Here is a 72,089-nt window from a genome sequence, read left to right as displayed (position 1 = left end):
ACCAAGGTTGTTTGTTTTCTTTTTTCCGGGTAAACTCTGTTCTGTGAGCAGGAACCACAGCACAGCACCAACCTGTCTATGGCCAAACCTAAGAGCACACATCAAAAATGGTACTACACTAATTGTTTTAAAAGGATTCGTAATTTATAGGTAGAACAACTACATATAATCTTGCCTTTCAGAATGTACTGCTGACAAAAATTATTTAAAGTCATTTGTCTGGTGAGTTACTGAACATTTCATAACAAATCATCTGTTCAAGGAAATAATTCACTGCGAGACATATTGATGACAGGTTTGGATTTTAGGAAATGGTAATTTGTAGTATCAGCTCCTTTGTCTTGATGACCTTCACTAGACTATACCGGTATTTTACGTATTCTTCCCTCTTCTTTGCCTTCCAACATCCCAGAGAATAATTCATATCGTTGCTCACCTTTGCTAATGATTTCCCCAAAGGTTTTCCTTCATCAATATCAGGGAAAACTAACCCATTGTCATCATCTTTTAAAAAGTAATTAGCCATGAATAATTGTTCCGTCCTGACATCTCCCTAACTGAATTGATTTTCTTGTTCTTTTATTTGAAGGTAGATCTATTCATTGTGGCCATGTTAGAACGCTATCACCCTTTTATTTTCCCATTTCTTAACTCTCTGCTTTTCTGTGAATGCTCTGGAATACACTGGCCCTGTAGACTTCAATGCCATGTGAACATTTCTCTAGTTTTATTATACATTCTATTCCAAAGTAGAAGAATGGATTTTTCCATCCAGCTTTATTAGATTCGATTTTGGAATATTTTACTTAATGGGTTATTTTCATGGCTGTCCCTATGCAACATTTATATGGGAAATGTTGTGCTTCTTGATTAAAAATATCTCCATGGGGATATTTTCCCCCAGAATTTTTCTTAAAATTACCTTTAGGTGGCGTAGAAGTAAAAAAAAAAAAATTATCCTTTCCCCTGGGCATGTGCTGGTCACCCCATGACAATCTCGAGACACTCCAGTACAATAATTGGAGGATGGCCATGACAACGGATAAAGGAAAAATAAGTATACCATGCCTGTATAGTTCCTGTTTCTAATGCTCAGATGGGATTTTGTCTATGTGCTCTACTAAGGAGCTACCCTGGAAAATTATTCCGAAGCTTTGGCTGCGACAGGCGCCAAGAGGTTAGTTATGCCTTTGCTTGCTAGTCTCCATTAGTCACTGATTTGCTTCTGGGCACAATTCGAGGGATTAATTTTTATCTACAAATCCCCGTGAGGTTGAGTCCTGGTTATCTTGGCAATAGTATTTCTGCTTACTCTAAAGGCAACTAAGATTCACAAGGGAGACTCCTTGATAGAATTATATATGATGAGAAGCCAGTGCTCCGTGCTTAAATAGGTAACCTTAATGTTGTGTGACTAGAATTTGGCAGTAAACAGGTATTTTATGTTCTGCCAAGGTTTTACTATCAGATACACTCTCCTGTTAGCTATTTAATGAGACAAGGTCTTTTTCCCCCTTTTGCTATATTGGAGCATTGCTTAGATTTATGTCTGATTCAAAAGCAGCTGTTCCCAGTTGCTTCCTGGTACTTAAAGTCTAAACTATGTCTGGTGTTAGCAATTTGAAAAGCCTTTGTAGCTTGGATACTGATCTTATATGATGCCGGTGGCTTGGTAAATACTCACGTAAGCAAACAGAAATGAAAATCGTACACAGTTCATTAGTAGAGTGTTGAAAGCTTGGAATACGCTCTGAATCTGAAACCGATTCAGCCATAAAACCACTCTCTTGGCAAAAGTAATCTCTCTCTGCTTCAATCGCCTGAGTTAGAATACAGGGATTATACAATTTTCTAAACCTTGGCTTCTGTGGAGGATGATAAAGATTACTCATTGGATGTGAGGTTGCAAACAGAAAGTAGTCCAGAATGTGAAAGGAAATAATACTAATTAAAACCATATATACAGAAGATCTATGCTTTAGTGATCTAAAAATCTCCTCAATAATAAAAATGCAGCTGAATTTGACCTTTTAGTATTTCGGACATCTGGGTAAATGTGGTGGTCTTTTCATTGTCCTGACAACTTTTAAGGTATTGGAACAAAACGTGACTGCTGCAAACGATTCTGGAGAAAGACAGTTTGCTTATATGCATTGTCTGGGAGTTTGCAGGCCACTGGCTCTGAACTTGTGACCTTCTGAAAAAAAATCTCAGGGAAGTAATGAAAGAAGAAAGGAGAAATAAAGATAAGGCTGACACATAGCTCTTGCATCTAAAATGTGATTATTTTTCACCTAATGTGGTCCTCGGAGAAGGTCCCCACCACTGATCCAACTGTGCCTGCCTGAAACGTGGAGTGCCCCAAGATATCCATATCCTTATGAGTTTATTTGTTCATGTGCTAAGTATTTACTGAGAGGTTACTACGTGCTAGGGCAGGTACGGTGCTGGGTGCGTAAGATGGACATGATTCCTGCTCTCATGAATTCTTCATGAAGAGACAAAGGATAGTAAATGAAGAACAAAGCAAATGACAAATTACTCTAAGACCCGGGAAAGGCAAACACAAGGTATTGAGGTAGATAATAGTATGGACCCCCTACCTCCACTGGATGGTCCCAGAAGTCTCCTCTGAGGAGGGGGCATTCAAGCTTAGGCTCAGTAAACAAGGGGGAGCGGAGCCCTCCATGTGGAAGTTGCTAGAAGAGTGCTTCAGACAGAGGGAACAGCATGTGCAAAACCCTGAGTCTGGAACAGAAAAAGAGCCTGGGGCTGGAGTGTGGAGAATGAGGAGAAGCCCCAGGATTTGTTAAGGAATTTGTATTTTATCCCATCCGCCCATCCGCACTGGGAAGACTGAAGAATTAGAAGTCAAAGACAAACAAGATCTGATTCAGCTTTCAAATCTTGCTGCTGAGTTGAGGATGGACCAAGTGTCCCCTGTCCTAAAGAGCTCTTGAATGTGCTCATTCTGTTCTCTTCATTGCCACCACCTAGTCCTGGTGACCATCACCTCTCACTTCACTGACTGCGATAGCCTCTTGACTGTCTCTTCAAATCCATACTTCCTCCATGTAATCCATTCTCCACACTGCAGCTAGCAATCTTTGAACGATGCAAAACTTGGTTTTGTTCCACTCCTCCTCAGAAGCCGGCAGTGGCTGCCCACTGCCAGTGGGAGAAAATCCACATCCTCTACCTCATGGAGCCCACACTGGCTTGGCCCTTTTCTGCCTCCTCACCTTCAGCCGCCGGCTCTCCTACCTCTCTGGGCTCTAGTCGCAGGAGGTTTCCGCCCATTCCTGAACAGGGCTCTCCCTGCCTCAGTGCCTTTGCACCTTCTTTTTTCCCTGTCACCCTAAACATCTATCCCCCCTGCTTTCACAACTCCCAGTTCCCCTAGCACAGTGGTCCTCAAGCTTTAACGTGCATCAGGATCAGTTTTACCATTTCTAAGATGGGAAAATGATCCATATCTCTCTAGGACCATCATGAGGATTATGTAGGTAAATTCCTGGAAATTCGGAATAAAAAAAATGTTTCTTAAAGTCCGTATCTCCTTCCTCTCTTGCCATCAGGAAGCCTAGAGTTGGGATTTTACAGTCAGGGAATGAGTTGCGTTCAACAATATGCTCTTAGAAGCTTCAGCTCAAAGTGAAGAAATGATTGCCTGCAAGGCCTGGAAGGCTGGCCGCGGGGACTCAGAAGTGACACCTCTCCCTATCACCACTTCTCTGCCCATGATGGAACAGGCATGATCAACCCACCTACCTCCCACGGGTGGAGGATTCAAAGAGGTGATAAATGTAGTCTCAAGGAGCCTCAAGCACTCAGGCGTGCTGATTATTATGTTATCGTCGTGACATTTTTTCTATTTCCGATAGACTGCTCATTCCAAAAATTCATGACTGTAAACGGCGGACTTAATTTCAACTTAAAGGGTGGAGGAGGGCAGGGAGCACTTGGGGCTTCTCCAAAAGGACATAGAAAATTCTGGGACATCAGGGTGACTGAGGCCAGGTGTATGCATCTGGTCTGTCTGTAGTTTGTGGAGCCCAGAACTCCGGGCCGGAAGCCAGTGCCTGGACTCCAGCCGGCTGTGCCTGGCTTTCAGTGAGCTTCCCTATCTTGGATGGGGGTACGTGGTCAACGGCCATTGCGTCTCTCATCTCTGTGATAAGCACATGTCTCATTTCTGTTTTGATAGCATTTCTGTTTCCTTCAAGGTCCGCCCAGTGGTCACCAGTCACCAGTATCCACACCATCTGGGTCACCGATGCCCATTGCAACCTGGTCTTCTTCCTTCCACTGAAGACTAATTATTATGGGTTGAAACTGTAGAGAGTGCAGTCTACATTTCACCCTCACTAGACTACAGGCAACTTGAGAGCAGGAACTCTTTATGTTCCCATCGCTTAGGACAGACTAGACATTCAAAATAAGCTTGTCAAGGGTGCAGATGTATGAGAGCAGTTCTCTGCTGTGACAGGAAGGGCGGGGCTTCCTGAGGCACTAGCTCCCTCGCGAGAGCAGGAATCCAAAAAATTAATAAAGACAGAGGATTTAGGGAAGGAAGAGGTCACTGGAGATAAAACATGAAACTACCTTACAACGTTGTTTAGAGTCAGAACGTTTAGGGCAACTCTATTTGCACACATTTCAAGGAGGCGCTCACCGAAGGAGTGGGCTTCAACACACGTATTATATGGAGTCCTTAACAGTTACAACTACACACTTCATTTTGCAGTGCATTTTTGTAGCTATAGACAGAAAACCTACTTAGAGGACCTTCTTGACAATTCCTCCTCCTGTAACACCCTTTACCTGTGCGACCTATACTGACTAACCATGTATTTCAGACAATGACAAGCAAGAGAACACTAGCAAGAAGGAGCAAAAAAGTAACATACCTGCTGATGTAATTGAAGCATTAACTCCTGGGTTATCTCCCTAGCAGAGCAGAGCACTCTTGAATTGAATTCTCAAGTCCATGAATTGAGAAGGAAGCTTGTCTTACAGAATACACAAACTGCCCTCTGATTGGAATGAGGCAGTTATTTGGCATGCTAATTTTTCATATTCCTTTTGAAGAAGAGGCTCTTGTTCCAGCAGGCTGCCCACTGACAAGTTAGGAAATAGAACACAGATGCTGAAGGCACAGGATAAGGATATAGTAGAAAGTTCCTTCCTGCCAACCATGTTTTAAGTCAACTAGCCTTGGAGGCTGAGATGTCTCCAACCCATCAATGTCTGTGGTCCCAGGCAGCCCTTCTTTCTTTGGCCAGACCTGTTGGCACTTCAACATATGCATGCAACTCAGCACAGACTGTCTTCTGTATAAATTTGATATTTTGAAGATCAACTTTCATGTGCTCAGAAAATGAGCTTGGAGGAATTCACACCTAACCTTGCCTAGTAGATCTAGCTTTCAAATTTTTCTCAACGATGAGTCCAAGTCCCTCCTCCAAAGAATAACCATATATAAGAAAGGCTATAAATTTCTTTTTGAGGCTGTGACATTCTAGATCATTGGCAAAGGTCCATTAAATTAGCTTTCTCTGAAGCCCAAGAACCACCGCCCTCTTCAACTGATGAGATCTTTAGGTCAGGGTCTGTGTCATTTTCAAATAGGCCCTAAAACACTTAAACACATTGAGGCTTGACCACAGATCATTTGAAACAAATGAAATCATTGTTGTTGAGATATAGACCCTTAGATGGGAACTATACACCATGTTTTGGAGCAGAAGTTTGACTCGGAGATATTTTAACGTCCAAGAAGGAAAAAAAACCCACTGAACTCATTTATATACCTAATGAAAACAGTGCACAAAGGCAGTATGTATTCCATTCCCTTGGACCTTTGTCCCATTGCTGTTCTTTCTTCTTATTTTTAACTCTAAGTTTTTATTACTAGGTAATGCTTTGAGACGTACATCTCAGATACCTCCGAGCATCACCCTATATACAATATCCTCTTAGGGTCTTTTTGGAAAATAAAAATACTATATATTTTTTTATGAACTGAAATTTACATTTGAAGTTTTGGAAGATAATGAAATTGAGCAACTGTACCCAATTTACAATTGGCTGGAAGATTTTCTCTCTCTCTATATCCCTCCATCTTTTACATGCCTACATACATCTTCTGTAGACACACAAACATAAAGGGTCAAGGGCACTGTCGACCTCCATTATTTCCATGTCATCTTAAGTCATTTCTTAATAAGTTAATGAATAATGGTAATAAATGATCTCCTAGTTGAAGCCATTTATAAACGGTACACATGTTTGGAAACTGTGTTGATGAAAATCTATAGAATCTAATCTGGAAGAGACAAAGGGCATGAGCACTACAAAAGGGAGAAATGCCAGATGGCCTTGTTAACATGTTAAAAATGATAGAAAAATCTTGAGTGTGGAAGGAGAGTACATATATAAAACTCTCCTCAAATACCTGAAAAGGGTAGCTGTCAATTTCCTGCGGATCAATTGTGAAGTTATTCTATCAATCCTTGGTCCCGTTCTTAATGAGTATCAATTATTGTTAATATTTTACTAAATCTCCTATGGGGAAAACAGGGATTTGCAAGTAATAAAGACTTATTACAGATCATTTTTGATGGCTGTGCATGTGGAGTCTAGACAACAGCTGTGGAGAAGAGCACGTGATGGAGCGGTCCTTGGGATGAGAAAGATAGATGGTATTTAAGTGTGATAACAAACACACAAGAGAAGAGTTGACATTAAAGAATGGGGAGATATTTGGAATAGGATGAAGGTCAGTGATGATATTGTATACATTCTTATATAAAAATAATGTACAAGCAGAGTGTTTTAATTTTGATATAATTCTCTGGGGTGTAGACTGGTGATGAACTGAGGCTTAGCAAATCGGGACTGTCCTTTACATACATTGTTGACAAAAAAGAATGTTATTATATTTTGCCTTTGCAATTTTGATGAGACTGTGCCAAAGTGGATGTGCCATAATAGCTGTCTATATCTTCCTGGATAAAACAAGGGCGTGAGAATCAGCTGTGTCAAATGGTCAGAGGCGAAACTTCCTGCTGTGAACGTTATGGCCAAGCTTACTTTATATTGCCATTTCTGGGCTCCTACACTTAATCTCTGGTTACCGGCATCTCCCACGCAGCACAGGCAGGGTGAGAATCCACCTGCATTACCGTAGTTGTTTATTGATTAATGTGTAAGTAGGACACCCAAAGGAGAAAATGGATATTCATGATTCTTCTTGGAATATAAGATTTTCTTCAGTGATTCCTCTCTTCACTTTGTTATTGGTGATTTGAGTTTTTCTCTACATGGAATATTGAACATTTTGTAAAACCATCACCCAGGTCATAGAAATAGGTAGCCTCTGTGGCGAGGTAAGATACAGAACAAAAGATGATCGTGTCAACTTTACTTTTCTTCCTGAGATTTTCCAGGAACCTGCCCTTGGCAGTTAGCCATCTTTCTGCATGCTTGGATTTGGCAGTTGCTCAAACTGTTCAGGAATATTCTGGTTCTCCTCTTTCTAGGTACAGGGTAGGATTGTACTTCACCATTCTCCTTTTGAAGGTAGAGTTTGCCTTGTGATTTGATTTTGCTAATGAAATGTGAACAGAAGTGATATGCGAGCTTCCTTTTTTCTCCCGTGGAAGCACATGGTCGTTGGGGAGGTGGGGCCTCTGCTTCTTTGGGTTCCTGACTGAATACACTGGGCCGATCCCCGACTATTACCTTGCATCACCATTAGTATGAGGGAGGAACAGACTTTGTTGTGTTAAGCCACTGAGATTTGTGAACCCCAGCCCATCCTGACTGGCATATTGGAAAAGAGCAAAGTCATTCAGTCTACAGCTGCATATGCGACCCTCTTTTCTTCCTTTAAACACCATGAGTTCCAAGTTAGCTTTGGTGTTATTTTATCTTCGTAAGGGGCCCCAAAACAGAAAGATAAAAATTGTAATATTTCTGAATTTTTATTTCTGGTAAATTATTACCACCTCATTAAACATCGCGTAAAGCTGTTAAGTACTAATTATTTGTTAAAGTTTTAAAATGATAACTATGGCAATAACTATGACTAAATCACTAATAAGGATTGGGACCGCACTGCAAATGGTTCCATTGGCAAACTTTGTGAGCAGGTGACAAAGGATGATTAAAAAGAAATCTAGGGCTATTGTACCGCAAGTGTGATTTACCTTGTTTTGACAAGCGCGCGTTAGCTTTAATTGTACGTGATGATAATCTGTAAGGGGACTGGAGATGTACTGGGATTCATTTTGGAAAGGTGTTCCAAAACACCTCGAGACTGCGCACTGTTCTTAAGTCGGCTGAGAAATGAGGTGTGACATTGCCAGGTTTCCATGTGAAAATGATTATGTTTGTAGATTGAGAGAGAATGAACCTAAATTATTCTATTGTATATTCTGGTTGACTGACACACAGATTTGCCTAATCGAGGACGTGTACTGACAATAATTGAGTGTCTTCTATTTTTCAATTTTCAGAAAACTACTTGATAATTCAAGTTTTTTTTTTTTTTTCCAGCAAGAATCACTCCTATGCCCTGTGTTCATTTATATTCTTCTGTTATGGTTTGGTTGTAATCCAGGGTTTTCTGACTGATTAGCTATGCACAGCTTGTTTCAAACCAGTGCAAAACTCCAGCATCCTCCTGGTCTTCTGGTTTCTTTTTCATGTGCAGTGTCATGCATTTTCCTAACTTCTCCCAGAAATGTGGTTGTTAGTGCATGAAAACGTTAGTTGAGCCTTAAAAAAAAATGTAAATACCACCTCACGACAAGTCTATCATCGGATGCCAGCGAAATTATCTCTCTCTCTTATCTAGCCCAGGAAAAAAAAATGCAAAATGAGAAACTGAAAACTGAATTATCCATTAACTGTTTGATATCAAAACCTTCCTAAAGTCTTGAGGCTTTGTTACTTAATCTTAGATTTTTTTTTCCTGCCTCAAACTCAATCGTGTGTGTGTGTGTGTGTGTGTGTGTGTTTATGCACACACACACACACATATATGGCTTAATTATTATTACAATAACATAAAATTTGCATATAAATTATATACTAGAAAGAAGGATACCCCCAGAAAGCAATTGTATATGGTACAATTTTTACCTTTGCTTCTGTTCTGTTACTTTAAATTCAGGTGATACAATCTCTCTTTAAACTTCTTCCAGGATTACTTTGCATTACTCCTTATTTGTTTCTTGAAAAGCTTCTGCAGATGAAATGTTATTTACTATAGTCCTTGCACTCACAAAACTTAATAGGAAAAACACTTATAAGTGACGCGGTAGTATCTGTCAGAAAAGCAGTAATTTGGTTTCGAAAACCTGTCTGATCCTTTTTCTTTTCCTTAGGCTCTGCCAACTGATACAAAATTGCATTCCAGTGACTCAAATGGACAAAAAGCAAATGCCAGTAGGAACTCCTAACTCAGAGGTTCTGTCTTCTATCTTCTATAAGGATGTTTCTAAGAGTGGGGAGTCACATACCATTTGTAGGTGCTGGGGCAGGACAGCATTTCAGCAATTCTGGAAGGTAGATATGTGGTTTGAATGGCTCTCAGGTCAGATAGAGCCTTGTGGTGAAGAGAAGGCATGGGCTGTCCTTCCTCCCTTGAAAATCATTGCCTTGATGATGGAGGAAATGTTTCAATGGCACATGTTAGGGAAAGAATGAGATAACGCCTATATTCTCTTTGAACCGAAATATTTTAGGTACATATTGTGAAGTTATTAAGAGTTTCAAATAGCTTATTCTCCTGAGCTATCTTTGTTGTCAAGGGTATGGACTAAAATTCTGGTTCACAAATAAGATTGGCAGGTAGGGAGGGACCTTTGACTCTGTCAATCTTTTTTTTTTTTTTTTTTTTTTTTTAACGTTTATTCATTCTTGAGAGAGAGAGAGAGAGCAGGGGAGGGGCAGAGAGAGGGAGACAGAATCCCAGGCAGGCTCCATGCTGTCAGCACAGAGCCTGACGTGGGGCTTGAACCCATGAACCATGAGATCATGACCTGAGCCGAAACCAAGAGTTGGACACTTAACCAACTGAGCCACCCAGGCGCCCCTGACTCTGTCAATCTTAAATAAACGGGCCCCCATCTTCCTGCTATCTGGAGCAGCATTCAAAGGAAGAGGGGACATAAAAGGCACCCCCAAGGATTCTGACAAGGCTTTGGTAGTTCTTGATGGTTTCTAGGTATTTTCTGTGCTCAACCTGTGTGACTTAAGAGTTGTTCACTTGGGTCCCTTTGGCTTTTAGGTTTACTACAGCAGCAATTTAATTTGTACACGAGGTTTTTCCTGTTTTTTTTTTTTCTTAATTTTTGAATTATTTGTGACTTCTTTGTCTAATACCTATTCTCTCCCCCCCCCCCACCCCGCCGCCCATGGCATTTATGGGCCTTAATATTAATATTATATGGCTCAATATAGGATCTCAACTTTTTCAGCCTCAATGCCTCCTAGCTTCCTGATATGCACATTGCCTTGCAAAATGTTGTTTGAAAGTTTTGTTCCGTCACTTTACTCCAGGCCTTGTCCACACTCCTCCCCTTGTTGGGAATGTGCTTTTAATTTCCACTGAACTTGAGAGATTCAGTATATTTTGAGAAGCATCCCGGTTCAGTGAATGGAATCACTGAAAAAGCATAGGGGGTGTTCTTGATTCCTTCTTTTCCCTCCCTCTCCACCATCTATCCTTCAGCAACTCTTGTCAATTCTATTACCAAATACATTCCTTATTCTAAGGACTTTTCACCATCTCCCCAACAACTATTGTCATCCAAGCCATCGCCTGTACTGCATGACCAAGGCAGACCCCTAACTGGTCTCCGTATGTCCACATATGACCCACACAAAACATTCTCTACTCAGCAGCCAACATGATCTTTTAAAAGTATAAAGCAGATTGGGGTGGGTGTCTGGGTCAGGCGGTCGGTTAAGTGTCAGACTGTTGATTTCGGCTCTGGTCATGATTTCATGGTTTGTGAGATCGAGCCCTGCATCAGGTGTTGCACTGACAGCGCGTAGCCTGCTTGGGATTCTCTCTCCCTGTCTCTCTGCCCCTCCTCTGCTCACACAGTCTCTTTCTCAAAATAAATTCATGAACACTAAAGAAAAGTATAAAGCACATGGTATCACCGCCTGAGAAACCCCACGGTGGTTCCCAGTGGCTGTAGTTATCTGGTCTCTGGTACCTCCTGAACTTCACCATCTACTTCTCTTTCCTCATTTAGTATATTCCTGCGCCCCAGGCCTTCCTTCTGTTCCTTGAACAACCGGAACACCTTCTCCTCCGGGACTTTGCGTTTGTCGTGCCCCCCTGCATGCATCCACTTAGCCACACACAGATCTTTGCTTCTTCACATTCAAGTCCAAGGTCAAATGCCACCTCCTCAGAGAGGGTGTCCTCAGCCACCGTACATGAAATAACCCGTCGCCCCCACGATTCTATATCCTATTAGTCTATTTTGTTTTCACTGACATTCTTAACTACAATCATTTTCTTACATTCCCCTTCCCCGCGTCCAGATGGATATTAGTTTTTCTCTTAACCACTCACTGGATAACAAGTGCCCAGATGAAGGCCAGCCTATAAATAAGGTCTGCCTGAGGGAAGAAGCCAGAAATGCCACCTCCTTCATGAGTGCCCATTAGCTCCTCTTAGGACACCTTCCCTGCCTACGTTTACGTACTTGTTTCTCCGTTAGAGTTGAAGCTTTTCCGGGCCCTGTGCTCTGTTTAAACTGTTACCCTCGGGGCGCCTGGGTGGCGCAGTCGGTTAAGCGTCCGACTTCAGCCAGGTCACGATCTCGCGGTCCGTGAGTTCGAGCCCCGCGTCAGGCTCTGGGCTGATGGCTCGGAGCCTGGAGCCTGTTTCCGATTCTGTGTCTCCCTCTCTCTCTGCCCCTCCCCCGTTCATGCTCTGTCTCTCTCTGTCCCAAAAATAAATAAAAAACGTTGAAAAAAAATTAAAAAAAAAAAAAACGCTATAAAAAAAATAAATAAATAAACTGTTACCCTCCAGAGTGCTTTCTGTGGGGAGACTCTTAATATATATTTACTCAATTCAATTATACTCTTTTTTTTTTTTTTAACGTTTATTTATTTTTGAGACAGAGAGAGACAGAGCATGAACGGGGGAGGGTCAGAGAGAGGGAGACACAGAATCGGAAGCAGGCTCCAGGCTCTGAGCCATCAACCCAGAGCCCGACGCGGGGCTCGAACTCACGGACCGCGAGATCGTGACGTGAGCTGAAGTCGGACGCTCAATTATACTCTTAAAGGAAACCGAGTAACAAATGTAAGGAGCGTGCTGGAATATCGGAGAGAAATAGAAGCAATCGGCAACAGCCTCAAACAGATACTACGCGTGGTCCGTTCACTTTCAGGTATTCACTCTCAGTGACACTTTATTTCCAGATTTCCCTATGCCAGAGCTCAGTCCACAGAACCTGCTCCGGGTTGACTGGCTCAAAAGGAGGCGAGGCACAACTGGCAAATAGAGAAGCAAAGGCAAAGGCTCGCGTCCTCAAAAGTTTAATCAGGGCCTACCGCGTGTCATGATTTCCTGTACAATCGGTAGGCAAGGGCGTGGAGTGGAGGTGTTAGGACGAAAGCTATCGGCCGTTAACCAGAAGGGAAAGGAACGAGCAGAGGAAAGGAATGGCAAAAAGGAGACTGATGTTCAAAATTCAACTTTCAAGTCAGACCAAGGAGGATATAGGAAAACTTTCTACATCTCAACGGTGGTATTTTTCCTGGGCTCTCCATAGCACGTAAAGAAAAGACACTCTCGAGCCCGTGTAATGTGGAAATTGCTTTTAGTCACTCTCCCCAGGAAAGCAAGATGTGTCAGCTTGGAAGCTGTTAGCCTGCCAATCCTATTGTCAGGCAACCAGGACATTTGAATTCGGATGTGCTGAAATTCCATTTGGGGGTTTTCTGCCACAAATCCCTAACATATACACAGACCTCTGGCTAGAAAATGAGGAAGCTTCACACATCAACTCTCTTTTCGAATGTATTTTCAACAGCTCTGCTCAAAGAATCCTGGCCACAAGTTACAAACTGAGGTACTCACCAAGGCTGGGGACAGGTGAGAGGGAGGGCAGATGGTTATTTCAGGCAGAACGACAGGCACCTGCTTTCACAGCAGAGTCATTCTTTCATTTGTATTCATTCAACAAGTCTTAGTGGCAAGGCAGTGCATTGCCAGGCCATAGAACTTAGGCTCGGCGTCTGAAGGTTTGCTTTCAATCCTATTGTGATGGTTTGTTTTGTGCGTTCACCTGGTGAGGCCACGTTATTCAATGGCACTTGGGTGTAGGTGTTGCTCTGAAGGCATTTTGTATTTGGTACATTTGACATCACAGTCCGTTGACTTGACATAAAGGAGATTATCCTTGATAATCTGGGTGGGCCTCATCTAATCAGTGAAAGGTCTTAAGAGCAAACTGAGCTTTCCCTGATAAAGAGGAAATTCCGCCTGTGGACTGCAGCATGAAGTCTTGCCTGAGAGTTTCCAGCTGCTGCTGGGCTGCCTGGAGGCTTTTAGACTTGCCCAGCCAGTCCTTGCAATTGCTTAAGCCAGTTCCTAGAAATCTCCTCCTACCCGCACCCCCCTCCCCATATATATATATAGCATCAGTAGAATATATAGTATATTCTAGAATATACTATATAGTAGAATATATAGTATATATATATATATATATATATATACAGTATACAGTAGTATATATATAGTATATATATACAGTATACAGTAGAATATATAGTATAGAATATATAGTATATACACACACACATAGACACACACACACACTAGTAGGCTTCTTATAGGTGTGTGTGTATATATATATGTATATATATGATTATATATCATCATATATATATCATTAATATATATCATTATATATATATGATTCTAGATATGCTTAAAAAATATATGTGTGGTCTTCTCTTAATTTTGTTTCTCTGGCAGAACCCTGGCTGTTGCACCTAGGGACTGAGCTGACCTTGGGAAAGGACCTTATTCTCTCTGTGCCTCAGTTTCTTCACCTATGGAATAAGGGTAGCAATAGCACCCATCTCACAGGCTTGTGGTGAGGATTAAGTGAGTTAACAAACATGCGTCCTTAGACTGGGGATCGGCACATAGTAAGCACTCGTTATAGCTACTAACCACCTACCGTTTGCTTATGATAGCTGCCGGGGAGAAATAGGAATAAAAAAGATGAGATACCTGACGTCAAGAAGCGTGCATTCTTCAGAGGTTCACAAGGCACAATCACAAGTAAATGTAATCAGAATGTAATCCTAGCGCACACTCATAATTTGGGAAAGGCTGGCTGGCTCACCAGGCTAACTATTCCTAGTGAGGATAGATAATATTTATCTACTATCTGCTGAGTATGATGCAATTTCGCCTGCTTGCTTTCTGATCCTTCCTTTATTCATTTGCTGTTTCACTTAACTAACACTCATTGGGCTCCTATTCTATATTAGGTATAGTTCTAGATGCTAAGGTTATGGTAGAAAATCAGAAGGGGTCCCCGCCTCCTTGTGATATATATTCTAGCAGGGACCACAAACAATACATAAGTAAAAAAAAAAAAAATGTGTAATATAATTTCAAGTATGGATCCGTTCTATGAAGGGAGCCAAAGCATGGGAATAATGGTCAGGGTAGGTCTGGTGACCTTTCAGCTGAGACCTGCGGCGGCAGCTTTGCAAATATCTTGCCAAAGATGACTTCCCATAAGAAAACCGCAAAAGGCCCTGAGATTGAGAATGATCTTGACGTATTGGAGGAAAATAAAGACGCCTACTGCGGCTGAGTCAGAGCGAACAAAGGGAAGGCCAGCAAGGAAATGAGGTGGGGAAGGGCAGTGGAGCTCACAACTTACCGAGCCTCTGGGCCATAACGTGGGGTTTTACTTCACGTCAAGCCTGATGGGAAAATAGTGATGCGTTTTGAGTAGGAAGGGCAGATGTGTATTGTAGAGGCTGGAGGAAAAGTCTGGGCTGGGCCGGTGTGGGAGTGGAGAGAAGAGTGAAAACAGCGAGTGCAGAGGAGTCACTGGGCTAGAACAGGCGTGGGGTGACGATGGCGGCCGTGCAGGAGACGGGACAAGGGGGAGGTGAGAGGTAGGTGAAAAGCAGAACGGCTTTAGAGGACAGAGACGTGGGATGGGGCCTGAAATTAAGGTGCAGGTGCTGCCTTGACATCTCTGAGCTTCCCAGGGCCTCGCAGGGCCCAGGATGAGTTCCTGGGCTGTTGCCAGACACGCTGCCCACCCAGCAGCAAAGCCTCCCCACCTGGGACTTCCTGCCTCAGTTGGACCACCTGCACTCCAACCCCCCTCAATCTAACAGGTTTCGCCTCCCTGGCAGCCTGCGAAATTATTCAGATAAACCAATCACGTCGTCCCACTGGAACCTGCGGCCACTTCACCCTCTAGTTTCTAGGACGCCTGTCTCCCTGCCGCCAGTCCTTGCTTGGTCATTCTGTTCCTGACTGCGCCCCCTTGTGGCTCTGCGTGGCAAGTGCGGCCTGTCTACTCTGGGCTGTGCAGTATGTGTGGCCACTGTCCCCCGTCCAGTGCTGGGTGCTGTGTGTGTGTTTGGCCGTCTCTTACTATTTAAGGCAGGGGATCCCTCCCTCACCAGTGGAGTGAATAGGAGGCGACCGGAACAATTGATGTGAAGAACGGAATGGCGCAACCACAGCCAAGGGCCTCCAGTCTGCTTTCATACATCGCTCTTTGCTAATTAACTGGCTCCTGATGAGGCCAGAAGGTCCGAGCCGTGAGTGTTTGGGTGGAGCAGAAACTGAAAGCTGCAACTTCACAGCTGCAGCAAGAAATCCAAAATACGCTGAAGGGGTTTGTGCAGAGAGAGAGGGAAAAGAGAGTGAGAGAGAAGCCTGCACTGCAGGGAAAGGCAGGGCTGCAGCAGAGGAGGGTTTCTATCCAGCAATGTCTGGGGTGTGGGCATAGCCATCTTCTTCTTTTTCCTTTTTTAATGTTTATTTATCTTTGTGAGAGAGACAGAGTGCAATAAGGGGAAGAGAAGAGAGAGAGGGGGACATAGAATCCGAAGCAGGCTCCAGGCTCTGAGCTGTCAGCACAGAGCCCGATGCGGGGCTCGAACCCACGGACCGTGAGATAAGGACCTGAGCTGAAGTTGGACACTCAACGGAGCCATCCAGGCGCCCCCCACCTTTTCTACTTCTTAAATAAACATTATATATATATATATATATATATATATATATATATATATATAATTCCAGATATATATATATATATATATATATATATATATATATATATATATCTCACATCACTGTAACTTTCATGCTGTGTTTCCATGTACTTAGGACCCCATGCCCAATTCCCAATATAATTGAAATTACTGACTCCATCCTATCAGCAATCAGTAAATAGTTGCAATTCCAGATTAAGTTGCTATGTTCTGTGCAGTCCCTATGTCAACATCCCCTAAGCTGTAGTTTGCCTTCAACTCTGAAGGACCATACACACGTTTACCCGTGGAGCACTCGAGCAAACTTGCCTTTGCACACGGTCTCTGCAGGGAAGGTCTTAGCTGCATGCCCCTTTCTCAAGGGCACAGATATGGCATTGCATTGATGGAATTCGTCTCTGGAGACATTCATTTGACACACTCATTAAGGACCTACAAACAAACTAGCTTACAAAGAGGGGACAGACAGCTGTCCCACACAGAGTGTAATGCCCTATCACCTTGGCTGAATTATTTGGGAAATCAAGAGGTGTTACATTCCTGAGACTATCAAAACACTTAAAATTTAAAATTTCACTTAACCCATTTGTGCTGTTACTTGCAAATCAACCCAACTGGGATGCAGCCCCTTCCAACAGAAGGCTATAGAATCTGTCCAAATGGAAATCAACAAGAATTCCTGTATTGCTCTTAGAGAGTCTTTTACCATAGAGGCTTCAGCGACTCCTCTCATAGAGTCTCTGGGTTGCTTATCAGGGGCATAAGTTGCCCATGTGCTTCCGATGCAAGAAACTGCCCTTCCTTGTCCTTGTGTTATACATCATCAGAGTGGAAATTGCAGGCCACTTACTGGGATTTCTTGGAAACAGAGGCTCTAATAAACCCCTAGCCTATGACCCTGCACACCATTATGTCTTGGTTCCTGAAAGCAACACCCCACAAGTTTGGCACAACTTGTGATCTTGGGAGAATAAAACAGGCTCGTGTGAAAGGAGGCATTTGAATTGAGCCTCGTTGCAAAGATTCCCATAGCTAGTGGGGTTGGGATTGTATATTCCAGCAGGAGAAAATAGCAAACCAAGGCAGAAAGTGAGAGAAGCCCAGAATGACAAGTGATTTGGCTTAGCTGATTGGAAATAGAAGTAAAGGCTGTGAACATACGCCAGGCCCTGCCTTATCAAAGACCTTGAATGCTAACTAGGTCCATGCCGAGAATTTAAATCTTATCAAGAAGACATTAGAGTGTGTTGAAGTTTGCTAGCAGTGATGAAACTTGTGGACTCAGAAGATTGCTCTCCCCCTCTGGGATGTCCAGCATGGAAGGGGGTGTAGTGGAACTTGTGGGAGCAGGGTGCAGTATTTGCAGCTGTCTGTGGTCAGAAACGATGAGGGTCTTATCTAGAACAGAATCAGGGACAGATGCGAGAGACGTTACAATAAGAGAATAACAACAAAACCTATTTGGGTCTTGGTGGGTGAAGGAGAGAGAGAGAAGTTACCCGTGGTTCAAGGTGTGGACAACTTGGAGACTGTACAGTCACCAGGAAAGAGAAATAGATCTGAGTTCAAAGGGGATGATTTTAATTTTTGATTTGTAATTTTTTTTTTTTTTGAGAGAGAGAGAGAGAGAATATTAAGCAGGCTCCATGCCCAGCATGGAGATCCATGCAGAGCTCAATCCCATGACGCTGGGATCATGACCTGAGCCGAAATCAAGAGTTGGATCCTCAAGTGACTGGGCCTCCCAGGTGGCCCAAAGGGGATGATTTTAATTTCAACATGCTAAGTTTGAGATGTGGCCGTGACTTTTATATTGAGGGAGCAAAAAGTGGGGGCTACCCCTTTGGAAAGAGATGGGGATTCCAGCTCTGGGTTTAGATAGAGAGGCCCCGGCAGTTGCTGAGGGGACCCTGGAAGAAACTCTCCTGACGTCCCTTCCTCCCTCTTCCCCTTCTCACTCTTCTACAGCCACGCCGGCCCCTCCCAGCCTGAGAACCTGGGAGGCCCTCTTTCACATCAGGCCCTTCCCCACTGATAGATGGGCGATCTCCCTCCCTCCCTCCAGAATCTGCATGGCTCACTACCCCCCTTCACTTTATTCAGACCTCCGCTTCAATGTTCCCTCAGCCAAGAGGCATCTGCTGATCACTCTATCCAGAATGGCCCTCCTTCCACTTCCCTCCTCCATTCTGTGTCCCTTACTCTGCCTTATTTTTCTTCCCAGGACCTCTGAATTTCATCTATTTGTATTCTGTGCATTGCAACCTCTGCTAGAATATAAGCACTGTGAGAGTGAGGGCTTTGTTTTAGTAAGGCTTTGTCCATGCATCTGGTGCATAGTATGCTTAGTGTTGCTATGAAATAGGTGGCAGAGGGGAAGACAGAAATGAGAGAGAAGGAAGATGGGAAGAACAGGGTCTGAGGCATGGGCAAGCAGCACTCTGTTTATACTCGGCAGCTGGCATCTTGTTGTTCCTTTCACCCCCCTGGTGGCACCCTGATCTCCCCCTGGTGACCAATCACCCTGTCCACTGTCAGCCCATGGCTCAGTCGGTTGGCTCCCGGCATTGTGTGATGTGTGATTCAAGTCTGGGCTGGTCAGGGGGTCAAGTTCTAGTGATTGGCTCAGGGGCACACAACCGTTCCATTTCAATCCCCCGACAGCACCCGAAGGCAGTGTGTGTGGTGGCTAGGGGTCCAGACCCTGGGTCTTGACGACTGGGCCCAAATGTTCCCTCTATTGCCAATTAGATGAGTGACTCAGGCAAGCTACCTGCCCCCTCGGTGTCTCAGTATAATACAGGATTGTTGTGCAGCCCCAGTGAGTTGACATAAGGGTAGCTCTTAGACCAGTGTCTGGGACAGAGTGAGGGTTCTGTAAGTTATCATCTGGTGGGGAGAGACCAGTGCTCTTTTCTGTTGGATTCAGAGCCAAGGTTCTGTAGTCTTGGACCTGCTGAGGGCCATCTTGCCACCGTGTGGGACCTGAGCATAAAGCCACGCGGAAGAGAACTGAATTGGGGGATGAAGAAATACTGACTCTTGATGACACCCCTGGTTCGCTTAAGTACATTCGCCTAAGTACATTGGACAAAGCTTGCTAGCTTATTTGTAACGAAAGATTCAATCAGTACAACTACTAATGTTTCCCTCAGTTTGATAGGTATCCCTTGTTTCTTTGCTTCCGGTGGTTCTGTGACTTGTCTAAATCTTTTCTGTTAATATCTCACAGTTTTGGAAAGCACTCACCAAGCTACCTGGCTTGTTTGTTTTTGTTTTGTTTTGTTTCGTTTTTTCTTGGTATCGTGTTATTGTTCTCTGAGCCTGGCGTGCTGGGTGGGAGAGACCTCAGAGCTCCCTTTTGTGCTCCTCCTCCGAGTCCAGGGCAAAGTCAGCCCTTCATGTCCTCCGTCCGAGGCCTCTCTCGTGTCCTTTTCTGTTCTGCTGCTTTGCATAAAAAGAACTTCGCGTGCCTCCTTCCACCTTATTTTTCTGTCTCCTCACTCCACCGTCCGATGCTGCTTCAGAATGGGGAAGTCCGAGAACTGGGGGAGGAAGAAACAGATATGTGCCGGCCAAATCTGCAGTGGACGTTTGCCCTCTTGGGATCCAGGGTTATGGTCCCTCCACTCACTTGCTCCTTCCCAGACTGTCCTCCCTGTGACCCCATGTCAATCCAGTGCAGGGGAGACATGGCTCTTGGGGTTCTTTATCTTAGCTTTAAGTGTGGGTATTTCCTGCCACGCTTGTCCCCACTCAGTCGCTAGCACCAGGCTTTGAGCCTGTGGGTGCTCAGTGCCTGCTTCTCCTACTGACCCGCTCCTCCCCTCCTCTCAGGTGGGAGGCAAGGAGGAGATAGCATGGTGGCAAGAAGGAACACACAGAACCATTAGGGTCTGTCCAAGAGGGAATAGCCTCAGTAAGGAAGAGGCGAGACTCTTCACTCCTCTGAGAGTGAGGGAGAGGTTGGGAAATAAGGAAAGGATGCAGAGCACCTGGGACGGGAAATGGGGGAGAATTTCAACCGGAGATCATGAAGGATTGACCAGCAGCAGGACTGCCATTCCTGTGGGTGGCGTCACCCTCCACCGCCCGCCCTGCCCTTACTCTCCTTGTCCAGCCACGCTGGCTTGCTCTGGACCCTCAGATACACCAAGCTGTCTTTGACCTCTGGGCCTTCACAGATGCTTTTCTCTGGGCCCAGTTAACTCCTGGGTCTTGGCTCAGGCATCGTTTCCTCTGAGAGACTTCACTTGCCTCAGGCCTTGGTCAGCTGCTGTCGCTTTCTGTGCCTGTAGCTGCCTGAACTTTCCCATTGCCATACGCATCACACTTGATCCTTATTATTTGCGTAATTGTCCTTCTGCTTTGTCAACTGCCAGGGGGTGCCCCAGAAGGACAAGGACGGTGTTTATTCTATATTAATCTCTGCTGTAGCCCAAGGACCCAGCACGTTTCCTGGCCACATTAGATATCCAACACATGTTTGTTGAATGATGAACTCTGGTGGAAATCTTAGAATATTCTTAGGGATAATAATTCTAAATCTTTTCTTTTGCAATGGAATTATACCTGCTTAATCTGTTGCCTTCTTTCTACCATGTCACATAATGCTAGGGGAGGGGAGCAGGTCCATTTATGTATTTATGCATAGTGTGTCTGAGCAAAAGCAATCAGCATCGAGGCACCCAACGGTAATGCCATCAATTCAGACTCTTGCCTTATGAGATAGAAAATTGAGATAGTAATCCACTTAACTCCACTGTGATATTTTTTCCTCTAGTTTAAACTGATTTTTTTTTTTTCCTTCAAGGGGCAACAATGTCATCCAGAAAATTACTTCAACCCCTGACTTCACATTAGGCGTAGTTGTGTAGATGGATCCAGCCACTCCTCTATTGGGCCCATGTAGATCTGGTGACCTAAAGGCAGCTGCTTCCGTAACCCAACACGTCTCTTTCAAGCTATCCAATCTGAGAAATTCACTTTCTCACAGAGTCAGCTTTTTGTGTTCTCCCTTCCTGAACTCTGCAATCTCCCTGCGAAGAGAAGAAGGGACAGCACTGGAAGGGAGTGTAGGTGGCGGGAGAGAGGGGCAGAGGCGTTCTGTAAATGGGAGCGTCCTTCATGATGACAAGTTGCACTGCATGAAAGTGATCTGTGTGTGCGTGATAGCTTCCTTCCTGGCCTCCTTCTGACACTTGGGGATTTATGTCATTGGAGCTACTCATCTCCCTTAGCTAGGAAATTACAAATGAAGCAGAGAGAAGAGAGTATGGGAGGAAGCAAGGGAGTTTCTGAGTTTGACAAGCAAAAGTAAAGTTAAAGCAGCAATGACTGGTGCTTTTATAACAGTTTTCAGAGTTGACATTTGAAGTTTATGGTGCTTTCGTTAATGAGGTGTTTGAGTAGAGAAACAATAGCACTCAAATTAAGTTCAACTAAAGACTCAAAATACCCTCATATGCTTTTGTTTTTATCTTGTCTTCCAGCGACACACTAAGAGAAATCTGTTCTTAGTGTTGTCTATGACAACAAACTCATTTCACTGTCTTACTTTTATGCACATGATAGACAACACCGAAGAACTTTTGATATCTTTTCTACATAGACAATTAAGCAACTAGAGACTGCCTCCCACCCCTAAAATGAGTTGAACCCATATTTAGCTAGCCTGGGATTTAAGGGCAAGACTGTGGGTGGGGACTAGACACAGCTAATAAACCAGAGACTCAGGCTTTATGATTAAAGAAGAATCATGTTGTCTTAATCTTGGATAATCAATTCTCTTTCTTTGTGAAGTGTAAGTCTAGTCTTTGTTGGGAGAAGTTATGGATTTAGGAGAATGAATCCCAAGAGAAGCAGGAGAGGGTGAGATTCTAAATGCACAAGTAGTTTTTAGTACTTATCGTATGTAGGGCATTACCTGAGGTGGTGGATTAAAAGCAAAAACATGCAAGAGGCAATCCTCATTCTTCTTCCAGTGTTACATAGGTAGCATGGGTACCCTGTAACTATAACTCAAGGCTGTCTTGCCCTTACTGACTCTCTTAAAGTTAATTTCAGTCTATGGGTACACAAACTCAGCAGGAGAATCTCAGGGAAAAAGAATACAGAAAAAAAAATCTATCTGATGAGTGTCTTTTAGTGTTCAAGGCACAAAAGGCCAACTATTTCATAGCCCAAGAGCCAAAGTATTTTCAGTGACACTCTGCTTATCATACAGCAAATTGGGTAGGTGGCATTTTTTTCCTGCCTAACAAATTTTACTAGTTATTTTAGGATTCTAAATGTGTGTGTGTGTGTGTGTGTGTGTGTGTGTGTATGTGCATGTTCTGAATTAATGGTTTAAAAGATTCTAAATAATGTGGATATTTTCCAGCATGTTCTCCCATTGGTCTGCTTAGACTCTGTCTCTACATCTTGAACAGCAATGACTTCTAAACTTGAATGGTTCTTACCATTGAGTGAGTGTAGCTTTTTAAATTTATAGAGTCGTAAGCCCAGCCCAGGTCTACCCAGTTAGAATCTCTAGGAGTTAAGCCCATTTTTTTTACAAGTGCCCCTCTCAATGCCCATCACCCATTTTCTCCTCTCCCCCTCCCCGCACCGCCATCCACCCTCAGTTTGTTCTCTATATTTAAGAGTCTCTTGTGGTTTGCCTCCCTCCCTCTCTGTTTGTAACTATTTTTTTCCCCTTCCCTTCCCACATGGTCTTCTGTTGAGTTTTTCAAGATCCACATATGAGTGAAAACATATGATATCTATCCTTCTCTGACTGACTTATTTCACTCAGCATAATACCTTCCAGTTCCATTCATGTTGCTGCAGATGGCAGGATTTCATTCTTTCTCATTGCCAAGTAGTATTCCATTGTAGATATAAACCACATCTTTATCCACTCATCAGTTGATGGACATTTAGGCTCTTTCCATCATTTGGATTGTGCTGTTATAAACATTGGGGTACAAGTGCCCCTATGCATCAGCACTCCTGTATCCTTTGGGTAAATTCCTAATTGTGCTATTGCTGGGTCATAGGGTAGTTCTATTTTTAATTTTTGAGGAACCTCCACACTGCTTCCCAGAGCGGCTGCACCAGTTTGCATTCCCACCAACAGTGCAAGAGGGTTCCCGTTTCTCCACATCCTCGCCAGCATCTATAGTCTCCTGATTTGTTCATTTTGGCCACTCTGACCGGGGTGAGGTGGTATGTATGTTTATATACATGTTACATGTATGCGTGTATACATACATTCATTGCATATTCTACATGTTTTTAGTATATGTCAATCTCTTATAAATGTAGACTTAAGAATTTTCTCTAGATGATTTTTCAAGACAGTAGGTAGTTTTTATGTTTTACATATAGGCTATTCAGCATTTTCTGTAAGGGGCACCTGGGTGGCTCAGTTGGTTAGTGTCCGACTTCGGCTCAGGTACGGTCCACCTCGGGCTGTCTGCTGACAGCTCAGAGTCTGGAGCCTGCTTTGGATTCTGTGTCTCCCTCTCTCTCTGTCCCTCCCCCGCTCACACACTCTCTGTCGCCCTCTTAAAAAATAAATAAACATTAAGAAAATTAAAAAAAAAAGACTTTCTGCAAGCAGTTTCTAAGGAGAAAATGAGAATATTTCGTTTTATGCTGTTCCCTGTCATTTGTCAGTCTGTTGGCATTTAGGATGGTGCATGGCGCAACATCGGCTGCTCACTAAAACCGTCAGACCCATCTCTCTAAAATCGCCGTGCCGACACAAGTATCACAGACCATGTAAGTACATGCTGAGCAGTGATGAAAGGTAAAGAAAATCTCTCAGAGGCCTGTTCACATCCTTCACGCGTGGCTTCTAAAAGCCGTGTGGGTGCACAGCCGCTGTACCCACTTAGCATGTCTGATTTTGCAAGGTAGAGACGTTGGCTAACACCAATCAGCTAGGAAAGTCAGGAGGCAAAACGCTATGATGTGAGGGAAGTCATGGAGAGACAGACACTCAGGGAACGTTTGTTTCAGTGCAAGGTCACTGCTCATTAATACTCGTGCAGATAGCTTATTAACCACCCAGAAAATTCACTTCAAGTTTCCCAGCTACATAATAGTCAAAATCACTACCTGAATATAGATGAGGAGACACGGGCTTGCTGCACAGAAAGCTAGAACAGTGTTGTGAACAATAAGCCCCATCGACTCTGAAAGTGGAGATTAGCCCGCGTATGACTGATCCCACCCTACTCACCCCCCGCCCCCACTACGTGACCCTTCTCTTTCCAGCTTAGGTTTGAAAGCTTTTAAGAGGGATTCAGGATGCTGAGAACTGGCACTCTATACCAGAGGGACAGGCTGGAGGAGGAAGAAGAATGTCATCCCCTGGGTAGTGGGAACTTTGCTCTGGGGACCCACTGAGCAGTGACGGTTGGGCGTTGGCCAGTCTTCCAGATCTGCAATCCTTTGGTCCCCTCTAGAGCCTACTGTGACATCTGCTTGCACATTATAGCACTGTACTGAATGAGTAAATGGAGTCACTCATTCTAATGTGATTTTTCAAAAATACAATTGAAGCTACCTGACTGTCATGCCAAGTTCATTACCTAATGGGGTGAGGTCGGAGTAGAACTTTACTAACCATAATTCCGAGGTGCAAGGTAAAAATAGTAATGGTCTGATAACCCAGACTTGCTTTACCTATGAGCCCCCTTCCCTACAATGGCTGCAAAAACGTCAATTTGCAAGTTACCTATAGCTCAGTATCGTGTCGTATAAAAAGGGGGTTTACGGGGTTCGTAAGCTCTTTGTCCAAAGTTCAAACTTCCCATATGTTTTCTTTCAACACAGAGGGCCTTGCTTGCCTCTGTTCTGCAAAAATGCCATGTGTGTGCAAATAGATGCTTAAGTGTCCACATGGGAGCAGTCTGGGGACCTTTGTTTTATTTATTGTCCGTTTGGTCTGCATTCTCTAAGATGTTTCATGCCATCTGATCATTGAACAAGTAAGTGTCCACGGATGGGTGGCTGGTCCTGCCTTGTGCTTTGGGTGTTGTGTGGGCAGCCACTGCTCAAGTCAGGGGTGATGACCTCTGACCATGAGTTTCCCCACTTTGTGGGTGCTGTCCTGACCCAGGCCTGTCCTAGTCTACAACTTGGCTCAGTACTAGGGAACCTGCCCACCCCCTACCACCAGCTGGAGCACAGGGGCTTCTGGATCCCTGGACTATAGAGAATCCACTCATTTACCTAGACATCCATCTACCTAGATGGCTTCCCCAGTCAATTCCACTTCTTACATCTGATCATCTGGCATCGTGAGAACCTTGGGCTTCTCTTCTAGGGGGCTTGCAAATTTCTAGAGAAGTGAGGAGTAACACTTGCAAGGGGTGTCTCTACTGCACTCCTCCAAAGAAGTTCTACTCTGATATAAGAGATGGTAGACATGTAAGATATTCCTAATAAGAGGCTCCTGGGTGGTTCAGTCCGTTGAGCATCCGACTTTGCCTCAGGTCATGATCTCACGGTTCATGGGTTGGAGCCCCACGTTGGGCTCTGTGCTGATAGCTCAGAGCATGGAACCTGCTTCAGATTCTGTGCATCTCTCTATCTCTGCCCCACCCTGGATGACACTCTGTCTCTCTCTCCCTCTCAAAGACAAACATTAACATTTTTTTAGGATAGTCCTGATTTTTCTCTCCTTTTTAATTTTCTTCTTTCTTCTTTTTTTCTTTCTTTTTCCCCCTCTCTGTCTTCCACAAGTCCACTCTTCCCTTGAATCTTGGTGGGCTCTTTCCTCCCTTTCAGCCTGATGAGTCAGTCTAGATCCCCTCCACCTCCTCCCTCGAAGGTCCTCATCCACCCCTTTCTTGGCTGCGGGAATGGCGAAAGGGCGGTAGGGAAAGAACCTGCATTCCTGAAATTACTTTGCTAGGGTTGCTGTAACAAAGTTCCACAGAGCAGGGAGCTTAAGCAACAGAAATTTCCCATCTCACAGTTCTAGAGGCCAGAATTCTGAAATCAAGGTGTTGACAGGGGCGATTCCTTTTGAAGGTTGTGAGAGACAATCTGTTCCAGGCCATCTCCTTGGCTTGTAGGTGGCCATTTTCTCCCTATGCCTTCACATCATTCCTCTCTCTAAGTGTCCATGATAAAATTTCCTCTTCTTATGAGGATACCAGTCATATTGGATTAGGGCCCACCCTCTTTTAGCTTGATTACCTCTGTGAAGACCCTATACCCAAATAAGGTCACACTTTGAGGTACTAGGGTTTTGGATATCAATATGTGAATTTAGAGGGCAGTGAGGACCCAATTCAACTCCAAATAATCACCAAGGAGGGAAACAACATTAATAAGCATTTCAAAGTACTTCTGTTTTCCCCCCACATTATTTGTGTGTGCTAGGATAGAGTGAGGGAGCTGTCAGTACTCTGTGGATGACAGTCATTGGTGGCTTTGAATGGAATTGGAAGTTGTTTTATCACTTTTTTTTACACTGTTACCAAGGGGACACTTTGAGGTAATAACTCTATCAGTGAAATTTTGAACTGGGGAATGAATGGATGTGACAGACTCTGGAATCTATGAGGTTCCCAAGCTTTTCTAGGGTGGGAAAGGGGGCGAAGACACAGAGGGGATGTTACATTTTTTTTCTAGAAATCCCTTGGAAACCCTGCTCCATATTTGTATGAGATTCTGTATATTGAGGAGACAGCTGAGATACCATTTACAGGTCCAATTAAATATGGAAGGTGGGGGAGAAGGGGGAAGTCAGGGATGGTTCCGGTGAGTAATTGCCTGCTCATGCCCTGTCTCTCTCTCTCTCTCTCTCTCTTAAAAATAAACAAACATAAAAAAATTAAACAAAAACCAAGACAACACAGGTTCTGATTTACTATTCACTAGGTGGTGTGGTTGATAAACTCACTTTTGATTTTGAAGTGCCTGAGGGACATTCAAGAAGAGATGCCCTATGGAATGATCCATGGCTCTGTACTCTATACAGAGCATTTAGTGCTCAACTAGCAAAGGAGGGAAGCATTATGATCCCCATTTTACAGATGAAGAACTAAAACTCACAGAAGTTATTTAGCTTACGCTACATCCATATGAGACCTATATGATTCCAAACCCAAGGACTCAAAGTGGTCCCAGCCACCTGATCTAAGACAAAAGCAGCCAAGATATTGCAGGGTTTTATGCCTCAGTACCTGGTGTTCATTGTCTCGCTGCTTTGAAGGATGAAGAGGTGGACGCAAAATAAAATAAGCAATGGGCAAAAGTTGATTAAAAAGTAAGAATAACAAAAGTAAGAATAGCACCAAAGCTCGCTTTGCAGAGAGGGGGCATTTGAAAGTGAATAGCCCTGACTATGGGCAAAGGACGTTATTTGATAGGGTTTTGGTCCATCCCCGTGCCCCCTGCCCCAATATTTTTTTCTTCATTGGCCTGATAACTGTAGGTGCTGAGTTGTTCATTTCTCTGGGAAACACGGGGGGCGGCGGGGGCGGGGGGGGGTTGCGGTAAAAACCTAGTGTTTGTTACATTTTTAAGAAAAGCTTTATGTCTGTGGGAGTTTTTCTCGTGGTCAGACCTGAGGGAGTTTCTCTCAAGGTCAGATGTCCCCAGCACTGTTTTAAAATGTGTGTTTTTTCTACATTTAGGGACCTCAAGTCCTAACCTTTCCCTCTGTACCTATTTAACCTCATCTTTCCGTATTGTACAGGGACTGTTGCTCTTTACTCAGGACACACCCGTGTCCTATTTCGACTTGCTTCCTCCCAGATCTGGAAGCTCTATAAAGCAAAGCCTTAACATGAGCTCCCACAGTGTTAATGTTTAAAATAACATGGGAGCCTAGAATTGCTACTTGTTAATCATATGTTAGGAAGTACGCTCACCATGTAGTATGATCTTCAATATATTCTAAATAGCTGTAACATCTAGGTTAGAATTCACCAGAATTTTGAAGAACGGTCTGCTTCAAGCGTTTACAATTTGGCCAGGTTTGCTAAATTTCTTCTGTTCTTTCTTGTTTTGTTTTGTTTTTAACGTGAGATCACTATTATTTTCAAAACAGCAATTTCTTGGAGGTATCTATATTTGTTTTTATGTAGCCTTTAAAAATGTTATGTCATCTGTGTTCATTATACAAATTCAAATTTTAAATCCTTTTTAGAAATTTGAATTCTTTAGTATAAAAAATTTTAATACACTCTGCTTGGGAGATAGTCTTCATATTGTATGGTAAAAATGGTATGCTAACTTTGGATAACTTAAGTTATAGAAGGATAAAGAAAAGTCTTTTTGTTTTCAAGTTTATTCATTTATTTAGAGAGAGTGAGAGAGAGCATGTACACATGAACAAGGGAGGGACAGAGGGAGAGAAAGAATCCCAAACAGGCTCCTGACTGTCAGTGCAGAGCCCCACATGGGGCTCAAACTCATGAGCCATGAGATCATGACCTGAGCTGAAATCAAGGGTTGGATGCTGAACTGACTGGGCCACCTAGGCGCCCCAGGATAAAGAAAAATCTAGTGGTTTCTAACTCAAACACAGTTTTAAGCCAAGATGAGAATTTTTGTGGGCCATTAGTTCCTAATGGAAATTAGTGTCTTAACTATTTTTTGTAAGTGTGTAAATGTACAGAACTGGCAAGATACTGAGGTTTGAACAACAACACAGTTATCTCTGGCCTGCATGCAAAGAAACGGTCTATAATGAATGACCTGAAACAAGGATTCTAAGGGAAAGCTGGAAGTCACTGGGTGCTCGTTGGTGGAACACAGGTCATTACCCTTTGAGGATGGGATACAAAATATGGCCAACAGGCTGACTCGTTTTTGGCCACATCACTAATTTAGGAGATGGGTGCCAAGATCTGAATGCTTCCTCCTAAAAAGAAACCTGAAAGAAAGAAGTAATCAGAAGAGACTGCTGTGTTTTCTACTTGAGGAAGGAAGTAAGGCAGTGAAATGCCTTGTCTGCAGACACAGATGTACGTGGGTGAATGAAAAACAAAGTAGAAAAATGAAAAGAGATGGAATGACATCTTATCTGTAGCTTTAAGTGAGCAAAACCACAAATGGAGGTTATTTGCTTCTAATTTGAGTTAGACTTGAGTATGTATTTCCCAATAGTAGGTACTACGATGTGAACTCTCTTTTCAGAAAGACTACCGTAAAAATTTCACCGATTACTATCTCTGCGACCTTGGGCACGTTCCATAACTTTCCTAAGCCTGAACGTTCTCAACTTGTACAATGGAAGTAGTATTTATACCTGCTTCAGAGCACTGTGAACATGAAATGCAATTATGTTTGTAAGGTGCTTAGCCTAACATCTGGTCCATGACACGCAGTCAATTAACACAAGCAATTACTATTATCCTTATCGTTTGGGCAAATCTAGTCAAATGCAGCTGACATCTCATTCCGAGCTATCTTGTTTCTTTTGCCCTGCCTTCTGGTAGAAAATTACTGGTTGCCTCTGGGTTCTGGCTCATCGAGGAATTCTGCTTCATGAATACTCTTCTCCACTCAGCCATTGTCCTCTGGTTAAAGTAGAGGTCAGAGCTCTGTGGTATGGGATAGAGTCTGAGGAGACCAGCTCTAGAGCAGGAACAGGATGTAAATCCCTACAGGGCCCTCCTCCATTTGCCACAAATGTGGCTTTCTTTTCTGTTCTTCTCCCCTCACATCTCTCGCCCGGCATCCCTGGTGTCTTTCCCCTTGCCTCTAACATAATGGCTTTTTCTTTTATCATTTGTTTTTCTAATTAGATCTTGAACCAGCCAGAGTGACAATGAACTCGGCCCAACTGGGCTATTGGCCGTGTGCCATTTCCATTCTTCTGTTTAGCTCCACAAACCCTCAGATGGGATAGGGTTAAGATCAGTTAAGATGGCTTAACTGAGCGGGGCCACGTCAGTGTGAGGCCGTCACTCCTCCATACTTTTTCTGAGCCCTCCTTGCTCACTCACCTGTTGTCCCGTGTCCTCTTGCGTCTGACCTTCACGTGTGGTTCTCAGCTCTGATCACTGATGCCACTGGTCTTGCTGAGAGCATTCGTCATCTCTGCTTCAGACGCTGAACTCTTTATTAGCTCCTTTAACACTTGTTCTGCTGTTGTCTTGACTGTCCTAATAATGGTATATTTGATTCTGTGCCAAAAGTTGTAGATAGGCAAATATTCAGCATCTTCAAAACTTTTGCGAATAGAATAGTCAGTGCTCACTCTCTCCTACCCTGCTTCTCCATAATGGAACTAGGTAAGCCCGAGTTCTGCAGAGGCTTTAAATAGAAGTTTCCGTGGTGATTGGCCCAGGGAAGGAGTGCTTTTCTCACCATCCTGACCGACATCTTCACTACTCACACCTGTAGTATTTCATACAGGTATACACATGATTTGTATAGTTTGTGGTTTAAAAAGCTGCTGATTAGATGGATGGTGTTACCTTCCTCATTCCTTCGGGGTCAGAACCACGTTACAAAGAGTCCTGAAGCTTATGTCGTATTTGGAGGGTCTTGAAGAAAAAGAATACAAAAATTGTGAATACAAAATTAATATTTCTCCAAAATTAAAAAAAAGCAAACTATAACAAATTACAATTTTTGAAAGCTGGAAAACCCCCCAAATCATCATACAATTCAGAAAAATGACCTCTCTTTATTGACACGCCTCCATAACATGTTTTCCTACATTTTTGGTTACATGCTCTTTAATTGCCTCTTTATATGACAAAGATTTCACAATATTGTTCTCTATAGTGAGAAGATAAAATTCATCCTTTTCTCTAGCACATTAATAGAAATTGGTATCTTTTTATTGACGGCTTAGAAAATTTTTTGTCTCAGCCCCACAATAAAGCCACCCTGCCTTCTAGTCTTTCTCCTTCTTACTACTGTCCCACATAACTATTATTTTTTCTTCTCCTTTCCTTTCTTCCTTCCTTCTTCCCTCCATCCCTCCCTTTATTCCTCTGTTCCTACATTCCTCCTTTCCTTCCTTCCTTCCTTCCTTCCTTCCTTCCTTCCTTCCTTCTTGCCTATCTGCCTGCCTTCCTTCCTTCTCTCGATTGTAGAATTCTTGGAAGATGGGGGAAATGGGGAGATGTTGGTCAAAGGATACAAACTCTCAGCTATAAGGTAAATACAGTCTCAGGATGTGATATATAGCATGGTGACTTTAATTCACAATACCATATTATATGATTTTAAGTTATTAAGAGAGTAGATCTTAAATGCTAACACACACATGCACACACACACATATACACACTGCTAATTATGTGAAGGATGGAGGTATTAATTAACCTTATTGTGGTAATCATTTTGCAGTATATATTTGTACCGAATCATATTGTATACCTTAAACTGACATATGTTCTATGTAAATAATGTATCAATAAAGCTGAGGGGAAAACTCCAAAATTATTAAGAGTGACTGCTTGGACTTACTTGGACTTTTGTTCCTTGAGTGAGTTGCTTAACCTCTCTGAACTTAATCACTTGTCTGTGAAATGGGAGATAATTATAATGCTGATCTCAAAGAATTAACTAAGATGAGATGTGGAAATTATTTAACTGACACATACTGAGTGCTCAGTAAATGTTAGCTTTTGTTCTACATAGATACAAAGCAGAAGAGAGGTCACACTCTTTGGGAATATGGGACAGAATATACATGAAAAATTATATCCTGAATCTTCATAGTAATTGCTCCCAATAGCAGGTGGCAAATGTCCCAGCAAGACAAAGTTGTTTGGTATGCCACATATGTGATTGAGCCATGCGTTAAGTGCTAAGATTTGGATAAACAAAGTGGCAAATGAAGGAGACATATCTGGGAGATTGTCACAAAAATATAGGCATGGATTCTGGAAAATGTGTGGCCACTTGCACTACGATAGAAAATTTTAAACTGTGTTTCCTTTGAACACAATAAGCTGGACCATAGATTTAAGCCACCAAAATCAACATTTAGCTAGCTTTGTAAAATTTTGCTCCTTTCACCAAATTAAAGTCAATGGATAAAATTTTCTCTGCTTACGAGCTTTCAGCCCAATTAAAAAACAAAACAAAACAACAACTTAGGAGCTGGCTTCCACTGCCTTGCTGACATGTAATAGAAGCAAGAAATACTTAGGCAATGAATATTCAACAGAAAATTCTGTAAATAAGTGGCAAACACCATTAGTAGGCTGGCACAATTGTCTTTCTCAAATCCCTTCTGTTTTTATTGTTTTCCATGAAAAACAATAGAATATTAGATGTTCCTATCAGCCTCCCTTGAGAAAATCCTATTAGTAGAATGGTACTGGGGATTTTTTGAGAAAGTTTTTGCTTTTCTGACAGGGAGAGACAAGGCTGGTAAGACATTTTCTCCTCTTCCTCCTGTCTTGGCTGCAGACATATTACCTGGAACCAGAACTGCAATCTTAAGTCTAAGAAGGAAAGAACAAGAGACTGTAGAGACCCTGGCCCTGGCATCACAGACCCACTAAAGCAATGCCATCAGCCACAGGGTTAGAGCAGAAACAAAAACAAAAGGAAAAACGAAAACCAAAACGCCGAAAAACCAAAACAATCTCATTACTCATGTTCCATGGCAGTTGAGGTGTGAAGTTTTGAAGCAGGTAGCTTTTTATGCCACTAAGAGTTTTCACTTGTGTCCCTAAACAGTAAGTCAGGGACTTTGAGTCTTTCATCCAAACCATCTATGTGACCCTGATCAAGTTACTTAACCTCTGTTTTCTCATTTATAAGTGGACCATTATACCAACCTATCTTACAGGGATATCGTGAGCTCCAGTAAATAAGTCTAAAGTGCTTCATAAACGCTTAATGATGATAGTGATCAGGCAAGCAGAACCCCTTTTGTAGGACATAGAAATGAGCTGCTCTGAAGAAGGTATCAACAAAAATAGACAAGGAAAGAGTACGCATCTTCCTAAGGAAAGGTGATCATTTAAACCCTGAGTATCTAATTGAAGACTAAATGGAGAAGATGATGGTGTCATGACTGGGTTTATTCAGAATGCAGTTCAAGATTCATCTGTTGAAAAAGAGACTTATTTTATTCTCTCTGTAGATTGTACAGTACAGGGAGTCATGACCAGGGAATGGGAGTGCCTGCTTCTCTACAAAACAGCTCACCTTTTAGCCTCTTTCTTCAAATTCTGCTTACATTTTTTTTGTCTTTGATAGAGAAAAGAATCAAGATGTAAATAGCTAAAGATGGGACAAATGCATACAAACGCTGTCATTTCAGAAGCATTAAAATTATGTTCTAAATCAGCTTTAAAATGTAGGTATGCCTGCTGGGAGCCTGTTTTTTTTTTTTTTTTGTTTTTGTTTTTGTTTTTGTTTTTTTCTGTGAGTTCTTAGGTATAGGACTGTGGATTATCCACAGGGGCTCTGCCATGTAAAATCTCCAGAAAATTGACACCACCCTGTTCTCCTTCAGTGATAAGAGTTGGGTTAATTCAGGTAAAAATTTCAAACTCTGTCATTTCCTTTTGCCATTATTTTTCCTTTTTCTTATTGTTAGCAGTTTTCTTGTTCCCTTTAATATGCTCTCTATCATTTTAAAATCTATACCTGAGTAGAGAACCCAGGGTAAATGTTTAAATGAAACCTCAGAATTTTTCTGTCCCTATTACATGCATTTCAATGTTTTCTGGGGCTGGATAGTTCCGTTGAACAGACATATGCCTAATGAAGCCGAGTATATGGTTTCGATCCTGGCTAATGAACTAGCTAGATTTTCACAGAGAAAAATTCCACTCATTAGGTGAAAGCTGTGGTTGCAATGTGTTAGTAGGTTCAGCTGATGGTCCCAAGTATGAGCGGGTGTGCTTCCATCCCTCAGAAATCAACTCAAGGCAACATATTCTACCCGAAGAAGAGAAAGGTTAGCGTCTACAACATCATAGTTGATTACAAAAAGGTGAGCCTGAAAAGTGAGTAAAACTCTAGTTTGCACTTTAATGGGTCTTATAAAGCTTTGCTTTTGACCTTTTCTTCATTTCTAACTTTCCAGGGAGCCTGCACTGATCTGGACTAGTAATTTCTCTGGGGCTCAATGCATCCACACTCCTGAGGAGGAAAATGACTGGCGATGGGTTCATATCCCACTTGCCCCTTCTCTCTGGATCTAGACAAGGTCTCTTTTCTTTTCGTTGGCAATTGATGAGGTTTCTTTCATTATTAGTGACCAGCAGGCTTTGGCCCTTTCAGGTAGATTGGATGAGAATTGATGCAGGGACTGACTCTTTCCACACTCTCAGATGTACCTTTAGCAGACTTGCTTAATAGATAAGTATATCATAAAGAATTGTTTTCCAATTGTAATTTCAAATGGCAAACTTGCACTTCTACTTTTTTAATGCTAACATTAAAAATTGTTAAAATCTTATATAAAATATTTGCTTGCTATTTATTTCTTTTTAATGCACAGCTAGTTCTTCAGGTACATCAAGTAGCTGTCCAAAGTATTTTTCTTTTCTTCCCTGAAACGCGCATGCACACACACACACACACACACACTCACACTCACCTTTTTCTCCTACATTCATTCTTTGGGCTAATTTACTATCTGTAATTGGGAGCCCATGTTTAAAAATATCCAGTATATTGCTTGGTAGATTTGAACTAAAATGATTTTCTTGTTTATATGATTTCTTAAAAATACAAAAGTAATACACATCACCATGTTTCATGTTAATAACTCGGTGCTTCCTGAAGTGGTAAGTGTACTTCTGTAAACTCTTTAAACTTTACCCCTTAATGAGTTTCTTATTCTAATGGATCTGATTTTGGTAACACATTGTGCATCTTGAATGACATATTTAATATTTATCCTTTAAGAAATTATTGGCAAGATTGTAACTATAAGTATTAAAGGTCTTTCCTCACCTGTTAGAAAAAAATAAAAGGATGGGGGAAGAACTGTATCAATTATCATGAAAAGAGGAGCAGATAATGTCCTTTTGCAAGCAACACTCTTAAAAGATAATGAACATGAAAAATTAATTAGATTTCAAGTTGGAAGTATCTTTCTCTACTTGATGAATTTGATAGTGCTGCTATTGCTACCTTAATGCATAAAAGGAAAAATGTCAAAATTAATAAGATAGTCAAGAATAAAGGGAGCGGAATGGTTATCTTTGAGGGGGCTGAGTACTCACTAGAAATAATAGCTAATTGGTATAAAGCTAACTTCAGAAAAGAATCAGGCAACATTGTTTTAGACATCTTTGACTGGCATGGTTTCTAAAAACACTCTAGTTTGCAGAGATTTAAATGCATTATAATGGAAATTGGATATCTTTGGACTGAGAAATTAGTATTTGTGTCTGGCTTGTAACTTATAAACATGTTGTTGAAAGATTTTTATTTCTTGAGAGGAAATGAGCCAGACATTTAGGATTCTCATGCCTTTCATATTCCAATTTGTTCTTTCATAAAATTAAATTTTTTTTTTTTGAGTTCAAAAAAGATTTTTCCAGGGCAGATGTGTGAAGAGAATGAAATGAGAGTTTTTATTTTAACCTCCCACGTCTCTCTCCTCAGTGATTATTTGAAAACCATTTACCTCTGTGGTGATAAATAAAATCTGGAAACCTGTCATCTTGTAGCTTAATTAAAAAGTTTAAGAAAAATATTTGATGCCTTATTTGGAACAGCCTGGACCAAATGGCTTCTTGAGGCCCCTTCCAGTTTGCAGAAGACCTTTTTCTATAAATACTTTGATGTCAGGATTAGATCCAAATGATCAAAAGAATTTTCCTGGCCTCAATCACCCCATACACTGATACAGAGTTATCATCTCTTTTTATGTGTCAAAAACACAATGGATGGCATACTGGTGATGTTTCCCAGGCGATGTTATGGACAAAGAAGTTTAGTTCATCTGTGTGAAAAGGTTCTGTGTCAACATTAATCTTCAAAATTTTATGAAATAGGGTTTAGAGAACACAGGTTTGTTTGGATGAACTGATAAATTTAAAAGCAAATGAAATATTTGGGTAAGTAGCAAGAATAATGAGATTAGAGACCAGTTTCCTTCTGAATTCAGAGGAAACATTCTCTTGAATAATCTGAAACATCATAAGCCAGACTGTCATTAACAAACAAAACAAATCTCAAAGAAGAATTCAATTCAGGAGATCCATGAGGCCAATAAGTGCCTTCTTTGAGACTTCCAAGTCTTCCGGCTGGTGAGATCTATCCTCAAATGTCAGTCATGATGGTGGAGGCCACATTTGTTCTTAGATTATTGCCACGATCTTTGGAATCTGTGACGTATGTGCTGGGGAGGAGTTTTGCCTGGATTTTGTTTATATTTTAGACTAGTTTGAGTCTATTTTCTGATTAAGGCTTATTATTATTTTTTAAATAAAATAATGCAGGCTTATATTAATTTTATGAAATGAATAGGAAGCTCTGTAAAGAGACTCATAACAACACGACTTAGAGAACATCGCTTTTGTTCTCTCGTGTAACACAGCCAACGTGAGTGTTTCTGGTTGTTGAATAGCTCTGCTCCACACTTTCAGACATTTGGCCTGATACACCTTCCATCTACAATGCCTGCTTTCTAGGTTGGCTGTGGTCACCGGACAGAAAGGAGAAGGAAAGAATTCAAAGATCACGCCTGATGGAAGCTGAGCATTACTTCCGTTCATATTTTATTGGAGAGAACTTAGTCACATAGTCATGTGTAGCTACAAGAGAGCTGGAAAACATGGCTTAGCCATGGTGCAAACGGGAAGCAAGAAAACACTTTGGTGGGCCACTAGGAACTCCGCACATTGCTTGTCAAGAAACACAGTTGAGTCAAGTACAAAGGAGAAAGGAAGAATCACCCTAAATTCTACTGCCTAAAATAGTTTGGTGAATATCATTCTGCACATCTTTTTTTTTTTGGACAGATTCAGCACAGGTGGACAAATATTTTAACTTTGAAAACATGCAACCATTCTCTCTATAAAATACTACGTTTAATTTTATTTAATTTATTCAAATTTTAGAAGAAAACACATGCTGAGGTGAAACTTAAGAAATTACCAGCATTTGTTAATCCAGAAGAAATTGTAAGTTTTATGTCATCCTGCTATTGGCATGATTTAAAAAAAAAATTTTATTTCAAATTTAAATAGTGTTTGATAGGCAATCTGTTAGGGGAGATGAGGTGATAAGGGCTCCTCTGTTTCTTTTCACTCCGCCTTTCCTCCCTCTGTCTCCCGGTTTTTGTTTCAAATTATTTCTCTTTGTCAGCACTGTGGCATTACATTTTGTTCTGCGGACATAATTCCCTCTGTTAATCATTATGAGTTCTCTATTTAAATGGAAGCAATGCTCAGCACTGGTTCTTTTACCATGACTTTTCCATTACTGAGTTTGCTTTTTAATTTATCACTTGGTTGGTTGGATTTTATTGTCATGTAGTTTTAAAATTTTTATTTACTTTATTTTTTAGCAAAGGGATTATAAATTCCCGATCCTCAGAGCTCTTTCATATTTGAGAATGCCGCCTTTATACTCGAACAGCTTGGCTGGGTGTACTACCCTTGGTCACATGTGCTGCTCCGTAAAATGTTACGGACATTGTTCTGTTGACTGCTGGGATTCAGTATTGCCTCGGAAAAGCATGAAGGCCAGCCTGATTTTTCCCGCTGTGGAAAACTTTTCCTGTGGAAAAAGTTATTAATATAGTGCATATATAAAATACCATAGCTGTGACAGAAACTGTGTGCTCAGCAAAACTTCATGTATCTCCTGATCTTCTTCCCAGGACCAGTTTGCTTTCCTTCTCTCGGAAGAACTTTGATACTGGAGCATTGATTTCTACACATTTCTTGCAGTCTGAGGCCGTAGGCTTGGGGCTGGTGGAGAACTCTTGTAGGACTGAACCTGAAGAGGTGCTGCGTTTTTTTTTTTTTTTTTTTTTAGATTTTTAAAAAATGTTTGGTACAAAAGTCCACTCTGTTCAGAGCGGGGCACTTCCCACCCCTGAGCTTTAATGTGTTTCTTCCTATTCAGCACACCTATTCTGGAATAAGGTTCTCCCTGACTTTGCTGAGTCCTCTGGTGGTAGTGGCTTCTGCTGATGCCTACTTTCCATAAGGAAGCTTCTCCCTACCCTGGGGGACACCAGTAGGACTGTTCCACATGTTGCCCACTTACCTTTCTTCAGAAGTACGTGGAGGTATGAATGACATTAAGAGTCTATTGTCTAATTTCTCAGGTAAGGCACCACAAACAATGCTTTAATGATCAAGCGGTGCTCTGAAATCTCACCATGAATTTTCATCATAACTGCAAGCAAATGGCTCTGACCCATAATTTTGAATTCTCTCTTTGGTTTGCAAACAATTTCCTCCAGAGTGCATTGCTTTCTACTTCACAGCGATCTTGGATATAAACATGGATCTAAGAAAAATGAAGCAAAACAAAAGACCCTCTTTGAAATGTATATCTCGTGTGGCATTGAAGACAGCTGCTTACCCTGTTTCAACCCTGCAGATCCTGGAGGAAATGGCAGAATGGCCGCCATCGAAAAATAACAAACACTGAAAAGTTTTGACAAGTTGACTATAATTACTGCAGCTGCTCGCTTCATTTTTAAAAACTGCTGTTACGTAGCAATTAGGAAATACCTGTTTTAGGAGTTACAGCCTTTGTGTAGCTGCTCTTTCTTTTCGTCTGCTCCATTCCAGGGAGAAGAGATTGTGTCTAATAAATCCCATCGTCATCTCCGCCACTTGGAACTCATGGTCGTGCCATTAGTGTCAACAGAGGACCTGGGGCAAAATAATCATGACCCATACCTTGCTCATCCTCAAACTCCTTACCATTGGCTGTTTCCCAGGAGGAGCTGGGAAGACCAGAAGTGCTGTGTCAAGCAAAACCAGTTTTCAGCAGCTGTTTCAGATGCATATTCAGGGCCTCTGACTAGGTGCGTCTAGATGGCAGGCATGTGACATGTGGACCGTTGTCATCACAAGTGGACTACTCGACAGTTTCTGTGTGCCCTTCTGCCAGCTTGGCCCAGGGCCAGCCTCAGAGTCCGGGAAGCTGCTGCCAGTCCCTCAGTATCAGCACATGAGCTGAAACTGATACGTCATCCTTGATAAGTGTAAGTGACCAGTTTTTAAAATTAGAATGGATGAAACATTAAAGCCCCCTTTCCTTCTTAATTCTGAAAACATTTTAGAATCTTGGATTGTCAGGTATTCCTCAATATGACAACTTTTTTTTAAGTTTATTTATTTGTTTTTGAGAGAGAGAGAGAGAGAGAGAGAGAGAGAGAGAGAGAGAATGAATATGAGTAGGGGAAGGGCAGAGAGAAAAGGAGAGAGAGGATCCCAAGTAGGCTCTATACTGTCAGCTTGGAGCCTGACCGGGGCTTGAACTCACGAACCATGAGGTCACCACCTGAGCCAACAACCTGAGCCGAAATCAAGAGTCCAACGCCCAACCAACTGAGCCACCCAGGCACCCCTCAATGTGACAAATTTTGGTTGCATCAGAGAAATACAGGAGTAGCAGTGAATATTCATTTCTCATCCATGCGTTCAGTCTCTCCACAGATATGCTTTGAGTGTCTACCAAGTGCCGAGCAGTGTGACTGCTGCTGGAAATATACAATCTCTGTCTTAGAAGGTTCTCAGTCTAGCGAGGAAGAGGAATGTGCACATGAGAATGTTGGCAGGGCCCCAACCTAGGCTTGCAGAACAGTCTGGGGGAGTCACTGATTGTGGCTAGAAGGGCTGGGACTGAGAAGTCACACAGTTCCAGTTCTCTTGAACTGGACCCTGAAGCAGATGTCAGTATGATTGTTTGACTTGTGATTTAAAGATAACTTTAATATCTATTATCTTCCCTTCTTGATATAACTAATTAAAATTTATCACGAGTCACGGCAAGAGAGCAGTTGATAATTGTCTTTCGGGACTTGCTGTAGCTCTAAAGCCTTACTGAGAACCCTCCAGAGAACCTTCCTCATGTACGTACAGATGCCTTCCTTCCTGAGCAAGGCACAGAAGCACAGACCTCTCTCTCTCACCTCAATTCCATGCATTTTTCATGTCTGCCTTCCTATTGTTGCCTGTGAAAGTAGAGACTTCATCAGACTCGCTCAGGGGCTTTCAACATTTTATTGACCACAAGCATAGCAAGAAATACATTTAAAGTTTCAAAATCCATTGTAACAATTTGTATTTTTAAAAAAGTTGTTGGTCATGACCAAAATATTGATTTTATCAATTTGGCTAATTCAAAATTTGAATAACACTAGTCTAGACTATTTAGGAAAGTAAAGCCAGTGAGACTGTAAATCACAAAGCATCTTTCTAAACCAAGTAGAATTAATTTGGGAACTGTCATTCTACTTACCAGGAATTGTGTTTCTCCTGAACAATGGCATCATGAACTCGGGCCTGTTTTTCTTTGTGTTACCCCCAAGCTCAGTGCCAAATTTAGGCTTCATGAGATCCATTGTCTGTGTTATTTTCACCTCTTATTTTTCTTCCTTTTTCCTGCAGTTCTGAAGCTGTTTTAAAAAGATCCTGTTGTATTATTTGTATTTTGTGAGGTGCATTTCCAGCTTTTACCTCAAGATGCAAATAAATAAATAAAATCAATATTGCTGCTGCTGCTGCTTTTAGTGCAGACAAGTGAGCACTGAATTCTGTATCATGTTTTGAATTGCTTTGTCTGAATTATGCGGATGCTCCTTGCTTTTAATGTGTTTGTACCATCATTCCATTGTGACTAGTTCAGGCTCATGCACTTGAACTTCCTTAGTTACAGTGTGAACAGACACTCAGGAAAATGGCGTAGAGAACTTGGAAATCTGCACCTCTCTCCCTAGGCAATGCTATACAGGTAGCTCCATATTTCAACGTGTTCTTATGGAACATTGTGTTCCAATTACCTTTTATTGTAATTCACACGTTGTTATCGTAGAGATTTTGACAAGAACAAAAGTCTCTAGTGAAAATTTGCTGCATTTATACATTTTTTAAAAACCCTAAGCATGCTAATTACTTCCATGATGGCATGTCATGTGTATCCCTGAAAAGGAGGTTTGGCACTTTGGAACATGGGTGATGATGTCACTACCCAATGGAAGGGCAGATATTTGCTTATATGCATTACATATGGTAATTCTGTCCCACGTGAAAACAGGCTTTACGCAGCCTAGTGGCGTAATTACCAAAGCCAGAGAAGGAAGGCATGTTAACATCGAGGTACTGGCCCAGAATAATTCACAGGTGAGAACAGTCACCCGCTTGTCTGGGAGTCTTGTGAGGGCTTCTGTGTTTCACCCATGTTGGTTTCCAAACATACCACAGATGTTTTTCAAATGAAGAGGGGCCTAAAACCAAAACATCAGTAGGTTGTGTTGGGTTTATCCATGTACAATACTCATCATATGTGTGAGCACCTGTGCTGATTTCAAATCCTTAAGCAAATGTTGTGGGTTTTAAAACACGAATACTAACAAACAGTTCAACAGAAAACAGTGCGTTCGGATGCCTAGCACTGCGTTGACTGAGTGCTTAAGAATTTTTCAAAAATACACATGCAAGCCATTCCCAGACTTCCCAGCAGATTATTAACTCCTGGAATCAGATCGTGCAAATGGGATATGTTATTCGAGACTGAAGGAGACCTGGACAGTTTATCTGTGCCTTTGCTCATCTTACGCCACTCTTACTACCATTATTGTCATGAGCTTTTCTTACAAAAAGAAGGGAGAAAAACCTATGCAGCAGTAACAGAGGGATGACGATTGACGTCTCTGCATCCTCCTCCTGCCCCTCTGTCAAACCCCTCATAGCTCTGTTGAGGCTTGCCAATCTTGTTCACTTCCTCCGCTTCCTCTTATGCTTAGAAAGAAGTTACTAGAAAAAAAACTCAACAAATATTCATTTACTACCTCCTGGGCACTAGCCATGGTGCTGACCCTGGGGAAAGAGCATTGTCATGTCCTTCCTGGGGCTTATAGTTCATGAGGGGATGGCCATTAAATAGGGACTTACAAAGGGGATTTGCGCTTCAAAAATTTATTATCCATACTTTATTCTTATCAATCCCAAGACACTGAAATGCTACCGTTTTCTGTTTTGTAAGTCAATATTTTCCAAGGGGTTCGATTTCTGATGAGTGGCATTTCAATTTCATGACTTGAAGAAATGTCTTAAACCGATGCTCGAATGGTCTCCTGAAGAATCTGCAGGGAGCCCCTTCTAATGTATGCCACATATAAATTCATATTTTCCTCCCACATTCCTTAGGAACCTTCGTCAGATTGTTTTTTTTCGATATCTGAAAAGAAAATGAGTGTTGGTTAATTAGAATTCTACATAAAACCCCCACAGAGACTGCAATGACAGTGTTGCCTGCTTTTTGTTTCAGCCCGGTGGATGATGGTCAAAGTTTCTTCCACAAAGTTTCTTATGTGTCCCGGATGGCTGGATGCCTTGGCATGGTTGTTATAATTATTTTTTTTCCTGTAGAATACAACACTATAGAAATAGGAATAGACAGTAATATATCTGAGAAATGTCTTGCTGGACTATTGCACGTAAAGGGGGAAAAAGGAGCATACGTGTTTTTACAAAAGAATAATTTTCCTTTCAGCTGAGGATACACAATGAGCTGATTTAATTTTAATGAGTTTTAATCTGTCATTGTCCTTTCTTATGCTTATATAATCCAAATCCACATTCACTGTCTATGTATAAGACTGGAATGCTTTTCATATATTTTCAAAGCATTAGTTTTCAGAGGAATTCTTCTGTTCCAGAAAAACATCCCTTTGCCCTCTTTTCACCTCTTTTCACCTTTTAGGAATGTCAGAGCAGCTATGGCTTTAACAGACTAAAATTTTTAATCGGAAAACTCAAGGTCTCAAGGTAATATTTCCTAAGAAGTCTGAATTTATGCTGCAAGTTTTATGATTTACAGTATGTTTGGTATATTAAGGAAGGTTTCTTGTATACACAAATACTTTAAAATATGTGGTAATAAATAGTAATTAGCATAATTCTAAACCCTAAATATTTTAATCTAGTTTTTTTGGTGTTCTGAGTGATGAATATTTTTAAAAATTTATTTATTTTTCAGAGAAAGAGAGGGGGAGACAGAGAGAGAGAGGGAGGGGGGGAAATGAGAGGCAGAGAGAGAGAGAGAGAGAGAGAATCCCAAGCAGGCTCCACACTGTCAGTGCAGAGCCTGAAATGGGGCTCGAACTCGTGAACTGTGAGATCATGACCTGAGCTGAAATCAAGAGTTGAATGCTCAACCAACTGAGCCACCCATGCATCCTCTGGGTGGTGAATAAAAAGGCAGTGATGCCATGATATCCTCTTTGGCTTTACTATGCTTATTTTTACCCACAGATTTCATAAAATGTGTTTTTTCATCTAGTGTGTATACGTGTATGCATGCATATGTCCACAGATCTATACACACTTCTCAAACATACACAGATATTTACATAAAGTCCCCTCTCTTTCATTATGTTTATTTAGGAGAATTAGTGATATTAGAACAATAAGGCAGTTCATTCATGTGAAATCTCAGATACTCTTAAAATTGAAGGACTATGGAAAATATTGTTTTGCCTGTTTCCTTTGTTCATTAAAAAGTGATTAACCGTTCTAATGGTACTAAATAAGGGGCAGCACATCAATATTTGGTCTGAAGAATGTTGTATTCAGAGGTAGATGATGACAGAAGTTTATTAGAGAAATCGGAATTGGTGTTCATGATTTAAAGAAACAATTGTAGACGAAAGAAAAGGAATGGATGGGGGCAGAAGGTCAAATTCGTACACATTGATTGATGTTAGGTTTCTTTTGATTTTGCCATAGGTATACTTAAAATGAAGGACAAAATCTGAAAAAGGAGGAGGGGTAGGGAATATGGAACAAGGGACTAAGAATATGAGAAATACGAGCTGTCAATTCTAATCTTCACTTTGCTCTCCAATAATCTTGTGAATCTAAGCTCTTTAGCCATTTTCCTCTGTAACTTCAGAACGGTTGAGCCCAAAGACGGTTTTCTTCAGTTATTTTATACACGGTTCCATTACGCAGGATTCCTCTGGTTATAGTTTTCTTCTTAATAGAATATGGAAGGGCCCTGAAGATAGCACGGTGGAGGCAAGTCCATTTGAATTTCCACGCCCCTTCTGGGTCCACCAAGATACCCCATGTCTGTTCCTAGTCTTGAGAAGGAAGGCTTATTTTTTCCCAAAAGCAAATAGACACAAGATAGTTTGCTAAGGTATAGAGTAACACTTGGGATTTCTATAGAGGATTTTAGATGTCTCAGCTGGAGTTAAAAATTGCCAGAGTAAGTGTCTACCAAATTAGATGGTCTAGTCCTGTTTCCTTGGACTACAAGGAGTGATGAAGACTGTAAAACCCTGTAGTTTGGGACAGACTTGGTATTGGTCTGGAGGAACATCTTGCCCTAAGAGGACTTATGTGGACAGACTTGGCTGGCTTGTCAATCAAAGGAGACCTTAGAAAATGTGTGTATGTGTGTGTGTGTGTGTGTGAGAGAGAGAGAGAGAGAGAGAGAGAGAGAAGGAGATTTTTGTTGGTTGTGACCCCATCTGAAAGAGAAGCCCCCCCTTTTTTTTTTTTTTGAAAGCTATGGTTTTTAGAATCACCATCAGAGACTACTAAAATTGATAAAAATGTTTGGGGCAGAAGAGGGTGCAACCAATGAATGGATAAATAAATAAGGGGCTAAAAGAATAAAGGAATGAAAAAACTAGAAGTAGTCCTACTTCACTTTATAGATACATTCATCTCTGACCAAATGGATACTTCTCATAAGTGAGTAGTACAACTCAAGTGCCTTTGAAGACAAAGGTTAAGAAAGAGCTAAGGAATGACTTTAAAGCAAATTTTACTACCAGAGCTTAAATAAACCAAAATGTGGTGACTCTGTTGGAAGAGGTCTTCATGGCACTGAGGGGGCCAGGAAACTTTTGAGGGTTACCATGTCCTGGATACAGTACATCTGGCTCCACTGTCAACCAGAGCCATCACTTTTTGTTCATTTTGGGGGGAATCTGTGAATAGTGAGCTCAGTTAAAACCTCTGGTCACCTCCTGGGGACAATCTTGGCCTGCATCCTATACCTGGGGGCATGGGAATCACCTGCCCTGAATAGGATGGCATCCCTGAGACCTCTGCTGGAGCATGCAAACCTCAGGGATGTAGGGGCAGGTGGGATCCTTGGGAAAGGAGGAGAGTGAAAAGGAAGATTCTGTGATTGACAGTGAAATGGATGAAATGCCTTGTGCCAGCTGACCCATATTACAAAGTAAAGCAAAAACACAGCAGCAACGACCACAGCCAGCAAGGCAGAGTCCCCAACTCAGGAAAGACTCATAATGGAAGATATATTCCTGCTGAGATTATTGATATAGATGCCAAATTCCAGCAAAAGGCCAGAGAAAGTATCCAGGCATGATTAGTGCAGCTACGCTATATGGGGCAATGACATTTTAGGGGGCAGGAAGCAGAGAAAATGACCAACATCCCACCCACCCTGGTCCCTGGCAGCACCTGCATGGCACTTAGGGGATTCAAGGTAGTCATTCCACTATGGATTGGATTATTCTAGCCTTCAGGGACACTTGCCCCAGTGAAAAGGATCTCTCTAGGTCTGTGGGATCCTGGAAATGTAGAGGAGGTACAGCAATTCCTAATGGAGTTGGGGATGAATCAGGCCATCTATACCCCTGTCCTTTGAAGGTCCTGACTGAGCCATATTCACTGCAGGAATGAAAGCTAAGGTACTCCAGTCTGCTCCCAGCATGTGGTATGGGAAAATTGGGTTGTTCTAAAGGGATTAACATTATGGCTTGCATAATGGGAAGCCTCCAGGTGGATGATCATGAATAATCCCCTTCTGGGGTCAGGATATGTAAAAAGATATTTGAGTTTGCCTGTAACTGAGGCAGCCCTTACTGTCTTCCATGTCCCAGTTCATAGGCGCTGACAAACCCTGGTAAATAGGAAGCTGATGTCCTCACTGGGGTATAAGCCCTACCAACAGACCCTTCAGTAGATACAACAGGTTCGGTGTATAGAAAAGGGCAGCCACCATAGCATAGCCGCCATAGCATAGGATGTTGGATTTCCTTTGGAATTCGGTGACTTGGTTAATGTTCTGAATGTTCTGCATGTTCTAAATGACACTCAAGGCAACTGTCTATGAGTCTGGGACCATCCACTGGAATTATCAATGAATGAGGGACTGGCAAATTCATTACAGCGGCCCCTTCCCTTTGAGGGAGGTTCTAAATTTGTCTTGGTTTGTGTGGATACTGCATCTGGTCTAATCCAAGTTTCCCCCCATAACCATGCAACCTGGCTACTGCCATTAGGGGATTAGAGAAACTGAGTACCATGTATGGACACCCTCGCTGAATACACAATCATCAGGGGTCACATTTCAAAGATCACGATAAGCAAGACTGGGCAAAAGAACATGACATTGAATGGAGGTTCTATCTCTCCTACAACCCACAAGCAGTAACATCGATAGAAAGAAAAAATGGAATATTAAAGCAGCAGAACCATCTTGGCTGTGTGGACTAAAGAACTATCCAGGCTCTAATACCTTTGAATGATCACCAGTAGAACCTGTTGTCCCATATGCCAGACGGGGGATGCTTGCCGGGACAACCAACACCATGAAAGTATGGAAGTCGCAGGAAACAGCCATTACCCTCTCTCTCACCATGGATCAATGGGCTGTGCTGCTGAGAACACCAAGTGGCATCACACCTGGGAAAGGAGTTATCTACTGAGATTTGCAGTGGGATGTCCTGCTGAGATGGGTGACTTATTTCCCATCTTTGGGTGAGGTGAAACTGCTCAGTCTCCGTTGGGATCTTGTTGTCTGGCTGCAAACCAGACCTGTTGAAACACACTACACCTGGAATGAAAGATCATTGAAAGAGGGGACGAGGTGGGGGTACTGCTTCCCCCAGCTAATATGTATGGTATGCAGACCCAGGTCAAATTCCTAAAGCTGCGGCCACATCAACATCTCAGGATCAGATCACAAATGTAATTCTTACAGGAGGAGAAGACTTTCCCGTACAAGTTCCTAGTAAACATCTGTCTTTTGGACCTCAGACTCCTGCTGCTCCTGTGCTATCTGGTCACGGGATGGGCACCTGATGGCAATACCTTTCTATAGTGGGTCCACTGGTATGCCTGGCAAAGGAATCAGTCCAACTGTTGGATGTGTGTGCCGTTGTCCGTTTCTAGCTCATCAAGATTGCCGGGATGGGTGTTACCATCCGGGGAGGGGCTTGGAAGGCCCTAAACATACATTAAGAACAAGCTGTACTAGTACTCTTAATTTACCTGATATTACTCATACTGACCCAGAAATGTGGCCTGCAGCACACTCTATCAGTAACACTAAGCACAGGTGTTCTTTTCTCTCAACCACACTACACAGGCAACCCACCAAACTTCTGACTGGAAGGGGCCTAAAAATACTACCATAAGAGCCATGGTAGCTCTGCTCAGATCTGGGATAGGTTCATGCAGCTCATCCAGTTTATGGGCGTTTGAGCACCCAGGTACCCTTATGCTGGGAACAAAAAAAAATCACTCGAAACAGAACCAACTCAATTGAACCAGGAATATGGAATGGATATCATTGGAAATGTGGAATCCTTCTTCCACTTTAAAGGAGAGTGAGTAGTTTGGCACTGACTGGTTGTGCTGCCTGGGTGTTTATTGGGTGGCCCCAAATGGGACCCAGTGGGTGTGTAGCACAAACCTTTGACTATCGCTTCCACCTGGGTGGTTGCACCACTGCACCCTGGATTTTTCCTAGGTGTAGGGGAGAATCCACCCCATGGAACAAATATTGCGAACCTCTTTCTTAAGGCCAGATGGGCACATTCGGTTTTCTACTGTACGATTATTTGGCTGCTGTCTTTGTCCCCTCCGTTGGCCTGGAGGACACATAGAAGCTCTTACTAAATTTACCCAGCAAGTCTTAAATGGTAGCTGGCAAAACCTGTCTTTATTGAACACTCAAATATCTCTAGGGAGAAAATCTGTTCTCCAAAATAGGATGACCTTGGACTTTATTACTGCTTCCCATGGAGGCACCTGTGCTATCATCCAAACAGAATGTGTGTTCATTACCTGATGAGTGCAAATGTGTATCTTTATTAAATCACACAAGGATATAAGTGAAATGTCCTGACTGATCCAACCCCTAGTCTAGGGCACTTAATAAATCAGGAGTTTAGACCCAGGATTCTTGGTGGGAAAAATGGTTACTTATTTTGGGAATCATTATCTTAATCTCTGTTTTCTCTTGCATGTGCCTATGCTGTCGCTGTGCTATCTGCTTCCAGTCAGCCGGCTAGCTGCCAAATGAGCTGCCTCCCTGCTAATGCAATCCCTTCCTGACTGCTCAGGGCCCACTGCGGAAGAGGGGGGTCATGCAAGATTGTAAGAGCTGGTCACAAGGAGGTCATGGAGAGGCCATGACTGCTGGTTGACCCAAGAACAGGACCCAGGGAAACGAGGCTCCTCCCCCTCCCCTGTCCTTGGAATGTAGTTACCCTCACTGTGCTCACAGTGGGAGCCACTGCCTCCTAAATAAACTTTTCAGATTCTGGAAGGTGGTACCAAAATATACTCATTTTGCGATGGACAGATAAACCTTGTGTGCAAGTTCCTTTGCTTATGAAAGCTGCTACCTACCCAACTGGGGTGACTGCCTCTTTCTTTGGCTTCCCCCTGCCCTCTACAAGAGGAACCACCAGGGAAGCTCCTGAAGTTTCAATGAACAGACTCCTTGAGGTGAAATTTATTTTCTACTTGACACTGTCCCCATTTGGAATACTGACTTTCTCCTTTTTGTAGAAAAATGGGAATTAAGCAATACAAAATCTTTAAACTCTCCTTCTTATTAATGAGCAGACTCCTCATCAGGACAGACTGCAGTTCCCCAAAGAGAAGGTGGAACAGGAAACGCTTGCTGAATTTACTGTATGTTTATTAGAAAACAGTCACTCAAGGGATACGAATCCTATCAGCCATGTCGGCATTTGCTCTTGTTCTCTCTTGTTTTGCACCTGCTCCTCCCTGAACAGGATCCTAGGGTCACTAGATGAATTCTTCTGGGACCAGAAGCAAAAGTGAGAATTTGGTGCTTGAAAAGGATCAAATTCCTAACGAGCCTTATCAAACTTATTAACAAGAAACATGAGCTGTGCTTCTTGGGGACTTGGTGCAGAATTCTGATTTGGCTCAAGGATGCATTTGCTGAGAGAAATAACTCACAGAAACCAGAGGAGATTTTATTTCCAGAAAGTGTAACTTGGGGTAGAGGAATGACCATTCCAATGGAAGTTTCGAGGGATACCAGGTGGTAAAATTAGCAGATGTAAGACTACTGTGGTCCCTGCAGCTCTCCCTTTTATCGGCTTAGAGGTTATATTGTCCCATATACGGATTCTTCAACTATTTCCATCTACAAATATTTCTCTAGTGTATAGTTATCTCTACCATTAGTAATAATTGCTCCTCCAAATCAAATGAATCCTACCACTAAATAAGTGTTCTAGTTGGCCAAGTTGTGTGTCAAGCCCCACTGCTTTTAGATTTACTGAGCTCTTTATGACCAGTGTGGGGTAGACTGAATGGTCTACTATGCAATCCTCTGGCTGATACCTCTATAGCTCCCAATCTCTTTAATTCAGTATACGAGTCTTGGTTTTTCCTCAACATGAGTTAAAATTTCTGTGAATTCTCAAGGTAATTAATTCAACCCTTCCGTCATTTTTCTTTTAACTATATATATATATATATATATATGTATAGTTATATATATATATATATATAGTTAAAAGAAAAAAATATATATATGGAAACTTCATCAAAAAGGAATGAATAGTACAATGATTATCAATAGTTTCTACTTGGGTTCATCAATTGTTAAAGCATTTTTATGGTTTTTCCTCTATATAAATACGTATATTGTAATGAACTTCTTGAAAATAAATTGCAGATATTATGACATTTCACTCATAAATATTTAGCATTGATCTCTTATAAATAAAGATGTTTAGCTATTAACCACCATATCATTATCACACAAAGAATTTAATAAGAATCATGTGCTGTTGTTTAATATATAGTCCATTTTCAAATTTCCCCAGTTGCCCTAAAAATGCCATTCATAGTTTTTTTTTTACTTTTTTTTTCTAGGATCTCATCAAATTTCTGGTTGTGCATTTAGTCTTTTTTAATTTAGAAAATTTTCTTTCATCTTTTTACTGTTTGTTTTCTATGTCAAAGAATTTTTTGAGGATCCAAGCTAGTTATCTTGTAGAATGTTGTTTATCTTGGATTTGTCTGATTGTTTACTTATGATTAGAATCAGGTTAGACGTTTGTTTGGCAGAAATATTGCAAAGATGATTGTAGTAGGTTGTTCAAAAATATTTTCACTACTCTTCTCTTGTCCTTGCCAATATTTCTTAGAGGAGCGTATTTCCTACCCAAGTCTTTGTATGTGATTTGCTGAGGCCAGTGGGATGCTAGCAGATATATCATGAGAAGTTGGGCTTGTTCTCTTGTGCTTCTGAGATTAACATGAAAAAAAAAAATTTAATTTCAGAAAATTGAGTGATGTATAGACCTGACCTGAAACCACAGCCTGAAGCCAAGTCTTGCCTGGATCAGTAGAACCTCAGCTAATCTGCAGATGTGTAAGCAAATAGTTTATTTGTTGTCTGCCATTGAGATTTTATGGTAGCATGTTATACAAACAAGCTAAATGAGACAGCAATCATGTTGAATTTTCTTTTTAAGGTCATAAAAAACACATAACAGGAGATCTAGCCCCTTAATTTATTAAGATACAGTATTATTAACTATATTCACATTATTGTACAACAGATATCTAGAACTTTTTCATCTTGAGTAATTGGAACTCTATACCCATTGAACAGCAGCTCCCGATTTTTCTCTTGCCTTAGCACTTGGCCACCACCATTCTACTTGCTGCTTCTATGAGTTTGACTAGTGTAGACACCTCTTGTAAGTGAAATCTTACATGATTTTAGGAGGAAAGCTTTCGGTGTTCCACTGTTGGGTATGATAGCTATGGGGTTTTCATATATGGTCTTTCTCATGTTGAGATAATCTCCGTCTGTTCTTACTTTGTTAAGTGTTTATATCATGAAAGGGTGTTGAATTTTGTCGAATGGATTTTATGCGTTTACTGAGATGATCATGTGATTTTTATTCTTCATGCTATTACTGTTTTACATTACGTTGATTTTCATATGTTGAATCATCCTTGCATCCCAGTAGTAAATCCCTCTTGGTCATGGTACATAATCATTTTAATGTACTGTTGAATTTGATTTGCTAGTATTTTGTTGAGGATTTTCGTATCTCTATTTACCTAGGATATTGGTTTGTAGTTTTCTTTTATTGGTAGTCCCTTTGTCTGACTTTGGTATCAGGGTGATTAATTCTGGGTTCATAAAATGAACTTGGAAGTAGCCACTGTTCTTCAATCTTTAGGAAGAGTTTGAGGAGGATTGGTGATAATTTGCTAAATGTTTGGTGGATTTAACCAGTGAAGCCATCTGGTTCTGGGCTCTTCCTGGTTGGGAGGTTTCTGATTATGACTTTCATTTCTTCTCTGCTTAGAGATCTGTTCAGATTTTCTGTTTCTTCATGATTCAGTCTTGATAGCTTGTATGTTTCTAGGAATTTATTATTTTCTTCTAAGTTTTCTAACTTGCTTATAGTAGTATAATAGTTCGTAGTAGTCTCTTACAATTTTTTTTTTAAATTTCAGTGGCATCAGTTGTTATGTCTCTTCTTTCATTTCTGATTTTTTTTAATCTTCTCTCTTTTTTCCTGGTTAGTCTACTTCAAGGCTTGCCAATTTGGTAGATCTTTTGAAAAACCCAACTCTTAGTCTTGTCAATTTTTCCCGATTGTTTCCCTGTTCTCTCTTTTATTTATTTCCACTCTGATCTTTATTATTTCCTTCCTTCTAAGGACTTTGGGTTTAGTTTGTTCTCTTTTTCCTAGTTCTTTGAGGTATAAATCTTGGTTTTTATCTGAGGTCTTTCTTGTTTCTATTTTCACTTATTTATGTTTTTAAATGTAGGCATTTACCACTATAAACTCCCCTATTAGTACTGCTTTAGCTGCATCCCATGAATTTTGGTATGCTCTGTTTTTGTTTCTATTGTTCTCAAGATAGTTTCTCATTTCTCTTTTGATTTCTTCTTTGACCTATTGCTTGCTCAAAAGTGTGTTGTTTGGTTTCCACATATTTGTGAATTTTTCAGTTTTCCTCTTGTACTCGATTTCTATTTTCATTCCATCATGTGTGGAGATGGATTTCAGTCTTTTAAAAATTTGTTAAGACTTGTTTTATGACCTAACTTGTGACCTATCCTGGATAATGTTCTGTGCACACTTTTTAAAAAAAAATTTTTTTTTTTAGCATTTATTTATTTGTGAGAGAGACACAGACAGACAGAGTGTGAGTTGGGGAGGGCAGAGAGAGAGAGAGGGAGACACAGAATCTGAAGCAGGCTCTAGTCTCTGAGCTGTCAGCACTAAGCCCGACACGGGGCTCAAACTCACGAACCATGAGATCATGACCTGAGCCAAAGTCAGACACTTAACCGACTGAGTCACCCAGGTGCCCCTGTTCTGTGCACACTTGAGAAGAATGGGTATTCTGCTGCTATTGGGTAAGATGTTCTGTATATATCTGCTAGGTCCATTTGGTCTATAGTGTTGTTCATGTCCTTTGTTTCATTATTGATCTTATGTCTGAATGTTCTAGTTATTATTAAAAGTAGTATTGAAATCTCCTACTCTCATTGTGTTGTTATCTATTTGTCCCATCAGTTCTGCTAATACTTTTTACATGTATTTGGGTGTTCTTATGTTTGTTGTAGATATATTTATAATTGTTACATCTTCCTGGTGAATTGGCCTTTTATCATTGTATAACGTCCTTCTTTGTCTCTTCTGACAGTTTTTGCCTTAAGATCTATTTTGGTGATACTCTCATTTTGCTCATGCATCATTTTCCGGAGATCATTGAGCATCTTTATTACGGATATTTTACATTCTTTGTTAGGTAATACATTTACCTCCCTTTCTCTATGGTCATTTTCTGGAGTTTTATTTTGTTCCTTTGATTGAGCTGTACTTTCCTTTTTCTTCATCTGCTTTGTAAGTTTGTGTTGTGATCTGTGTTTTTGGAAAAGCAGTCCCCTCTAGTCTTTGCGGACAGTGTGCAGTGAAAGACTGTCGTCAATCAGCCTGGTTAGAAATTCTGGCGATCTCTCAGACCTTTTGATGGATGTGTCTTCTCTGGACTTAAGCCTGTAAATTCCCAATTAGAGTGGTTTCTTTGTCATTATCTTTTTTTTCCAGGAATTTGCAAACTTTTGCTTCTTTTTGGGGTCTAACTGTGGCACTGAAGGTTTTCTGGAGTGGCTATAAACTGTTCTCGCTCTTGTCTGTTGTCAGTGGCTCCCAGGATCCTAGAGAATGCCAGATCCTCTCAGTGTCTAAGTCCATTATCTTGAAACTAGTCCTTTGGGCAACCTCTGGGAAAGCCAGACATTGGACAAAAGCTCCATTCTTCTCTTTCCTCACTGAGGAGAGCTTTCTTGGTCTCTGTCTACTTTACTGTGTGTTCTCTGGGACAAACAGCAAACTCCTCAGCCCTCTTTCATTCTCCGTGGCCCCCAGGAACGCAGAACGTGCTGGGTTTTGTATGTATTCTGAGGCAGGTGAGAAAGAAACAAGGCCCTCAGGCAGCCCCCCGAAACAGCCAGAATGTTGGATGCATGCTCCAACTCTTTCACTTCCCTGGGAGAAGCCAGGGGTTGGGGTTTTCATCAGCTTGTTCCATATTGATCAGGGGAGAGATTATACTGAGTGAGCGCATGTTAGGCCATACCCTTGCCTTTGTCCTCAGTGGCATGAAACCAGGACCCTTTACTGTCAGAACTTAGATTCAGACAAGAAGAATGTAATCCCTCAGGAAGACCCCCCCTGCCAAACATCTGAACACTGGCGACGTGTTTCAGTCTTTTCTTTCTCTGGAGAAAAGCTGAGAGTGGAAGTTTTCACGGATGGCTTCAGCTGGGATGTGAGGAGGGACTAAGGTGAGTGATAACCACGGACCTTCCTGCTGGCTTTGACGTGGAGGGTTCATCCTTGCCTGGGGTGTACGAGCCTCTTATCAGGCTCCTAGATTTCTCACAAAAGGAGTCGGTGTGTGGATTATTGTTGAACATAGGCCTCCGTGGGGAAGGGGGTTCTGAGGCTTCCTATTCTATCATCTTGCTGATGTCACTCTGGTCGCTTTTTACGTGATTTCATACCACGTTTCTCACTATTGGTGGTGCCAAGTTAATCAGTTGATAAAGATAACGATCAATGAATTCTACATTACAAAGAGACACTTTCTGCTTTGTAAATGATAAGTCAACTGTAGGGTGATCTTTTGAGATCGTGTGACTATCATCTTTCTCAACGATCTCTCCTTCAGTGGCGCTAGCGTCCGTTGGCGATCTTTACCTGAGTCAATTATGACTTAAAGACTCTGCTATGGACTGAATGTTTGCCTTTCCCCTAAATCCCCAAATAAGAAAATGTTGAATCCCTACTCTCCAGTGTAATGGTATTTGGAGGTGACACCTTTGAGAGATAATGAGGTCAAGAGGGTGGACCCCTCACAGTGGGGTTAATGCCGTTACAAAAAAGAGAAAGAAGCAGGAGCTGTCTCTTTCTTTGCATGCACACACCAAGAAAAGGCCCCGTGAGGACGTAACCAGGAAGAGGGCCCTCACTGAGGACTCAAGCATGCTGGCATCCTGAGTTCAAACTTCCAGAACCATGAGAAGTAAGTGTTGGCTGTTTAAGCCTTCCAGTCTATGGTGTTTGTTACCGTGGCCTGAACTAGGACAGACTCTGACCCTCCTTATGATGCTGTTTGTAGTTCTTAAAAATGATAATAAGGCTGATGCCATTTGCCCCTCTGATGCCCTCGAGAAAGAAAAACTAGATTTATGTATATATTTATATACTCTGGGGGAAGAGAAAGTACCTTTATCAGGAGGATGCAATAACCTGAAATATAATTAATCTTTCTGTGTTTTCCTGGGGTTGCTGGTCTCTATTTGAGTCCTGTTTCCAAGATGGAGAAAGGGGCTATGGAGCTGTGGTAATGTTTTCAGAATGATTGTAGGGTATTTTTACGCTATCCTTGAGCTGAGCTCACATTTTGGTTAATAAAAGGAGTTAATAAACGGAGGATTTTTACTTAAGACAAATTAAAAAATTAAGTGTTGGTTAAATTATGGTATATGCATAGATAGGAATACTATGCAGTCATTAACAGGAATGTTGTAGATAAATATTTGATAACATAGAAAGATGTCTGTATTATATTGATTAAACAGTAGTTTACTTAATAATATACATTATGAAAAAAGAAATGCATGTCTGTATACAGTGAAATTACATTATACAAGATAAAGTCATTTGTTAATTAAGAGATTACTTATAGTCAAAATTCTGCTTAGAACTACTTTAAGTCATCTATAAAGAATAATACACATGGTTTTATGTATACACAAACAACTCAGGGACTTTGTACACTTTGAAATTTGGGAACCAGAGGGTTAGACTAAAGGAAGGAACTATATGAAGATATTTGGGAATTCGAACCATTCTGTCTTTAACGTGACTATCAGATTCATAGACATCAGCGGGAGACGGGTGGGTTGAGAATAATGAAGTGTTTCTGCTTATCTTTAAGCACACATTTCCCTAATTTTATTATTAAGCCTCTAACATTAATTCATTTGAATACAATAGTTGGTTGTTGTGAGAATTGAGTGAAGTAATGGAGATTCATCTTGGGGAAGACAACAGCCAGTTAGGTCCCGAAGTCTGTGCACAGATAAGCTAAGTGTGTGCATGATTCAGTTCGCAGTATGCTAGGATGTGCATGTGTGTGTCCGTGTGTGTGTGTGTGGGGGCGTTAAATTCTGGGAAGAAATGCACTATAAGTATTAACAATGGTTAATTATCTTTAGGTAGTAGTATATTTTGAGCCATTTTTATATACTTTCTTTTTTTCTTCTTTTTTTAAATGTTTATTTGTTATTTTTGAGGGAGAGAGAGACAGAGACAGAGCAGGGGAGGGGCAGAGAGGGAGACACAGAATCCAAAGCAGGCTCCAGGCTCTGAGCCGTCAGTGCAGAGCCCGATGTGGGGCCTGAACTCACCAACCGTGAGATCATGACCCGAGCTGAAGTTGGTTGCTTAACTGACTGAACCACCCAGGCGCCCCTTTATATCCTTTATATAGTTTTAGAATATTTCCTAAATTTTCTACCTTGAACAATTTTTACTGTGATGATTTGTTTTGTTTTACGTATGTGTGTGTGTGTGTGCGTATTGAATAAACTTTAGTTTTTAGAACAGTTTTGACAGCAAAATTGAATGACAGGTACAGAGACTTCCCCTATATCCTCTGATCCCACTCGCTCACTGCCTCCTGCATTATCTGTACTTCTCATGTTACAACTGTTGAACTTAGGCTGCCACACCATTAGTACTCAAAATCTATTGTTTACATTGGGGTTTAGGGTTAATCTTGGTGCTGTAAGTTATATGTATTTTTAAAACAAAGACTGATTTTTTTTTTTTTTTTTTTTTGCCAAGTCAAAGCTTCAGTCCTGAGTGAATCTAAGCAGTCAGCGGGCCTTGAGACAAAAATTACTTTTCTCCTTTTGGGTCCCAAGAAAGATTCACAGATCATATGTTCACAGGCTGTCGGCAGACTGCCTTGGGTAAAGGGCAGAACAGCCCTCAACTCTAGTCGCCCTGTGGGGCATCAGGGACAGTTCTCCTCATTTGGGATGGCCCTTGAGGTCATGCTCTAGAGAATGGGAAAAGGAAGGAACTAGTCCAGATTAAATACTATTTATGCTAAATTGCTTTATGTGATACAAGCAATCCTAAAGATGGTGGTGTTTTCTCCTCCCCAAACTGAGTGTAAATTAACACTTTCACTATAACTGAATCAGGGTCTTCTGAGTTCAGACTGTGGTTCCCCAAGGAGTGTCAAAATGCAATGTAATTTATCAGGATTTCCAAAATTAGCTTTCAGTGATGGTTATTAAAATAAAGACCCCTGTTTGTGGTCCAACTTGTGGGTTGTCATTTCACATTAAATATCATGCTTCTTTTTGTACTGCTGACCTTATAATTACGCTGATTTGTAAGATACATGTGGAAATAAAATAATATGAAGGAGTAATGAAACAATTATTTTTTCAATGTTTATTTTTTTTTTTTTTTTTTTTTTTTTTTTTCAACGTTTTTTATTTATTTTTGGGACAGAGAGAGACAGAGCATGAACGGGGGAGGGGCAGAGAGAGAGGGAGACACAGAATCGGAAGCAGGCTCCAGGCTCCGAGCCATCGGCCCAGAGCCTGACGCGGGGCTCGAACTCACGGACGGCGAGATCGTGACCTGGCTGAAGTCGGACGCTTAACCGACTGCGCCACCCAGGCGCCCCTCAATGTTTATTTTTGAGAGAGACAGAGAGACAGAGTGTGAGCAGGGGAGGGGTAGAGAGAGACACACGCACAAAGAATCTGAAGCAGGCTCCAGGCTCTGACCTGTCAGCACAGAGCCTGACATTGGGCTCGAACCCACAAACTGTGAGATCATGACCTGAGCTGAAGTCAGAGGCTTAACCTGAGCCACCCAGGTGCCCCTAAAACAATTCTTTAGGAAAAATAACAGCGTTGGGAATCCTTTCTATAGATAGTAAATAAGCCATACCTTAAACTCAATTCAAACATGGATTAGATTACAAGTAATTGTTAGAAACAGTATGAATAACATCTTATTGGGCACCAATTAGCACCAGACATTATGATAGATGCCTTACATCTCCCTTAATCTTTTATGGTGGGTCATTTTTCTTATCCCATTTTATAGATGAGGAAGCGGAGGCTCACAGAATTTAGGAGGCTTGGCCAAGTTTATCGAGTCAGTCAGTAATAGGGCCAGGATTCCAAAGTTCATAATCTGCCCGTTAGTTCTGGAGAGAAAACCTTCCATTTTCAGAGAGCAACGAGGACTTGAGGAGACCCCAGATGTCAACATTTGGGGATATATGTTAATGACGACATCAAGAAATGGGAAGTGTCTTTGAATATACTACATCTAAAATGAAGAAAATGGCAAGATGGCAGCCGTAAAGAAAGGGGTGAGAAATGAAGGAAGAGCAGTGTAAACAGTGGACAGCAATGTGTGCATGGGGATGGGCTGGGACAGAGTGTAAAGGGGGATTCAGGAAAAGCTTAGCAAACAGAAGTGAGGGGCAGCCAGAGTGTAATTTAAGGAGGCCAGTGATGGAGAGCAGGGAGAAGCTACATAAAGTCTAAATTGGTGATTACGAGGGAATTTATTGATGGAAGTAAAATCTTAAATTGCATGCTTAATGTCAATCTAGTTTACAGTTTTAGGTAATGTAAACTAAGGGTGACAAATTCAGAACAGATGGCAAGAAGCAAGTTTTACAGAGAGCAAATCACAAATGCCCGTGGAATGGACATCCTGCAGGGACAGCCCTCAAATTCACTTCCAGGGGACCTCACAGCCCTCATCAGTGATTTACGTGTGACAGTCATGGGCGGAAAGTACTCACAAACAAAGTTTCCTCCAGTTGCCGGCAAGGGGAGTCTGTTAACTCATTTGGTGTGATTTGCAGTTGCATTTCAGGGGAAGAGCCTCCTGACAGGAACACTGTGGCAATGACTTTTAAAAACAGATGTACTGTGATAATCTAATGGCAAATTCCTCTCCTCAATTTTCTCTCCAAATGTTTGTGTGTGTCTGCTTTGGAGAACTGTTCAGAAATGTTTGGGCAAGCGCCGTGCTGTGGATGTGGTGTTGGGTACCCACTGTTTGACCTAGATAGGAATTGCAGGGAAATCAGATTTGGAAATATCTTCTTCTCTCCCCACCATTCACATCAAAATTGTAAGGTAACTGCCTGCCTGATCAGATTTAAAGAGTCTTTTGATGGAGGGGCACAACATAGTGATAGTTAGATGGATGAAAGGCAGAGCTCTGTGTTGTTTACAGGAGAGAGAAGTCTACTGTCCAGGGCCACAGGAGGGTGGTGGTGGTGGGGGGTTGCACCAGGGGAGGGTAGCAGCATGTTGGAAATGTAGAAGTTGGCTTATATTCAGCAACTGCAGGGAGAGCAGCTGGGCTTCCCAGGCTTTCTGGGGATTGCCCAATTCAGATATCCTGCGGCGTCTGGGGCCCAGATACCGTCCTTCCTTGTTTGATACAACTGGTCCTTGGGGAAGTTTGGGTGTTTCCTTAGTGGCCCTGGGGAGTGGGGGCCTGCTAAGGATGTGGTAGGAGTGGTGCCTAGAAAATTTCTTGGAAAAAAAAAAAAAAACGAAATTGAGAGTTGTTAGCCATGAATTTAACGCCAAGTCAAGACAGCACTTGTGAAACATTATATTGCGCTGTAACGATGGTTGAAGTGTTGGAGTTTGAACCTGCATGAACTGTCATTTTTCTGCACTCTTTCTGCCTTCGAATTTTACACATATGTGGGGGCGTCAAGACCCTTTGCGATAAGGGATGTACTTCTGTATTTATATTCTCTTCTCTTCTTGGAATCCAAACTTTTGCCAGCTGCTCCATTGTCATCAGTGATATCTCACTCTTTCAGTCTACCAGGTAGAGATCGTTTTTGAATTTTTCACCTACCCCTGTTTCTGTAGCTGCTTGTCTCCTCCCCATAACGTATTCATGCCTTTCCTTTCCTACAGCTGGCCTCTTAGCTCAAGCCTGTATTCTCCCATAATTATTTTAACAGCTCTTTTTTTGGATGTTTTATTATTTTTAGTTTTTGAGAGACAGACAGACAGACAGACAGAGTATGAGCAGAAGAGGGGCAGAGAGAGAGGGAGACACAGAGTCTGAAGCAGGATCCAGGTTCCAAGCTGTCAACACAGAGCTGACGTGGGGCTCGAACCCACAAACTGTGAGATCATGACCTGAGCCAAAGTTGTACGCTTAACCCACTGAGCCACTCAAGTGCCCCTATTTCAACAGTTCTTTAAGTCACTTTCCCTTCTTCTCATTTCAGCAAACTATGGCCTGCAGGCCAAACCCTGGCCCTTGCCTGTTTTTGTGAATAAAGTTTTACTGGAACATGGCCATCTGCGTTTATGTATTATCTCTGGCTGATCATATGTTACAGGGCAGAGTAGGGCAGTTGCAGAAGAGCCAATGGCCTGCAAAACCTAAAGCATTTACTGTCTGCCCTTACAGAACAAGTTTGCCAACTCCTGTGTAGACTAGAAGATACTACATAGCCATTCAAAATTCTGACTATGTCACTCTAGGAGGAAAGAAGAGGAGAGGAAGTAATTGCCATATGTTGAGCACTCATTCAAACTCGGGGCTGGGCACTTTGCATAAGTCAGACCTAAGTCTATGAACTCAGGGGAGTAAGAAATGTAACTTCCCTCCTCTCTTCTGAAGCTTAATGTAATTTCTATTATGGGATCCCATCCTTTGGATCTCCCCTCTCTTTATTCAGTCCTCCCCTCTCTTTATATGTGCTCTGGGAGAAGGTAAGGGTGCAGTGCCTGCCAAGATGTCAGAAGGGTTGTGCTGCCTCTGGTCACTATCATCATTGTCATTCCTGCTGGGTAATTGTCGCTCCCTTGTGGAGGTCTTGCTACAATCGTTTCTTGTTCCCATTAGGAAGACCACTTTGGATATGCCTCCCTTTGTACCTTTTTTTTGACACTCTGGCGTTCACAGCAATTGTGATGAATCTCTTCCTGGGTGTTGGGGTTCCAGGACCTCTGAGAGGTTGTGGGAGGCCTCATCTGCTTTCATGCCCCTGTGGGTATGTGCAATGCTTCCATTGCTTCTTGGCCACACTGACCCAGAGAAACTTTCTGCTCTGGGCACACCCATTTCTCTACAGGGGTTGTGTTGCTTCCTGAGAAATGAAGCACAGGGTTCTTGTGCCCTCACATCTCATAAGCCTATCCAGTGATTCCCTCCATTCCCCAGAGTTCAGCCCGGGCCGGGTTCCTATAGAAGCTGGGTTCCCATAGAAGTTTCTATTTTCCCAGAGCTTCCCATAGAAGCTTCTATTTTCTCCTCCTGTGTCCAACTTGGAGAACTTTGTCTAATCCAGAGCTGAGGCATCAGGGTGGGAAAAAGGAACATTTCTTCCTACTTATCACACATTTTTCTAAATCGATAATAGATACACATGACTTCTTTTCATTCCTTGCTGAACTTCAGATTCCTGAAACTCAAAATCCAAGGGTTGACTCCTGTTTACTTGTGTTTTGATGTCTCATTCCTTCCTTAAGGCAATGAACACATAGTTGACAAGAATTTCCAGTAACACGGGGAAAATCCATGGGTTAATATCTCATGGTATTAATCTCTTTCCCCTATCCCATACATACATACATATACATACATACATACATACATACATACATATATTATCTTATTTGATCCTAACAATAGTGCTGACAGGTAGAGATTTCTGCTTCCATTATATAGATGAGAACACAGATTCAGATGAATTAAGTGGTTGAGTAAAAATATGAATTCAGTTCTGATGCCCCCCCCCAAATGAGTGTTCTTCCTTTATACTATACTGCACCATGAATTTTATACTAAACTTTGGCTCTAACATCTCTATTCTATTCTTCTGCCTTATTTAAAGTCTACTCTGTAGATTACTCATCTTGTTACTCTCTTTTGTTGTAATAATTTTATAGCTTATTGGACTCTATGTATTATGAAATCTCTAGTCAAAAATATAAACAAGGCAACTCCACATTTTCATTTGTTCGTTTACTCATGGAACAAATATTCATGGAACAAATATCTATCGAGTGCAAAGCAGCATGCCAAGCACCGTGACTCGGGGATGTCGATCTTAACCCTAGGGGATGTGTAATATAGGAAAGGGTAAAGCTATTCACGTAGCCTTCACTCACACAAGATACATCGTTAACAGGGTTAAACTGATGCGCAAGAAATTTGCTGTGGTTCCAAAGAAGAACATTTCATTTGCCTGGGCGGGGTGGGGTGGGGGGGGTGGGTATCAAGGAAGGCTTCGCAGATGAAGCAATATCTGAATTGGGTCTCAAGATGTGTAAAACCTTGAATGCATGGGTACGTTATAGAGGAGCCTCAAGGTACCGCCTAAGTAAAGATACACAGTAGAAGAATGTGGACTTTTCCTGGTATTTGGGCTGGCAAATAGATTGGCATGGTGATCCCCACAGTGCATGGATGGATGTCGTAGGACACAGGCCTCTAAATGTACATTAAGTGGACCCGAGCATGAAGAACTTAAGGTCTTGCCAAGAAGCATGACCATTATTCCCAGGTAATAGGAAGTTACTGATGACTTCTAAAGAGGGGAGTGCAATTGTCTAAACGGAAATCAACATATTTGGTAATTCTGGCATATATATATATATATATATATATACACATATATGGGCAGAGAAGGAAATCCAAATCTCTGGTTAAAATTCACCTTCTAATTATTTGTATATTCGAGTCCATTGTCCACATTAGTCATGTTCTTAATGTGGGCAAAAAAGAGTTGACTGGTGAATGAGAGACCATGGTGCAGTAGAGATCCTGACTCTTGCCTGTTTAAATGTCCTCTGTAGACTCTGTGCTCATTAGTCCAGAAGTGTTAGTTCCTCAGTTCCTTTTATAAGCATGTTGTTATTTTGGCATTGGATAATAATGGATGTGTCAGAATAAATATGTCTCAACTGCCTGAGAAATGCCTACCTGTCACAGAATGTAGTGACATAATTTCTAAGGTGATATACACCTTTCTTGTGAAACCTCAGCTTGTTACCAAGGTCTGACCTTTGACTGTACGTATTTTTTTTTTTTTTTTGGTAAAGAATGGAATACATTCTCTTAACTCTTAATTTTCTCTTCCCAGCTTTCTGAAATTTCCTGTCACATTATGTGTAGAGCTCAGGAACAATCAGTTTGTTCTGCAGCATAATTACAAAGGGTCAATCTGTTTTCATTGTAGGAGTGACAGGAAAAGAAAAGATGAGTGCAAAAAATGATCCATTGCTACCTCTAACCTCACCATGTGAGATTAGGAGGAATATGTTTCCTTACTCTGAACTGTGTAAAACATTGGGATTTATTTATTGATTCATTTGACCTACAGATTTATCGGGACATATTTGCCATCATACCCCATGTTGGGTGCTGGATTGGAAGGTAGGGCGAGGAGGGGTTACGAAGCTCAATCCAAGGAACACATAATTGAATCTTAAAATCAAACTTGGATTGAGTGCTGCATATATCAGCTCATCATCAACAACAAACTTTTCCACTACATCTAATTTGTATACAGTTCAATCCCAGGTGCTGTGAAAGATACAAAACTATATCAAATAAGGCATGTACAATTGAATAAAAAATGTCCAGTAAATGTTCATGACTCATGTAAGTAGTAACAGAAAGTAGACATAAAATAGTATTTGAGAGGTCAGAAGAGTGAAGCTTTCGGTGGATTTGGTTGAGCAGGGAATGACTGAGAGGGAGGTGATAGGACTCAGCCAATGTTGACACGATGCCTCCTACTTCACTCCCTAGCCTTCAGTCATAAACAATGTCAATCTATTTTCACTACTCTTTGAACAGTAGTCTGAGATTGTTAAAAACCAGAAGAAATATTTTCATTTGTATTGAGTTATACTCCAATTAGTTATTAAATGAAGACAATTTCCCGTAAGTTCTTTTAGAGATGAGAAAATTAGTTATGGGTGAGCACAGTCCATTAATTATTTCACGTACCTGAAGACCTCCAGGGAACGCCATGACTTCACAATGCAGCCCCAGAGTGTTAAATTTTGCATTTGATTCCCGGCATTTGTGAAGATGAGTAAAATTGGATGGCTCCCTGTTGGCTGTGCATCTGAAGCGGTTACTGTGTGTTGTTTATTTCCCTGGAGAGCAAGAATTCTATAACATCCTGCTTTTAGTCAAATTATGCCTCTTTCTCCCCAAAGATCTTCACATGCAAGTAGGTTAGATAAACTGTAGGAGTTCATAGTGACAGGCCTTGGGGAATAGAGAAATATGCCTCTATTGCTTTAAGGATTATTTTAAATTATGGAATATTTCAAACACACAGAGAAACATAGAAAATCATGTAATAAAGACCATGCATTCTTTATCTAGATTTAGTAGGTGTTAAACATTTTGCCATTTTTTTATTTCATATTTCTCTCCCCTTTTAAAGGGATAGAATAATTATCAGTACAGCTAATGCACCCCTCCTCCCCCTCACCCCTGCCCCGCATCATTTCCTCTCTCCTAACCCCAGAAGTTGTTGCTGTTCTGAAGGACTGTATCATTTCCATGAATACTTAGATTTTTCATGTCTATGTAGCTATCAAGGAACAAAGTATACTGTTATTTTTGTGTCACCCTTTGCTCTTTGCACCCCTCGCTCTTTGCAGTCAGCAATTATGTTTTTGAGACCATCCCCTATCGATGCATGTAAATCTAGTATACTCACTTTAGCGGTTGCGTAGCCTTTCATCGTCTGAGTTAATCATAATTTATTTTAGGCTCTTTCCATTTGTTTTCTATCACTAAGGCTATTTTGGCACATGCGCATACCTCTTTGGGAAGAATACCTGAAAGTGAAATTGCTGTGTCATAATCTCGTGTGATCTCCACTGCGGAGAGTCAGCAAATTTGTGACGGCTCCAAGACTGAAGTTCGTTTCTTGCTCATGTAACAACCCAGAGCAGGTGCTTATGTCGGTGGGTGGTCTCCTCAATGAGAGGACTCAGGCACTCAGCCTCCTTCCAACTTGGTCTCCCCACTACCTGGGCTCTTCATGGACTCCATGCAGCTGGGGGGATGTAAAGACCCTGTGGGAGGTGTAGTCACCCTCCTGAGAGCGCTAGGTTAGAGTTGACACAAACCACTTCTACTCTTCCCAGAGGGGTAACTGATTTGTTATTTATGCCCTTGGTGGGCAGCTGTCCTCACAGCAGGAGTTATCTTTAGGCCTTTCCCCTGGAAAACTTTCAGGTCAGCTTCCACACACGGGCCTGGATTATTATTATTTTTTTTAAGTTTATTTATTTTGAGAAAGAGAGAAAGTGCAAGTGGGGGAGGGGCAGAGAGCGAGGGAGAGAGAGAGAATCTCAAATAAGCTCTGCACTGTCATCATGGAGCCGGACACAGGGTTTGAACCCATGAACTGTGAGATCTTGACCAGAGCTGAAGCTGGATGCTTAATGGACTGAGCCATCCAAGCGCCCCTGGATTATTATTATTTTTATGTGTATTTTTATTTTTGTTTATTGATTATCGAAGTATAATTGACATACAATAATTGACATACAATATATTATGAGTTTCAGGTGTATTATTAGTTTTATATTTTGTGAAGTTCCCCACCATAGGTCTAATTACCATCTGTAGCTATACAAAATTTTTACAATATTATTTATCATATTCCCTATGCTATAGATTATACCCCCATGACTTCATTACTTGAAATTGGAAATTTGTACCTCTTAATCCTCTTTGCCTATTTCCTCTCTCCTCTCTCCTCCCACCCTCTGGTGGCCAGGAGTTTGTTTCCTCTATCTATGAGTCTGTTTCCGCTTTGTTTTGTTTGCTCATTTGTTTTGTTTCTTAGATTCCACATATAAGTGAAATCAATCGATGTTCATATTTCTCAGTCTGAATCCCTACCACCCTGAACACACCTGACCTTGTCTGGCCTGGATGACTACAAATGATACAATTGTCCTAGATTTCCTCCTTGGGGCCCGAGGTAGAGTATGTGCAATTACAAATACATTGTGCTGTACTTGGATTAATACCTCAGATCAAATAGAGAGTCATACCAAAGCACAGGGAGAAATCCACATTGCTTTCTAAGGTACACACCTTCATGGTTTATGGGGTTTGTTCGTTGGTTGGCTCTGGGACCTGGAGGTGGGGAGGCATGGCTGAGGTCAATACCACAGGTTGGCCTTATCCTGCTGTTCAGAATCCTGTTGATAGTAAAATGCTATAGAAAACAAATTGGCAGATTTCGTCCCAGCCTCAACTGGTAAGGTTTATCAGAGTGACTGAGTGAAAGACATATTCAGAAAATGTTGCCAAAAGCCTAGATGATGTAGAAAGGTGGGGCTGATGTTATTAGAAGTTAATTCTCTCTGGGTCTCTGACATTTCTGCCCAACCTGCAGCAGAGGCACTTCTGAACTATTTTGACTATAGTTTCCTGACAATTGTGATATCTACCGAGGGTAGCCATGCTTATTATCTATTATAAAAGAATTAGCTTCCCTAAGCTCAGCGTTGCTCTCCTGTAACCCAATGTAATGTGCCTGCAGGTGTCATTTTGTCCTCTTCAAATATCCCCATGGAAACGAGTGCTCAGGGAACTGGCGCAAAGAAATGCTGATACTCTGGCCACCGTTATTTCTGTGAGTGATAAAGGCCTTTGTCTCTGAGCCAGGAATCTCATGTCTTCTGCCAGCACCCATGATACTGTGACAGGATAATTTGTTAGCTTACAAATTGAGTAAAAATCTCAGCTTCTTCAAAATTCTTGCCAATGAGAAAATAAAGATAACACAACTTGGGTGATCTTGGGCAAGCCATCTACCTATCCACCGTGGGTCTGTTATTCCATATATTTTATAAGTAAAAAGATTTGAATTAGACCAGACTGCTGTTAAGGCTCTTCAGAATCTAAGGAGCTATGTATGTTCCATGATTCTATGGGGCAATGTCTTAGTTCCTTCCTCAGCATAAGCCCTCTGGAATGAGTTTTCAAGAGACGCTTCTTTATGATATCAAACCCTTTGGCTATTTTTCCTTGGCCCCTCACATTTTATTCACCTGTCTTGATGCTTTATGCCTGCATTTCTAAGGCATTCAGTAAATGGTAAGTTCCTCAGAAGAAATTTGAGAAGAATTTGACTTTGAAAAGGACAGTACCATAGTGTAATCCATAGTTGAAGACATAGAGGGTATTTTAAATCTCTAATTTCGTTAGTGATTTACAGAAAATCCATGTTTGGTATGGCCTCCGTTTTGACAGGCAGCAAATCAAGGCAGTTCTGCCTGTGCTGGCTTCTTTGAGGAGCCTCAAGGCCGTAGGAGTCTGCATTTCTTTGCTGACCAGAGGACAGATCAGGAAGCCAAGCAAAGCTGTCAAGAGACTTAACTTTAGCTACCCTTATTTGTTTTGAATATCAGATCAGTTGTCTTTTCTGTTGTCGTGGAGGTTTTTCGCTAGTAAGCTTAGTTGCTAATCATACTTTTCCACATAGAACTCCGTAAAGCTTGACTGGAGGGTGGAGGGCAAGTGAGAATCCAAAGCGGGAAAATGATCAGAGCCCTGAGGCACGACTGTGACTGAGGCATTTGCTCTTCCCACTTCAAATTATTCTTTAACTCCAAGGCGAGGCAGAAGGCCGTTGCTCCCATACATGGCAGAGGTGGGCGGGGGTGAGAGGTCAAATGTTGGCGAGCGCTTGATGGACAGGAGCTCACTGCGGGGAGGGCTGCTGTCGGGCAGAGGCAGCCCCAGGGAGGTACTCGATCCCCTCATCTGTATATTCAAGCCGCAGACCTCAGGGCTTCAATCAACACTTGCTTGTTTACTGTGGCTCCTTTTCTGGAACACAGAGGAGCGTAGGGTGTACAGACACCTTTTCTATCTCTACGGCCAGTGCTGGGAAGAATCCCCTGTATCTCCTGGTCCTGCAGCCTTTCACTCTAGAGCATTGCACGCGTCTTTTCTAAGATACTACACAATCCGCATAAACTCTATGAAGCTTGTAAATATTCTGGAGGTGTTGCTGCTCCCTTTCCACACAGCATTTTTTTTCCCACTATGAGGTGTGTTTTCTTCTGCATTTTTCAGGCCTGCAATTCCCTAACTTAAAAAAAAAAAAAAGTAAGATCCGTTATCAAGGGAACTTGCTTTTTTGTTATTAAGACCCTGAACCACAAGGGTGTCTGATTAAATTAACCACAACTTCCAGAACACAGGCAATACCCTGTGTAATCTTCAATTTTCTTATTCATACAGGAGTGATAGCAACGCTTCTCTCCCTTCCTATTACCTCGGGTTCCCTTGGCACAGGAGACACTTCCTGGGGCTCGCTCTGAAAAGACACGTGTCTCGTAAATGGTAGTCAGAATAGATCAGTGTCGTAGATCTTCGAGGACATTTCTTACCTATAAAATAAGATATGATGAGAGGGAGGAGGAATATATTCTGGGTAGACGCAAATATTTCTTATTTTCACAATCATATTTTCTCAGAAATACAGTGTCTCCAAATATTCAATACATGACAAGGGACCATTATGTCTGCTTTTTTCTCTTCCTTCCTCCCTTGACTGTATTCCTCCTTACCTATCTTATCTTTTCATTTTAGTTCTGCACCTCACTTTGTCCTCCCCTCTTATCCCCTGCTCTCTGAATTTATTAATCAAGTAATCCATCTTTACCACGAGGCAGGACCGCTACCACCAATCTGCACCTTCTCAGACTGACTATAAAGTAAAGCTCTTTGAGAAACCTCAGAATGGTGACTGGTTGCATAAAGTAGATTATTCCTGCCTGGCGGACCCTGGAAATTGTTGTATTCCACTTATTACCTGTCTTTGAAATGAAAATATCAAGACAGTTTATCTTTGAAATGCTCCTCTCCAGACTATGAGGTTGAGAACTTAATAGTATCATGAATTCAGTTTAAAACAACACCCGATTTATTCCGGATACTCTCTCTCCCGTACTCTACCTTGGTAATGTCCTCAACAATGCTGTGTGTTTTAGAATTGTTTTTGTCGCACTCATTTATTGAGGCCAGAGTGTACTCGAGATGGGGGAGAGGCAGGGAAGCAGGGAGGGAAGGGGGGAGACAGAGAGAGAGAGAGAGAGAGAGAGAGAGAATGTCTGTCTGAAGATGGAAATGTTTCAGAAGTGTGATGTGCTCCTTCGTTTTTGTCTGTCTTTCTCAAATACACTCTACCTTAGTGGCGGAGTCATCCATTACTTTGATGACTCCACTTTATATCCTCTAACGCTAAGACTTGAAGATTGATAGATTTGAAGATGCCCACTTATTTCTTACCTCTCAGAGAAGTGGCCAGAAGCGCGAGCAAAAATGGACTCTACTTCCAACAGCTGACTCTGTATTTACACCAGCGGGTCCCCAAAGGGGGCGAGTCCCTCTTACTTGCAATGTCTGGTGATGCTTTGTGCCACGGCTGTGGGCGGGGGGCTGTTGAGAACCCAACAAGGTTGGAAAAGGAGGAAATGGTGGTTGGTGGAAAAGGAGGTGCTACTAAATGTCTTCCAGTATACAACAGCTCTCCTGACAAAGAATGATCGGATCCTGATGTCAGTAGTGCTGAGGTTGGGAAAGCCTGATTTACACGAAGCCGACTCAGAAGCAGACGGTAAAGGTGGGTTACATAGAAGAGAAGGCAGGAAGGAAATAAAAATAAATTGAGAACTCGTGCAGGTCAGTCAGATATCCCCATGCGCGTATGTTATTTCTTTCGCTTATTCCTCATAAAACAACCACGAAAGAAAGTATAATTGTTCTTGCTTCTCTATTTTTCTTTAGTCAAAGGACAATCTTAAGACTCAGAGAAGTTAAGTGACATGCTTTAAGTCACCTGACACAACAAGTGTGATTCTGAAGCCATGATTGTCCTTTTTCCCCTCATTGGGATCAGGGAGACAGTTTCCCACTGAGATCTCAGACTGGCGTGAGGGGAGGCTGGACTGGTATGTTTTACCAATAGATTTCTACAGGTGGATGCTCATATGGAAATCAAGTAACCAAATGACCATGCATTTCTAGGATGGTTTTAACTTTAAGTACTTGGAAGACTTTTATTTGTATCCTGATGTTTTGTTTGGAAAAAAATATGGCCACTCCTTCTTTTCTATGCTGTGTGTGTGTGTGTGTGTGCGCGTGTCTTTTGTTTGTTTGTTTGTTTTTAATTATACTTCAGAAACTTCACTAATCACACAGAACTTAGGCTATAGTGTGTGATGTATAACTTAAAGGTCTAGACAAAGGGCAGTGTGCCATTGGTCATGAATTAAGAGTGCATAGACATGAGGCTTTAGCTAGAATAAGTTCCTGAACAAAAAGTGATTGGACATAAAATGTCTTACTGAAAGGACCGGATCATCTTTTTCTCTGGCTATCTTGGAGAAGAAAATAGATTTTCATTCACTGGAACAATTTAGTACTTTCTTCTTTGGATATCCCTATAAAGAATTAGTTTTTCTCTCTCTCTTTGTTACATTTTTGATCAAAAGAAAAGAGTGGTGTAAAAAATTTCCATCAAAATCCAGCCTTTTGGGGCACAATTAAGCATAAATGACAAGTAGTTAGTGGGACATCATTCCTTCTCATCGACGTCTGACCTTCTAGAATAGAATACTCAGAAACGGGACCAGGAGATTTATATTTTCTATGAGGTCCCCAGGAGATTTTATTTTAGAAATCACAGTGTACTGAATTTAGTACTACTTTTTTCATAATTACTTCCTGTTGATGATGGTTATCTTGGTAGTTGCCCAATGCACCTGTTCTGGGGCCAACATGGACTTCAATCCCAATCTACATTTGTTAGATTTCTAAAAGGGTTGTGTCCTCAAATGTGATGAGTAGAAATGGCTATGCATAACTTTTAAAAGTATCAAGCCATTGGCATAGGAAAATAGTATCAGTGTTTCATAATAAGGTTTAAATAGTAGTTAAATTTCTGAACATTCAACCTCTCTGTTTTAGGTTCTTCACCTGGAGAATGGAGCTGACAGTAAACCCTTTACTTCCTTTATGAATTTAAAGCTACAATGGGGTATTATTCAAAAGTACATAGTAAACTAAAAAAAAAGTAAGATTTTTTGATATAATTTTTACTACTTAACACCTTGTTGTACTTACTGTTTTTGACAATTGTGACTTTGAACTTCACCTTTAGTGTTAGAGTCATTTCAAATCCAAATGTTTTTTAAACAAAATTCTTTACCTGCTGTATGAACCCCTTTCCAAAATGTCAAACTCGAAGTATATAGCAGGCCCATGGACATGTATTGTTTAACTCACTCAGGGTTTAAATACTTTTTAAATCAGTTACCACTACTTAAAAATCAAGAGGTTTCTTATAAAAATTTGGAATTTTGATTTATACTGGAAGACCAGAACACTTAACCTGCGTGCCCTAAGGGCAGCATACCCTCAGTTCCAGGTAAGTGACCTTGTCTAGATCTTGTAGGCTGGGAGTTTGTCATGCATATCCTACAACAGACACTCTCAAAGTGTGGCCCAGGACCAATGGAGTCTGCATCACCTGGGACTTTGTTAGAAGCGTAAATTCAGGATCCACATAAGAGTGAAAACATATGGTATCTGTCTTTCTCTGTGTGGCTTATTTCACCTAGCATAACATTCTCCAGTTCCATCCACGTTGCTACAAAGGGCCATATTTCATTCTTTCTCATTGCCACATAGTACTCCATTGCGTATATAAACCACAATTTCTTTATCCATTCATCAGTTGATG

This window comes from Neofelis nebulosa, chromosome 1 (assembly GCF_028018385.1).
Source record: "Neofelis nebulosa isolate mNeoNeb1 chromosome 1, mNeoNeb1.pri, whole genome shotgun sequence".
NCBI lineage: Eukaryota > Metazoa > Chordata > Mammalia > Carnivora > Felidae > Neofelis > Neofelis nebulosa.
The sequence above is the reverse complement of the archived record's forward strand: the minus strand, read 5'-3'. Positions refer to the sequence as shown.